The sequence below is a fragment of the Gossypium arboreum genome, chromosome 3, assembly GCF_025698485.1.
Source record: "Gossypium arboreum isolate Shixiya-1 chromosome 3, ASM2569848v2, whole genome shotgun sequence".
Taxonomy (NCBI): Eukaryota; Viridiplantae; Streptophyta; class Magnoliopsida; order Malvales; family Malvaceae; genus Gossypium; species Gossypium arboreum.
The window spans coordinates 94,802,843-94,874,931 of record NC_069072.1 but is presented as its reverse complement, the minus strand read 5'-3'; the positions used below and the strand labels follow the sequence as shown (position 1 = coordinate 94,874,931).

Sequence of the window (72,089 nt, the reverse complement as noted above, 5' to 3'; positions counted from 1 at the left end):
GGGCTTGAATGAGCTATAGGAATATTCAGCCAAGCATATGTCTAAAGAAATTTTGTGTATTTTGTGATTTTATGAATTAGGGACTAAATGGTCAAAATATGAAAATATGAGGGTTAATTTGTAAAATACCCTAAATGTGTGTTTGTGGATTTATTTGAATGATTTGAATAAAAGAGTTAAATTTGAATTTATTTAGATCAAGAACTAAAGAAAACGTAATTAGATCGGGAAAAGTCGAAAGTCGTCGAGTAGCCAATTCTATCTATCCGAATCCGTACGAGGTAAGTCTATATACAAATAAATGTGTTTTGAATTGAATTACTATTGATTATATGCTAGTGAACTATGATGAATGAATATATGAGTTGAGAAAAATGAGACATTCGAGAAAGTATCGACAAAGTTCTGACATTCGAAAAGCCCCGTACAAACCTTAGGAATAGTTAGGATACATATGTCATGACATAGGATCCGATATGTGTCATCGTGTAAGACCACGTCTAGGACGTTGGCATCGACTTATGTTTTACGTATAAGACCATGTCTGGGACGTTGGCATCGTATTTGATTTCGTGTAAGACCTTGTCTGGAAGAGTGGCATTGATATTTGATTACATGTAAGACCACGTGTAATGCCCCGTACCCGAGACCATCGCCGGAGTTGAATACGAGGTGTTAACGGACTTAATTCATTACTTATACAGCTCAAACAATTTATTTTTAAAACTTTCAGACAAGCTGGCAATCTGCAATATAGTAGCTTAAAAATTCATATCTTGAGTTCTGAAACTCGAAATCCAATTCTGTAAATTTTTCCTGAAACTAGACTCATATATCTATCTACTAATTTTTTTTCTAGAATTTTTGGTTGGGCTAATTAGTACAGTTTATTAGTTAAAGTCTCCCCTGTTTCAGGGTTCGACTTCTCTGATCTCTATGTATTATGAATCAGATTTCTCTCTATACAGAATTTCAATGACTATGCCGTTTGTTTCTCTTAAAACTAGACTCAATAAGGAATCTTTAAATATAATGAATGACTTCTAATTATTTTTTTACAATTTATGGTGAATTCTTAAAGTTAGAATAGGGGATCCAGAAATCACTCTAGCCCTGTTTCACAAAAATTCATATATCTCATAAAATATAATTCATATACCTGTTTTGTTCAATCCATATGAAAATAGAATCATTAAGCTTCGATTCCTTAACTTATTCATCATTTAAGTCAATTTCTACTATTTTTAGTGATTTTTTCAAATTCACATCATTGCTACAGCAATATTCTGTTTTATAACAAATTTACCTTTACTATAGATTTCCATGGACTAAATAGCATTTTAAACATACATGGCATCAAATATGATTTAGATTGGCTATTCCAATGGCTAATAATTCACAAACCCTTTTCTTACCAAACCATAATCATGTCATAAATTATTTACACAAAGTGAGTATTTTGCCATACATGCCACATTCAAAATACATAAGCCATTTTACCAATTTAGGCCTTCGGATAGTGTGAACGAGTCTTCGATCTATCCCGATTCTCAAGCCGGCTTGTCAACAACTACAATGAATGAAAAGGAGGGGGTAAGCATAAATGCTTACTAAGTTCACATGCAAATAGCAAGTAACATAATCATGCAATTCCACATAAAACATCATTTGCATAAACAACATCAAGACATTCGTGTTTCGTTTGCATTTAATATCTTTCTACGATTTCATCATAACAAGTTCTCAACCCGAGGATTTAAGCACATACCTGTCAAATTTTCTCATTCACCACACTTACCAATATATCACCTTCGTTTTAGGCATTCTTCTCATTCACTTAAGATTCACCCGTTGAACACATCGGAATATAATTCGAATACGCGAATTTCATGAACGTAAGTGCCATACCTGCAGCTAGACAAACTCAATAGCCTGTGGAACTTATGTAGCCAAGCTACCATGTAACCCGCCCATAAGTGAACTCGGACTCAACTCAATGAGCTCGGGCGTTCGCATCCATAAGTGAACTCAGACTCAACTCAACGAGTTCGGATGCCTAGTTACATCTCACGAACTTGGACTCAACTCAATGAGTTCGGAACTCAAATATCCTAGTGACATGTCACTTGTATTCTAATCTATTCCCAAGGTTCAAATGGGATTTTTCCTCGATTACACATCTTTGCCATCTTCCATGGAATATCGAAATCGATACTTCGGTGATAGTTCATACTTATCAAGTAATTCACATAATTACATATTATTCAACAATAACCACAAAACATAACATTTCATGATAATAATAAGCATCATATCATATAAACAACATTAAATTGCTTAAAATGACAATATGTTACTACATTTACACATGAACTTACCTCGATACAAAATATTAGCAATCGAGCTTATTCTTCGTAAACTTTGTTTTTCCCTTGATCGCGACTTGAATCTCGTTTCTCTTGATCTATAATGCCAAATTAATCTTATTTAATACATACATTCATCAAAATAGTCTTTAATACGAACTTTGGCAAAATTATATTTTTGCCCCTAAACTTTTGCATAATTACACTTTTGCCCCTAGGCTCGGGAATTAAACGTCATCACTTATTCTTATGTTTTATGACATGCTGATCATTTTTCCCTTCTATAGCAACATCAAATTCACACTCTAACATGCACTTATGACTATTAGGTATTTTTACCGATTAAGCCCTTTTACTCGTTTTCACTTAAAACCGAGTAGTACAAGTTGTCTAACATAATTTAAAACCTCATATTCTATCATAAAACACCAAAATACACAAATTTCACCTATGGGTATTTTTCCAAATATGAACCATAGGTTGAATTATTGCTAGCATAAACTTAATCGAGCTACCGGGATTCCAAAAACGTAAAGAACATTAAAAACGGGGCTTGGAATCACTTACTATGGAGCTTGGAAGCTTGAAACAAACCCTAGCTATGGAGAACCCTTGAAATTTCTGCCTAATGAAGAAGATGGACAAAAATTGGCTTTTAAATTTGTTTTTAATTTATTTTAATAACTAAATGACCAAAATGCCCTTCCTACTAAACTTTCAAAAAAATTCCATCCATGTCCAATTTTTGTCCATAGACTTAGAAATTGGTAAATTTTCTATTTAAGACCTCCTCAATAATATTCTAAAGCAATTTCATACTAAAAACTCCTAGAATGCAAGTTTTGCAAATTATTCAATTTAGTCCCTAATTTCAATTTAAGCACTTTAGGCATAGGATTTCATCACGAAATTTTCACACAATCATGCAATCATATCATAAACATCAAAATAATTATAAAATAGTTATTTTTGTCTCAGATTTGTGGTCACGAAACCACTATTCTGTTTAGGCCCTAATTCGGGATATTACACCACGTTTGGGACGTTGGTATTGTACAAGCTTTCCGAGCTATTCGTGTATCCTTATGATTTTGAACGGTTCAACAAGCATTCTGAGAAAATGAATTATTATATGAACATGTATCCAATTCAGGTACGTTCAAAATGAGTATCATATTTGATGTTGAAAGGTAAGTATATGTACTTTAGTGAACAAATGTTGATATGTGATAAAAGCATGAGAAAATATGCTATATGTGCTAAAGAATTTGGAATATGTGAAATGTATATGAACATTGAGGTTTGTGATAGTATTTGGCTATGAAGTATATGTAATTTGATGATGCTTTTATGTTTAAAGTGTTAAGTTTATTTGTATATGGCTTACTAAGCTTTTGAAAGCTTACTTTGTGTGTGTTTGCATTGTTTTATAGATATCGTAGCTATCGGGATCTCGGGGATCTTCGAGGATCATCACCACACTATCGAACTTCTTTTTGGTACCTTTTGGAAATGTGAATATTAAAGTATGGCATGTATAGGCTAGAAGTACTTTGATTATGTTTTGTAATGTATATATTTAGCCATGTGATATGGCTTGGTTTTGGTTGATTTTATGGTTGATTTTGGTATATGATATGTGATGCAAATTATGTCTGTGTGATGTGTTAATTAATGGACAAATGAATTGGTCAATTTGGTAAGTTTTGGTGTGTGATTATTTGATGATTTGGTAAGATTTTGATATAAGAATAAATGAATTGAAAAGAGGTTATAAACCATATGTTTTGATATGTTTTTGGTTTATGGAATGACATGAATTAGTATGTTATATAAAGATGAGATTGGTTGATAAAATCATAGTATGAAAAATGGTTGATTTTTTACTTGAAATGGTTGAAGTTTGATATGCATTCGGTGTCTATTTGATAATTGTAGGGAAGACCCTTAATGGGTGGCAAATTGGCCTTGTAAATGGCCTATTTTCTGCCCACACGAGCAGAGACACGGGCATGTGTCTCAGCTGTATTGCTCAAGGGCCATTTCGAAATAAGCTTGAGCAGACCACACGGTCGCACACACAGGCGTATGCTAGGCCGTGTGGCCAAGTCAGTTTCGATCACGGGCTAGACACACGGGCGTGTGATTGGCCGTGTGACCCAAGTCAGTAGCCTCCCTAATTTTCACACGGCTTGGCACACGTGTATGCCCTGTTTTGACACGACCTAGACACACAAACTTGTCTAAAGCCGTGTGAGGCACACGGCTTGTTCACACGAGCGTGTAACCTGTACAACTTTGAGAATTGTTAAAGTTTCGAAAATTTTTGTATGAACTCGATTTAGTCACAACCCCTTTTTAAAGCATGATTAAGGTCTCGTTGACCTATGTAAGGGACTCTGTAATGATGTATGATGTAACATCTCGAAATAGGGCCTAAATGGAATAGTGGTTGCGAAACCACAAATCTGAGATAGAAAAAGTTTATTTTGATCAATTTTTATGATTTACCGAGTGATTAGATGCATGTGTTAGAGTATTGATAAAAAATTTTATAGATTGCATGTTTAATTTGCCTATTAGGGCTTATTTGCAGAAGTTACTGTAACAGCCTGATTTAGGGCCAAAACAGAATGATGGTTTTATAACCACGAATTCAAAGTCAAAAAATTTATTCTGATTAAGTTTTAAGGTTTATTTATTGATTAAAATATTGTGTAAAAATATCGTTAAGTAATTTTACTGATAAAGTGCTTAATTGGACTTTTAGGACTAAATTGCAAAAGTTGCAAAATATGTGTTCTAATTCATAATTACTTGATTGAAATGGGGGTTTAAAGAGGAGGTCCTTAAATGGTAATTAGACCATTATATTTCGTTTGGACAAAAATGGGCATGAATAGGACAATTTTAAAGAAAGGTCTTAAGGGCATTTTAGTCATTTGGTAATTAAAAGAAATAAAAAGGGAAAATAAAGCCAAAATTGACTCATCTTTTTCATGGAGGCCGAAATTAGCATGGGGGAAGTCATGGCTAGGGTTTTCAAGCTTTCCAAGCTCAATAGTAAGTCCGTTCTAGCCCCATTTTTCAAGTTCTTTACGATTTTGGAATCCCGATAACTTGATTAAGCTTATTCTAGCAATAATTTAAGCTAGGGTTCATATTTGGAAAAATACCCATAAGTAAAATGTGTTTATTTTGATGTTTTATGGTGGAATATGAAGGCTGAAATTATGTTAAACAACTTTTTCTCAGCGGTTTTAAGCAAAAATGAGTAAAACGGCTTAATCGGTAAAAGTTGTCATTGTTCATAACTATGTGTTAGAGTGAGAATTTGATGTTTCCATAGAAGGGAAAAATGATCAGCATGTCATAAAACATAAGAATAAGGGATGAAGTTTAATTCCCGAGCCTAGGGGCAAAAGTGTAAATATGCAAAAGTTTAGGGGCAAAATTGTAATTTTTCCAAAGTTTGAGTTAAGGACTGTTTTGAATAGTACATTAATTAAATAATTAAAATATGATTTTTTAGATCTCGGAAAACGAGATTTGAATATAGAATGGGAGAAAAATCGAAAATCGGGAAAGTTGGTAAAATGGTCGTTTTAGTATCGAGGTAAGTTCATATGTATAATAAGCATTAATTTATGCATGTTTCAATGTAAAATTGATATGTTTACTATGATTGCCTAGGTGTTGAAAGTAAGTATAATTATGATGATTTAAATGTTTAATATTAATTCGACATGGAAATGAGAAAGCATGTAAGTTTGTATGTAAATAATATATTATCTTTATTATGTTTTGTATTTCAGCATATTTTATGTATTCTAGCTGATTTTTGAATCATAATTGACTATTGGAAGTATGGAATCAAGTATTAGAAAGAGAGAAAAATCCCGGTTGAACCTTCAGAAAGATTGGATGATACAGATGGTATGTAGCTAGGTCACATGTATGGTGCTGAGTGCACATCATGTGTACAAGAGAGCTACGAGACATTATGATGTAGCTAGGTCGCATGGGTAATACTATGTGTACACCATGTAGACAAGAGAGCTACAGGATATATGTAGCTAGGTCGCATACGTGGTTCCAGGTGAAGGACACCATGTAGACAAGAGAGCTACGAGATAAACTGGCTAGGTCACATGGGTGGTACTAAGTGTTCACCATGTGTACAAGAGAGCCAAAATTATGTGTACAATTGAGCTAGGTCACATGAGTGGTGCTAAGTGAAGGCCACTATGTGTACAAGAGAGCTTCGATTTTAAAGGTGGGCTGTGTGCGATACCATTGCGTATCTGTTATTATTCCGAAGCGTTCAACTAGGAAATTGATTAAATGAAATTGTGTATGACTTTGTGATGATAAGTGTAAGTATGATCAATATGCTCGATATGTGATTGGAAATTGGAAAGATTGTTATGGGAAAGTGATGAATACAATTAAAGTGTGAAAGATCAAAATTGACAATAAAACTGTTCTGGATAGTTGTAGTGACGTGAATCTAAAAATTTACCAAAAATAGTAGAAATTGAATCAGACACTGAATGAGATATCAAATTAGAGTTTAATGAGTCTATTTTCATATAACAGAAATAGAGCAAGCAAAAGAATTCTATATTATGAGATATTTAAGTTTTTGAGAGACTGGTTCAGAATGGCTACGTGATCCCCTGTTTTGACTTGGAAAAATTCATTAAAAATTGTACAAAAATAATTAGGGATATAATTTATATGCTTGAAATCCCTAATGAGTCTAGTTTCAAATGAAATAAACGAGAACATCCTTTGAATTCTGTACTAGGAGAAAATTGATTCGTAGTGAAGAGTGGTCAGAACAGTTGAGCAGTGAAGCAGGGGTAACTTCAATGAATAAACTGTACTAATCGGCTGGACCAAAAATTTTAAAAATTTTATGGTAAGAATATATGTGAATCTAGTTTCAAGGAAAATTAACGGTTTGTAATTTGGAGTTCTGTAGCTCTAGAAATAAATAATTTAGTTGCTGGTACTCTGCTAGACAGCTTATTTTGAACCTGTTTATGATTGTAATAGTGAAAGTATGTGTGTTTGTGATGGTAATATTCTGGGAACATATTGTGACTTTGTTTAAAGTATGATAATGTATTGTTTATTAATATTTACATACTTACTTACTAAGCTATAATGCTTACTCCCTTCCTTTCCTTTTTCCTATAGTGTCGCAGATGTTAGCTCAAGTTGGAGGTCGCCGGAGGTTAAATCACATTATCAAACTATTGATCGATATATAAAGGTTTTAAAGTATTTTACGTCTTTGGCATGTATGGAGACTCGTTTAATTGTTATTAAGTTGCTAGGAATTGGCTTAAAATACTGACCTATGTTATTTGAAGGTTTCTATTGTATAAAGTCATTTAATGTAGATAGTCTTGATTATGTTATTAATTATGAATTGGTTTTTATACGATGATTAGTGATTAAGTCCGGTAATGCCTCGTACCCTGTTCCGGCGTCAAACACGGGTAAGGGCTGTTACATATGATTATGTGTGAATGATGTTTGTGAATTATTTGTAAAATGTTTCGATTTTTCTGGTAATGCTTTTAGCCCTAGTCAGGCGACGGATACGGATTAAAGGTGTTACAGACTGTGGCCAATGTGAAGCCAAGGTGTGAGAATCGAGGCAATTTAAAAGGGAACAAGTCAAAATTGGGGCAAGTTAAAGCGGAGACTTCTTGCCAATGAAATGTACCAACAAGTGCAACAGTTCAAGCTAAGAAGCAACGGAAGCTGAAGCAAAAGTCCCGAAGGAAGGAAGAAGTGAAGGCAACGAGAGGGATCAGAGGTGAATCAAGTCAATGCCATTCGGAAATCGCAACGAGGGTATTGCGAGAATGGGTAAGGGAGAATGTCATTGGCCAAAGTGCAAAGCCCGTGACCATGGCACAAAATGCGCCCTATAGAGGTCTGTCGATAAGATGGGGATCATTTAGCCCACGAGAACTGGCCCGATTCAATGAACTGTCGAATTGAAGCCTGGTTGGCCCAATAATGAAGATATGGCAACTTAGGCCATTTTGGTAACTAATCTTAGAAGATTGATAGGAATTATATCTTGTAAAGATTAGATTAGATTTGATATGGCATATCTTGTAAATCCCTAAAATTGAATGATATGATTAATCTCGTCCGTCCATGTAACTTATCTTGTCCATCGATTTTGGGGAGCTCAACTATAAATAGAGAGCCTCCCCCTCACTTGTAAATCATTCCATTGCATGTTGAATTCTTAAGAGTAATAGAATTCTGAGAGCATTTACTCAAACACCTTCTATACGTTCTTTTCTATGGCTTTCTGTTGTTCTTTGTGGCTCCTTTTGGCATAAGTTTGCTTCCGCTATATAAATTGGTGCCTTAGAGGAGTTTTTAAGGAATCCTCACTTGAGTAAAGGCTGACTTAGGCGAGTTTGGACGAACGGATCACCTAAGGCCGCACGGATCGCAAGACGAAAGATCTAGCCCCATGACATGTGTGACTACTTATTTCCTTTTGTTTAACCTCATATTGCTATAGTATATATAAGGTTAGTATTGGCAAAAGTACCATAAAGGCACCCGTAATTGGAGTCAAATTGCATTTTGCCTCGTCTACTAAAAAACTAGGTAAATTAGTCCTTGTACATAGATTAAAGAACAAATTGATCTTTCTGTTAAATATTTCATCCATTTTTACTATTAAAAACTGGTCGTTGTATGTCGACATGAGGTAAAAATGGCATGCCATTTGTTATTGTCTGGTTATTTGTCTGGTTATTCTGACAACCTTGTCAATTTTTAAAAGAACAAATTGATAGAAAATTTAATAGAAAACACCAATTTGCTCTTTGATATAATGTACAAAGACTAACTTGACCATTTTCAAGTAGATAGGGCAAAATGTAATTTGACTCCTATTACAAAGGCCTTCATGATACTTTTACTCGTTAGTATTTGGTATGCTGACAATATACTTTTTTAACTACACAAATAGAGTTAAAAAATTGTCACTTGTCCCATTTCTTTTATATATTTATTTATTTTAATATTTTACTCTACTTTACAAAACACTTATCAACATCCCAATCCTACTTGTAAAATTTAAAAACTCTACAAACAATATACCAAATATTTCTCTCTCACTATATATATGATAAGTTTGCCTACCCTTACAATGCAAATTATTGTGAGAATTAGTTTAAATAGGTTATAATTGTTAATGTTAGGATTCGACCCGATTAAGCAACGAACAAGTAAAAATAGTAGAAGAAATTGAGAAATTAAACACACAAATTTAACGTGGAAAAACTCTTCCAAAGAAGATAAAAAACCACAGGCAAAGATAATTTTACTATAATGACAAAAAAATGAAGAGTACAAAAGATGGAGATAAAAACTAAACCCGAAAACCCGAAAACAAAGAACCCTCAAAATATATAATAATTTTATAGATTTCAAACATGTTTCAAAAATAAAATTAAAAAATATAATGGTATGATTGTTGCTGAGAAAATTAATAATTCAAAATTAAATAATAACACATATGATCAATAAATAAAGGTAAAATTAATACTTTGCTTAATGATATTTTATATCAAATGTTTCAAAATAGTATCATATGTTAGAAAATTTTATTTGATAAAATATTTATAACACATTGAAATACATTGAGACAAAGGTGCAAAATCTGTTAAATAATTACAAACTTGTCATTATAAATAAAAAAGACAAATGTTTCAAAATCTCATTCTTCTTTATTTACCGATAATGTATCTAAATAAGCATAGTTGAATACAATTGAATTGGTGAGTCAAAATTAGCAAATGAAACAAAAATTAATAAGTTGAAAATAAAATAAAATAAAATAAAAATGTTAAATATAAAAAAATAACTTGGAAAAAATACATTTGTAATAAATTTTGAATAATGGTCTTAAACTAAGACTTATATATATTAAGTATTTCTATAGTTTTATAAATATCAAAATATTTGAAAATCAAAGTTATTAACACCTATGAATGAAATTATAAAGTATATAACATGTTAGTATGATTCAATCTTTTTTTTTTTATGTTATACATAGGCGATGCTATTAATATGAAAAAACTTTTTTATTAACAACAAAAGTCCTCTCAACCATATTTGAAGCTTTGAATTTATCAAATTAAAGAGTTTACTAGTCGTCTTTGGTTATTTGTATGGCTCCATTCTCTCAAAAATGATATCGTACCCAGGGGCGAAGCCAGAATAAATATTTAGGGGCGGATAAAATTTTAATTTTTTATAGTTTATATCTTTATAATTTGTTAAGGATTAAATCGAATTTTTATAATTTAGGGGGGTCAAAGTGAAATTTTACCTTTACTATTTTAAAATTTTTAAAAAATTTTAAGGGCCAAAAGAGCAAATTTACATTTTAGGGGGGCCGAGGCCCATGCAGCCCCTCTGGCTTCGCCCCTGATCGTACCTCATATTATGGTGCAAAAGATCTTTTGTATTTGCATAATTACCATCTACCACATAATATGGGTTCATAATACAAATAGTATGTAGCTTTAATTATATAAACTTAATTTGGAGAAAAACTTATGCTAAGTTATAAATTTTTTTATAATATGTTGATTATGTTTAAAATAATATAAAATTTATAATATATAGCATTTATAAAAAATATTTTTATGAAGTGTCTAATAATATAACACTTATTATAAATAATATAATTTTTTCTATAAAAAATTTATAACACTTTTTTTCTAAATAAGTATATTATTTTTTTATAATATATAACATGAGTATGTGAATAAGTCATAACTTTTTATAAATAAATATAATATAATGCTTTTATAACACGTAAATTATTTTTATAATATTTTTTATCCACAAGTTTAAAATTTTATTAGGATTTAAATAATATAAATTTTTTATTATAAATATATAAAATATACAAATTATTTTTATAATATATTTTCTAAGATTTATAATATAATTTTAAAAATTTTGTCACAACCATTCCAAACATTTATACTTGTTTATACTTATAATATAATTTTTATAAGGTTAAAAAATTTTAAAGCTAAGACATGTATTAGTGGTTGAAAAATGATATGATAATTGGATTTAGGTTTAGTTCCTCACGTAACTATTTCAAAACTCACCCCGCCCAAAAATTAGGAAGTGTATTTGGAGCATTCTAAACACTATCAATGTGTATATGTAATTTGTATGAGAAGTCAACTGAATCATTAATACATGACATATGTAATTAAATTACGAAAAATTATTTTAGCAATACAATAATTTTGATTACTTGAAAGTAATATACACTAACCTGACATCGCCATTTATAACAATAAAAATTCCACATCACATTGATTTTAATTGGAAATCTTTTAACTATTTAAAACCCAAAATATCATTGTAATTTATTTGAATATCACTTATATCATTAGTTATTAAATTATTGCTAAGTTTTTATTTTAGTCACTAAATTAAAGAAAGTTATAATTTGATCACTGAATTATTTAAAATTTTTATTTAAGTAATTGAACTGTTAAAATTAATGTTATTTGACTTTCTTTATTCGTATTGTTTGCACCTATCGAAAGCTCTCTTTCTCCTCCTTTTCTATAGTTTTTTTTTTCATGAAATAGTTTTGAATGTTAACCACGAGTTTTAAAATTACTTCATACTTAAGACGAAGATTAATCCCTCGACTACTAATTAAGGTAAAAGAAACTCTTACCATCTTAAATAATCCTTGTAACTAATCTATAGCATATTTTAATCCTTTAAAATCTTCTCAAGTTACTGCCATTAGACCAATAATTTATTTACTTGAATGTATATAGTATATATATTATATATTAAACACTTTATAAAATATATTTAAGTGGTTTTTACCTTTATACTAAAAATAGAAATATATATATTATAGGCCTAAAGTCGTTAAAATTTAGTCTTTACCGTTAAATCAAAATTTATAAATAATATATTACAAATAATATATTACATAATTCATTTAGTTATAATGTAAAATTATTTAAATTTGAGCAACAAAATGTAAAAAATGCAAAACGAGCCTTACTTTTATATTGATTATTATAAGGTTAAAATGAGTATTTATCCCACCTGCCGTGGAAGAAGGTGAGGAGAATGGAAAATCAAGAGACGAGATCACCATATCAACGAACGAAAACAACGTAGACTGAGACAGCAAGTCTAATTTCTAAATAGAAAAACACCTCTAAGGATTTAGGACACGAAAGGAAAGGGTAAAAATTCGTCTTCTACTCCTCCTTTCCACATATTTCTTCTTTCGACTCTCTTTCCTTTCCTCTCAATTTCTTCTGCTGGTGAGCTTCTTCTCTACTTCACTCACATTTTTTTTTTTGGGGTTTGATCATCTGTTTTGCTTTAAGTCCTCCTCAATTATTATTTGTTTTTAGTGTTTTCTGCTTGTACTTTAGCTGCTTTTGATTCATTTTTCTGGCTACAATGTGAGTTTTTGCTTTAACTGTCTTCGTATTTTCATTTCTAGGGTTCTGAGCTTGTTTTGTGATTTTTCTTTTCACTTATGACTTTTGGTAAGAATTAGATGGTTCTTTTGTTTTTCTTTTAGCTTTAAGAACCTCCTCTTCATTTCACAGTCTTTCGATCAGATTTTTAGGACTGTGTAATCGCCGCCATTTTTAGCTAAAATATTGGGAAATCATTATGATTCACTTTGCATATTTAGCCTCCTCATTTTCACTCATTGTACTGCATAAAAAAGGTAGGGTTTTGTTAACCAGGTATATATATTTATAGAAATACGTTGGTTCTCCTTATTTCTTTTTTATATTTTCATTTGATTTTATTTTTCCATGTAGCAGTTGAAAAAAACTATGAATGAAAATGGAGGGTTCAAATTCAATTCCTAAGCCTCAAAGCAACTTAGATATACCCTTTTCCAATGCCTCACAAATGGCTTCTCCTTCTCCTTCTCCTTCTTCTTCTCCTTCTCCTTCTCCTTCTTATATGCGTTTGAGTCCTGAGAACAACAATTCTAAAAGACCTGGGATACCTCCTTCACACCCCAACAACCCTACTGCTTCATTGCCTTATTCGCAACAGCTCATTGGTTCTCGTCCCAATGCTCAACATGGAGCACCCAGTCATTCTAGGTCTTTATCTCAGCCCACCTTCTTCTCCCTTGATAGATTGCCGCCATGGTGCCCTCCCCCTTATCAAGATCCTCCTGTCTCGTCTGCCTCAGATCCTGCTTCAAATGATGTTTCTATGGAAGAAAGGTTTGCCAATTCTAATGTTAGGTCCTCACTTCCTTCACCTGTTGCTGGAGGATGTAATGAATTTCGCATTGGCGAGAGTTCAAGTCTACCTCCGCGTAAAGGACATAGGCGCTCTAGCAGCGATGTTCCATTAGGATTTTCTACTATGATTCAGTCTTTGCCTCAATCTATTCCAATAGGAAATCCTGGTGTGTTGGATAGGTCAGTTTCAGGTAGGGATACCTCTTTTGGTGTAGGGAAACCGATTCAGTTGGTGAAACGAGAATCAGAATGGAGAAAGGATACTGGCAGTAATTTAGAAGTGACCGGTGAGAGGAAATCTGAGGTGGACGTTGCGGATGACCTGTTCAATGCGTACATGAATTTGGAAAATCTTGAGACATTGAACTCTTCTGGTACTGAGGACAGGGATATGGATAGCAAAGCAAGTGGCACAAAGACATATGGAGGCGAAAGTAGTGACAATGAAGTCGATAGTAGAGTACATAAACATCCAATCAATATACAGGGAATGAGTTCTGGTGTTTCAAGTGAGAAGAGGGAAGGTGTCAAGAGGAGGGCTGCTGGAGATATTGCACCGACTGTTCGGCACTACAGAAGTGTTTCAATGGACAGTTACATGGGAAGTCTGCAATTTGATGAGGATACACCAAAAATTCCTCCTTCAGGAAATCATGGCAATCATCACTCTCCTGGTAGCTCAGGCGATGCAAATTCAAGTAAATTCAACTTTGAGCTTGGGAGTAGTGAGTTCAATGAATCTGAGCTTAAAAAGATCATGGAAAATGAGAAGCTGGCTGAGATGGCATCTGTAGATCCAAAACGCGTCAAAAGGTTTTGTAAATTGCTTCTCTTTCTCTCTTTTCTTTTAATTTTGCTTCTGGTGTTGCATACAATTGGGCATAGTTGATGTTTCTGATTTATTCATGGTAGGATTTTGGCTAATCGTCAATCAGCTGCTCGTTCCAAGCAGCGGAAGATGCAGTACATCGCAGAACTGGAGCAAAAGGTGCAAACTTTGCAAACTGAGGCAACCACATTATCTGCACAGCTAACAATGTTACAGGTGAGTATAAAGCTATAATGTTATTGCACATTTTTCAACTTTAGTTGCCCTCAATTCATACTTAGCTGTTCCTTTGTTGGTTTTCCTTGTTTAGAGAGATTCTGCTGGGCTGACAAGCCAGAACAATGAGCTAAAGTTTCGTCTTCAGGCCATGGAGCAACAGGCCCAACTGAAAGATGGTATACGCTTCTTTGTTCTTAAATCTTATGTCATTTGTTTCATTGAAGTTTCTTAATTGGTACACATTATTTTTCTTTATCATGAACCTTTGGCCTACCATAGGTATTCCCACAAATCTATCATGGTTTTTTTGAGTTGCACCATTTTTGTATTTTACCATTCTTTGATATGCCAAATGTGATCAGCTCTCTAGTCATAGCGCTTCAACTACACCATCTTACTTCCAAATATTATTCTTATTCTTTTAGCAATTTGGATACACCTGAAATTGAATACCCCTGCATTTCTAGCAAAGATTATGGGTGAGTATTGCCAATTTTCTTTTCATGTGTGTTTGTATAAGGAATTTGGAGGACGAATTTCATTTCTAACAAAGTTTTCAGAATTTAGTTTTCAGAATTTACTTATTTGTGTAAAATAATGGAGGATTTCAAATTTTATAAGGAATTTTAAGAGGGGATTTGAGTGACTCATTCTTTTTCCAAATCCCACCTAAAGAGGTGGTTTTCTGAATTCCTCATAATCTTATTTTATTTAATGTACATGGTTTGCGGCAAGATAGCATATTATTATTTAACTCTAATATATATTTAAATTTTTATTATAAAATATTTATAATTTTTTTTCAAAATTTAATGATATTCGTATTGCATATTTTGTACTATTTATTTTAGTATCATTATTCTTTTTTATAATTATTTTTTAACTCACAAAAATCTAATTATTTAAATTTTTTAGAACAATTGCTTACTCTAACAACGAAACTACAATTGCAAGAATTTTGAAGTGATGAATTTTAAGATACTATCATTTTAAAAATCTCTAAAATTTTAAAATTCTTTATTCAAACACACCCTTCAGGTGTATTTGCTGAAAATGTCTTTGCATTTTGAATTCATGTTGGTGTGGCTTTATATGTTTAGTTCTCTGATATTATCTCATCATTACTTTCTTGACTTATATGATAAGTTACATTTATAGATGCACATATGGTTATTTAAGATTTGCATATATCCGGCACTAATTGGAGATGAAGGAGGCTTAGGCTTATCAAACATAGGACTCCTAATTGTTCTTCTCTTTGGTGAAAATAACGCCAAGTTTTATGACCATGCAATGCAAGGCATGATGACAAGAACTTGCTTAGAATTTTTAGAATGGAGCTATTTTTGTTATTCTGATGATGTTATCATAGCAAATCCTACATGAAAGATGTTTGAAGAGAACCAAATTGTTTTCTTTTCTTGTGGCTAGAGATCGATTTCTGTTCATTTTGATGTCTGTTCTTGTGGTTAGTTGCTTTTAACTTACATTTTTATTTGTTTATGCCAATGATACATTTGTATCTGAACTAAAACATGATACTCTTTAATGGGTTTGGTGTTGCAGCACTAAATGAAGCATTAGCTGCTGAAGTCCAGCGACTGAAGCTCACTGCCGCAGAGTTCAGTGGAGAGGTTCATCTTTCAAACTGTATGGCTCAGCAACTTTCAATTGATCATCAAATGCTCCAATTACAGCCTCAGCAACAGCAGCAGCTAAACATTTATCAGATGCAGCAGCAACACCAACCTCAGCAGGGTCACGATAACCAGTCACAGACCCAGCAACAAAATGGTGATGCTTCTGCTGCAAATGAATCCAAGTGATGACCAGCGAAATTCCAGCTTCAGTTTATGTGCAGCCTTATTTATCATATCCAACTACATTCAAAATAACAGTGATGGTTTAAGAGGTTTCTACATAAATTAGATATATATATATTATTTATTCTAGTAAACTTTAACCATTTTTTGTTCATTAGATGCCTTGTCTTTGATAAGGCATTGAAGGGTTGAAGCTAAACTCAAGCTCTGTTTATTCATTTATGGTAGGCACAAACAATCTCAAGCATTGTCTATATTTGATGGTTATATTATGCATTCTCAGCTTGTAAGGAGTAATGACTACATATTTTGCTATGAATAGATCCACTTTCCTAGGGTTCTTCATGCCATTGCTTCCTCTGTTCTATATTTGCTCCATCCTTTATGGCGATTTAACTATTTGTTGGTAGACCAGTTTCCTCTCAAGCCATGTCTGCCAGCCATACCCAGATTCAACACCAAGTAATGGATTAAACGAATCCATCCACTTTGTGCAAAAGGGTAGGAATGAGTTGGAGCTTAATTGCTTGAGTGTTGTCTTGTTTGTTTCAGTGACAGAGATGGCAAAGGTTAGAGGATATGGGAGCAACCATATGATTACGTACTAATCACATTTAATTCATCGTATTGAAAATCGTTGCTTTTACTATCTACTTAAGTATTTCGCCATGATTGAACTGAGAGCTAGGAAGGTATGGCTTTATTCTTTTAATATTAAAACTATCATTTATTATTTATTATTCAATTAAATACATGTTTTCAATTTATTAGTTACTTCATATTTAACTAAAATTATGCTTTTAACATATTAAGAGATTTTGATCCCAAAAAGTAATATATTAAGAGAAAAAGGATCTAACCTATTCTACCTTTCAATCCTATCAAAGTAGCATATATATATAGATATAATTTTTTAATTAATAAAAATCAGACTATATTTACATGCTGTGAGATTTGAATTTAGTATTTCAATGATTTTAGATTCTCTACTTCCTTTTCCATTTTAAATTCTTGGGTTGATTTCATCCGGAAGCTAAAATAAAATAAAATAAAATAAAATAAATTCACTTTCAAATTTTCTCTCGAAAGTAAAGGAAAGAAATTTTCTATCATAAAATCAAAATTTACCAGCTTTCTCAAGAATTTACCAAATTTTCTCGTATTTTTCCGCCAACCAAACAAAAGAGAACAAAATTCCTTTATTTTTTCGTCATTTCTCATACCACCGTCTACTAAGCTGGGCTTTTTTATAAAAATAATATTCAAAAACTATTTAAATATATAAATAGTGTGGGAAACAGATTAATTATAAAAATAGAGTGTTTGTTATAGTAACTTTAGATGCTGTCTGATACATTAGCGGTATCGATGAACTTTTTTTTAAAATTATCGGTGCTGCCAAACTTCTTTATTTTAAATTTACTGATGCCACCAATGTGTTAGGCGCTACCACAAAAAAATTATTTCTTTTCATTTTTTCAATTTTTTTTTCTTGTCAGACCTTTCTTTTAAAAAAAAATCATTGATTACTGTCAATGTGTCGAGCGACACCCAAAGTTACTATAGCAAACACCCCATTTCCGAATTTAATTTGTTGACCACCATATTTTTATATTTAATTATTTTTTAATATTATTTTTATAAAAAAAAACCACTAAGTTGTCTTGTCTTTTAAACAAGACTTGAAAATACTTAATTTTGTTGTACCTCGATTTCTCTCTCTACAAAATTCAATTGATTGTTGTTGCTCAAGTTTTTCGAGAATGAACTTTGAGTTCTCTTTTCACAAGATTTTTTGTTTCATGTTTCAAAAGGGTTTTTCATGTGAGTTTTCTATCTGGTTTTCTTGTATTTTCTTCATGGGTTTCCGTTTTTTTTTTTTGTGCGCTAATTCGATGAATGCTTGGGTAAACTCTTAATAGCATTAATGGGGAATATCTTGCATGTATGCTCACCTTTCATGCTAAAGCATCGCTGTGCTTAGAGTTTTCCATTTTCCTAAAGAGTTGAGCTTCTCCAAAATTATGGTTGAAGTTGATTCCATATCCATTTTTAAGAAGTTCATCTATCATGGAGTTGATAGATGTAATACCTTAAAATTTTTAATTGATCATATACCAATATACCAAGGAATTAGTAGAATTACGATATAAAAATTTTAGATTTCTGATGGATTACATTTATTTTAACATTGAGGAGCCTATAGAAGACAATTTTAGTTAATTGGACTATTATTGACCCAAACGAGTAAATATATTAGATTAGGGATAAAATAATAATTTTTTTTTCACCAGGGTATTTTAAACAGTTAAAACATACATGAGATTAAATATTAGAATAATTTTAAATTTGTGATGATGAGATGATGATAGAACTTTTAAATTGATCTTTATGTGTTAAAATAACCATTTAATCACATGTTTGAATTATTAAAATTGTTTACTTTTCACCACATTTTTTAAACATAATAATAAAGTAAAAGATGACAACATATCATCTTTTCCCCACATAGCAAGCCACCTTAAAAGGAGAAGAATAATTTCTATATTTCTTCATTTTTCTTCTATTTTCTTCACTACTCACCCATTTCTCTTCTAAATGCTCATCATTTTTCAACAATTTCTTGTAAAACCTTCACTATTAAACCCTTGTTGAGTCATATCCCTCATCAACTCCATCATCTAAGAAGTTAGGGTTTGAGCCCTAATGTGAGAAAGTGTATTAGGAGGGTGAAATTATGTAAATAAGGTGTGGATTTTATGGTTTCCATCTCATTTATGCACAAAATCATGTTTATTTTAAGTTTGGTGTTGTTGAGCCTTATTAATAACTATTTAATATTTTATTAGTTATGATATTTTTGTTAATTTTGAAGAAATTGAGGAAGAAAAGACTAACACTAGCTAAAAAAAAGGAAAAATTAGTGAATTGAGATGGAACTAAACTTCTCCAACAACTTTTGCATATTTTGTGTGGTAAGATATATGGAAAACTTATGAAATATTTTATTTAAAATTAATATTGTTTATACTTGATCTATTATTAATATTGAATTGAATATGTTACAGTATATAAATATTAATAATTATGAAAGTGTGGTTGAAGGCTAGATAATAACTTTATGAGTGATTTTGAAGTTAATTGTTAGTCTTTTCGTCATCGTACGTCGCGATGTCACTTACTGTCAGTCTATATTACGACGAGGGAGGATGGTCGTCGGGACGTGGACCCTGGTTTTGGCAAAAATGTACAATTTGGTACCTATTTTATAGTTTCCAATCAAACCATTCAATATGATCACCTAAAAACATTCTAAATTCATAATACTTCATAACAGAACAAGTTTTTTAGCCATTTCTAATCAAAACCAATTCAATATGAATTCAACCTATTACAAACCATCTATTTCTTTACATTCAATCAAATGCTACTCAAACCAACCAATCAACTATTCAAACACCATCTTTATCTAAGCCAATTCATATTAGAACATGCCATTTCACTTTAATTTTTGAAACACTTATGCACATAAACATGTCATTAGCTTTTAGATCTTAAACAAGGACTTCAACAATCAAGATCATGTCACATTTTTACTAACACATACAAAGCATCAACTTATCAATTACATAACCATTTCAATCATCTACTAACCAAGTTACCATCTCTATCTTAATCTATGTCATTCTACATGCCATACACATAATTATAGATCATCATATCTTTTTGCATAAATACATATATGTCAACACCAAATGTGAATAAAAACACTAACCAAACATGTTATATGAAATAGTTAAGTCAAGTTTGCCAAGTTTGTGAACATCTATTTACATACTAAAAACACATCAAGTCACTTATATACATGTCACAACCTTAAACTCAAAATGATCGTATAACTACCGGTTCAGTGATAGGATAGTGTGAGCTTCAAGATGAACCCACTTGATGAATTCTACAAGGTGACGATCTACAATGAAAAGGGAAAACAACTAAGTAAGCATATAAGATGCTTAGTAAGTTCATAGTTATTGAACAAAACTTACCTTATCTTTTATCTAAATACAATAAGCTGCCATAACTTGATATAGTTTGGCTAGACATGACAAATCAAACATCAATAAGGTGAGTTTTAATTTGTAACTTAACCATATGATACGACTGTGACAGCCCTAAATTGACCCTAGTCGGAAAGTGGTTTCGGGACCACTAAACCGAGTCATAAAAATAATTAACCGTCATAGTTGATGCTCATTATATGTACATATGCATGTGTGAAAATTTCATGTTTGGATTTTGTTAATTGTAAGTGAATTTTATCAAATAGGACTTATGTGAGAAAATTTAGAAATGTGCTAGGCAAATGTAAGGTGGCCTATAAATGCATGTTGTGAAAATGCTGGGTTTGCATGTCAATTTACCCAAAATTTAAGCATAGTGGCCGACCATGCTATGAATGGAAACATGTTGCAAACATGTTTAGTTAGTGGTTATGTTAGAAAGAATAAATAGTGAAAAAGGAATATGATGAAAACAAAGAAAAGAAAAAAAAGTGTCCATCCTTTCACATTTTGTTGGCTTGGCCGAATGTTCTAAGAAGAAGTGGGGGGAGAGCTTGAGAAAATCAGCCATGGGAGGTTGCTAGACTAGGGTATGTTTGATGTTGTCCATGAGATTCATGCATGTTTTTAGTTGTTAGTTTGAGTTCTACCTAGCCCATGGTTTAAATCTTTGCTATGAGATGGGGATGATATTCGGCCATGGGTGTTGTCTTCTTGGTTAATGTTTGATGTTTGATGTTGTGGTGATGAGGCATGAAGATGAGTTAAGTTTCGGCTAAGGTGGATTTGTGTTGATGTCATTTGCATGCTAAGTGTGAAGCTTTGTAATGATACATGTGTATGGTGCTTTTGATGTTGTGAATGGAAGTAGAGGAAAAGTAAAAGAAAATTTATGTAGAAATGTGATATATGTGGATTTATAGGATGTTACAAATATATGTGAAGCCATGCTAGATTAGGAAAAATTCAGTCAAGTGTTCATGAGATGAAATTTTGTGTTTAGGTGAATTAAAGATGATAGTATAGTTGATATTATATATATATATGTATGCATATTCGGCCATCAAATTAAGAGCATAGGTGATGATGAGTCTAAGCTTTGTACATTCGGCCATATATATATATATGCATGTGTGATTGGATTATTGATAGTAGGGCGATAGCATATGGTTATTAGCCGAATAGCTAAGAGCATAAGGTAGCAAGATAAAAATTTTACCATGCCGTTCCGTATGTCATAAAATCATTAAAATGTGAATACCAATATATGTAGCAAAGCGGTTGAATGAGTTAATTTATTTGTTTAAGCTCAAGATCCTAAAGGAGAAGCATCCAACAAGGGGAAATCGAAGGTCATCGAGTAGCCGACTTGGAATTATTTTACCCAACACAAGGTAAGTCATTAAGCATATAGTTGGTATTGATTTAAATGATCGTAATACCTATGCAATTGTGTTTAATGAGATGAAATGTATACAAATGTATATGTATGCAGAGATGAAATTGTCGAATGTAAAAAGGAAGTGAAGCGTATATAGTGGCTGGTTTTCGGCACTAAGTGTGCGGACAATAAGTGTTCACGGTTGAGAGAATGGCACTAAGTGTGCGGGCTTGAAATGCATGGCACTAAGTGTGCGAGTTTAAAGTACATGGCACTAAGTGTGCGTGGTTGATTATTAAGCACTATGTGTGCGAACCCACTATATAAATATATATATATATATATTTTCTATCAATTATTTATATTAAGGTGCGACCTTACGAATCGATTTTGAACAATGGAAAGGGTAAGTACCTTGAGTTCATGGCTAATAGGCGCTATGTTTATATATGGAGTTGAGCGTGGTAAGTTTTGAACCTATGTGATGATTATAATTGAAGTCACGTACATAAGGTTCATCGTGGAATAGGTGAAAGTTCGTTTAGTTGTATGATTGTAACGAAAATAAAATGATGTATGGAAATGCCTCAATTATCCTATTGAATAGCGTATGAAATGTCAATGTAGGACTTGGAATGAGATTGAATCGTAAGGTCTAAGAAACTATGGCATAGTTCAGTATGGATGGAGTACTTAGCCTCATTTCATTGTTTCCTCTTGTGAAAATTTTATTAATGGATGGTAGTGTAATGCTTATGACTTACTGAGTTATATACTCATTCGGTGTTTGCTTGTCACTCATTTTAGGTTTCTTGGACTCGACTTTTTGCGTATTCGGGACCGTCATCGAAGTCATCACACCAGCTTGCAACTTTTTGGTATCTTCTTCTTAGTTGGTCTAAGAGAACATTTCGGCATGTATAGGCTATTATGTTTGTTTGAACTTTGGTATGTAAAACTTTGGATAGCCATGCGAAAATGGCTTATATCGTTTTAGCATAGTACTATAATCGTTTGTATGTTGATCACTAAGAGGTATGGAAATTTTTGGAAACGATTAGCCATTGGAATGGTTAATCATGATTATACTTTGTGCTATGTATGCAAAAAGGGCTAATTGAATCATGGAAACTATGAAATAGGTAAAGTCTACCTTAAAGGCAGATGCTGACAGCAGCAGTAATGTGGATGTGAAAAATCACTAAAAATAGTAGGAATGGAATTAAATAGTGAATAAATTATGTAAATGAACCTTGATGAATCTACTTTCATATGGAAGAAACAAAACGGTCATATGAGTTGTATGTTAAGAGATATTTAGGTTTTCGTGAAACAGGGCCAGAACGGTTTCTGGATTCCCTGTTCCGACTTTGGAAATTCATTATAAATTAACCCGAGACATTTAGAAGTCATTCCATATATGTATGGATTCCTTTTTGAGTCTAGTTTCTATAGAAACAAACGGCATCAGTATTAAAGCCCTGGACAGGGAGATATCCAGGTCGTAATGCATGAAGGTCAGTGTAGTCGCACCCTGGAACAGGGGAGACTTTAACTAATAAACTGTACTAATTGGCCCGACCAAAAATTCTAGAAAAAAAATTGTAGATGGATATATGAGTCTAGTTTTAGGGAAAAATCACGAAACTGATTTTTGAGTTGTAGAACTCAAGATATGATTTTTAAGGTGACAGTGACACAGTTAGCCAATTGTCTAAAAAAAAATTTTTATGAACGGTGAAATTAAGTGAACGAAGTCTGTTAACCCCTCGTGTCCGACCCCGGCGACGGTCTCGGATACGGGGTGTTACAACGACAATCACATATCATGTCAATTCATGTCATTTTAATTAACAAAGCTCAAAACTATTCAATTAAGGAATATACAATTGCATACATGTCAAAGCCAATATTCTAATACATTGTTCAAGCTCAATTCAATACTTCACCATATGAACATCAAAATCATTATATCTCATTTCAATTTCTTATTTCATATAAAATGTTTCGCCCGATGAACCCTAGTAAATACATAGGTATCTACACCACACTTGTTCGTCGTACGAGCTGAATATATAAGCATGTCAGCTTACCTGTCCGGGCTAAACATTTATAATGACATCAGCTTACTTGTCCGAGCAAAACTTGTGTCACACATATTTGAGAATTCGCAACAAATGCTAGTTAATCGTATCCTAACCTTTACTAAGTTCACATGGGCATTTATAACACATGTAAACATTTTTTTTTCAATTTAGTCCAATTATAGCCTTTTAAAGCAATTCACAATCAAACACATATATAATTACAAATCAAGTATACAACACCTATATAAACAAATACCATATGAACTTACCTAATCAAAACACCAAACAAGTTGAACCTTCAATGACTAATCAACAATTTTAGCTTTTCCTTGATTACTTCCGGTTTGATCCAATTCTTTATCTATACAATTATTTCATTCAATCCATCAATATCAAACATTTATAAATTATTCTACAATATGAATGAACCTAAATAATCTCATTTTTCAATACCCTTAAAGTTTTACATTTTATTCAATTTAGCCCCTAAAATCTAAATAACCATATCCTTTAATTTTGAGCCTCAATTTAAAGACCAAATTTAATTACATTCATTAGAGACCCTCTACTACATATTTATACCAAAATTTCACAATAATTTCACATTTTATTCACTTTAGTCCTTATGTGCAAAACTAACAATTAAATTTACAATCTAGCTCTTTTACATAACATAAGCTTAAAATCTATCGATTTAACATCAAATTCTTCAAGAAATCAACAATGACGACTTTAAAAAAACTTTAACAGTTTTACAAATTGGTACATGGGTTAGTTAAATCAAGTTTCCATGGCCTCAAAAACATAAAAAATTACAATAAAAAACGACTTAATAGAGCTTACCTAATGTTGGCTGAAAGTTTAAAGCTTCAAAAGGGTTTTTCATTAGGTTTTTTTAAGCTTTGGAAGACAAGGAAGATGAAAGTGACTACAAAAGTCCACTAAATATCTCATTTATACTATGTTTAAAACTTAATTAACTTAGTTTAATTATACTAATTATGTTTTAACTAGCTTAATTAACCATTAGTTAGAAATTAGTGGAATCTTCCATCATCTTTCACTATCAAATCTTCTAAAATGGTTTAATTTTCATTTTGGACCTTTGGCTAATTGTAATATTAGTCCTTAAGCCTTTGGCTAATTAAAAACCTATAGTGATTGAACTTTTACAATTTAGTCTCTTCACCTAAATTAAATAATTAATAGACAAAATTGATGGGCCAAACTTTAATATATTTTTATACCAACTCCGTAAATATTCAGATTTAATATTTACGGACCCAATTTACGTAAATAGGGTTCGAAAACCATCTTTTTCGCCACCACTAAAAATTGGGTTGTTACACAATTGGCATGCCAATAAGGGACTCCTACTTTGTACTTTAGTAATCTTATTACTTGTACTTCAGTTCTCATGTTCCTGGCACTTCGGTGCAATCTTGATATGGTCTTTGGACACTTTCTCTTCAGCGCCCCTATTAATATAATTTCGAATAATTTGTCCTTAGCATCCCATCTTTTTTTTCTAGGCACACTAAGGGATAACGTTAACTAGCTTTGAGTTTTGAGAATAGCTTGATTTTAGCATCATAAATACAAATACTTGAATTGTTCAATGCAATTCTTGTATGTCTTTTCATGGTACTAAATTGTTCTTTGTTTCTTTAAATTGTCATGTAATAGCCATTCAAATTAGTTCAAAGTATATTATATAATATTGTACATGAGCTAAATCTCAGTTCTGAATGTGAGTATATAAAGTATTATCCATACTATATTACTAAGCTTTAAGTTTAGCACATCTTTGTTTTTGCGCATAGGTCTTCTGAATCAGGGCTCAATGCATCTTGGGGATCACAAGAAAACACCATTGTCAACATTGAAAAGTATGAAATATTTGTATTCGCAATTGGTACCTAGTGGCATGTTCTAGAAAAGTCATTTAGGGATACATATATAAATGTTTCATATAATTATTAGTTATAATGGTTATGGTATCTAATTCTATTTTGTTCATTTTTTATTGGCCTTGAGCTAAATTTTATAACTTTTGAATCTATTTATACAAGCCATGATTTTTGACACTTTAGATTGGTTTTTGGGTGATTTTATATAAGCTTAATAGACTAGTTTAATATCTTGATTGTTATGACATGTTATACCTCATTTTGAACATGTCACATGAGCATGGATTGTGACTATTAATCTATTTTCCAAATGTGGTTTGTAAAAGTCTAGTTTGGAGGTGTTTTGGTGTTTGTTCTCGACTAATAAAATATGTTATTTAAGATTCTAAAGTATTGGTAGAAAGGTTCAGAGGTATCGCCACAAGTGACTCAGAATGCCTCAATGGTTGTCTAAAGCACTCTTATCAGTACATCTAGGCACTTCTACAGCAATAAGTTCCTAAAGTCAAGAAACTGCATAGTGTTGAATTGTTTTGACTTTTCGGGGTCAGTTTTGGGTCCCGAGCACCTCCGACCTCCCCTGAGCGTCTTCAAAATTATTTTAAATTATCTCTAAATTCTTTTAATTGATCAAAACTTGGACCAATGGTTTTATGAAAATATTTTTAAAGTTTCAAGTTTAGTAAAACTCTTATTCCCTCAACCCAAACTACTTCATTTTCAACCAATAAGCCTTAAACATATGGTTTATGAACTTGGTTCTAACATGTTTTCAATGACTCAAAATGATTTCAAAATTGTACATCACTCTTTCTTAAGCATTCAGAATTATTTTAAATAAATTCTATAAAGTTGTTCAAATGGTATTTTATTAAAGGAAAATTTTGAATATGGTTTGGAAAGTGCTTTGGTAACACCTCCCATTCGTACCTTATGTTGGAACATGTAACACCCCTCACCCGCCCCTGTCATCGAAATTGAGTTACGAGATGCTACAATACAAAACAACACAATTATAAACAATTAACAATAAAAAAAATTTCAATTCCTTTAATCAAATCAATAATGAAATAACATTTAAAACTTTTCCCAAGTCTTCTTGGAGCTTACCTGAGCTCTAAATTTGACTCGAGAACAAATAAGGATCAATTTGCAACATTTTCAAAATTTGAAGATAATAATGCAAAATAGGGGTCACATGACTGCATGTCTAGGCCATGTAACACTTTGAAACTGTAACAACCTATTTTTCAGTGGTGTCAGAAACAGTGGTTTCGAGGCCACCAAATCTGACGAGTAAGTTCGTAAATATTATTATTTAATATTTACGAGTCAAGTGTGATTTTTAAAAAGGTTTTTGATTTAATAATTTATGTTATATAAGTGATTTATTAAGTTCAAATGGTTTTAGAAAATGAGTTATCGGGACCTTGCTTTTATAAACCAAGCCGTAAATATATTTATAAATATTTACGGAGTGTCATTAAGGTGGTATTAAAGTTTCGTTAAGAAATTTTAACGTTTTGATAGCTAATTAATTAAAAAGGACCAAGTTAAAAAAAGTGCATTCCCGGGACTTCGTTCCCATAAATCGGACTTGTAAATATTTACGAAGCTAATTGTATAGTTAATTAGGTTTCGGTTAAGTGAATTTGCTTGAATTAAAAGTAATTAGGTATAAGGACTAAATTGTGATAGGGTGAAAGTTGAATTAGAGATTAAAGAAAAATTAAAAAGGACTAAAAAAGCAATTATGCCATTGATATTAAATGAGGCGGCATAAGATTTAAAACATGAGTAAAATATATATTATAATATTATAATATTAAAACTTAAATGTTAAGTGTATATATATTATATTATAATATAATAATTAAATAAAAGAAAAAGAAATAGAAAAAGAAACGAAACGAAACGAAACAGAAGGAAAAAAAAGAAAGAAAGAAAGAAAGGAGAAAGCAAGCTAGGGTTTCAAAGTTCAAAGCTCAATTGGTTAGTTAATTTAATCTATTTTTCTTGTAATTTTTATGTCTTTAGAATCCCAGTATTAAATACTATCCGACCCATGTCAAAAGTTTAGAAATCATTGAGTTTTTAAATGTTGTTTATGTTGAATAATTTTAGTATTAGGGACTAAATTGATAGATTTTCAAGTTAGAAATGAAAAAGGATTGAATTGTAGAATAAATTGTAAATTTTGAGTAATATGGACTAAATTGTAAAAATTTCAAAATTTAGAGATTCAAGTGAAATTAGAGAGTTAAATCTAGTCTAAAGTGGAAATTGAATGAAAATATAGAATTGATTGTGAAAAATAAAATTAGTCTCGGTTTAGGGACTAAATTGGAATTTAGACAAATGTTGAGTAAAAATTGAAATATGCAACATGAAATTGAATTGTATTGTATTGATGAATTTTAATTGTTTTAATTCTGTAGCTAACGTCATACCGGAGCCCTCGACTAAAAAGGGGAAAGATAAAATCAATGAGGAATAGCTCGGAATTTCTGATTTGTATTTCTATAATCCGAATTTAGTTGTTAATTGTTATAATTCAATTTAATGTATATGGTAAGTGTTGATGTGAGAATTATTGTGTTTTGCAATTGAAATGGATTGATTTAGCATATGATGAATTTATTAAATTTATATTGGTTGAACTGGTATATATATATTGAATATATATTGATTATTTGAATTGAATTGAATATTGGTTGTATTTGAAAAGTGAATTGAAACTCTATTAATTGTATCGGGCTGAGTCGAATATAGATGGCATGCCATAGGATTGGAAGAGTTCAGGGATTTCTTCGACTTCGAGTCGATAAGACACTGGGTGTCAATTTACTACTTCAGATTAATTTGATGAGGTACTGGGTGCCAATTTACTTCGGTTTAGCCGATGAGACATTGGATGTCAAATTATTACTTCAAATTATCCGATGAGGCATTGGGTGCCAATCTGGTGTGTTTTGGTTGGATCTGTGTATTCATCTGATTCTGAGTCGTGTTAATAGGGGTAAATGAATAATAAAGTTTTATAATTGATATTGAAATGGTATGGTATGAGAAATGGAAGTGAAATAGTGAATTGAAAATAGAATGTGAAATATGTTGCAAATATATGGAATATATGAGTTATATACTCATGAAATGACTATGGAATGGATATTGCAATTGTATAATGAAATGTGAAATAAATTGTGAAAAGCTATTTATATAACAAGTGTGAGAATTGAGATATTTGTGAAACAAATGAAATATGATATGGTTGTTGTAATAATTAAATATTAATATGTGTTTATATTTTAATTGTATATTTGTAATTTCTTATCTTTAAATATTCGAATTATATAAATACCACTAAGTTTATACTCAGCGTACGGTTTTGTTTCCCATGCCCAAGTTAGGTACTTAACTTTTGATCACCGATTTAGCATCCAACAACAATCCCGAACTCAAATGTGGTGATGTTTATCCTTTGTGTCGGCATGTACCTAGGGTGTCTAAATAATAGTTATTTTGTGGTTGATTGTAAACAAGGTTATATGTTTAATTTTGGTTGGTTTTATACATATAATATGTGTTTGTTTTTGAAGCCATATTATGGCATGGTAAATTGAACTAAATCTAGATAGGTGCATGTGAATTTAATTCTATATTTAAGTTCTCGTGAACTAGGCAAATTGATTTGGATTTGGTATGTTTATAATTTGGATTAAAACGATGCTTTGATTACTTGTTTTGATGATATGAAATGTTTGAAATTTCTGTCTGTTTGATCTGTAAACTCCGACAATGCTCCGTAACCTGGTTCCGGTGAGAGATACGAGTTAGGGGTGTTACAGAAATCGTGTGGACCAAAATGTAAAATTTCATCAAAGGTCACACAACCGTATGGCTGGGCCGTGTAACAAACTGAGACCATGCAAAAAACTAGGTGACCAAATCTATAGTACTTACACAGGCATGTGGCCAGCCCGTGTGACAATTAGGAACTGTTTGTTTCTAAGTCTACCTATTTTCTAGTGAGCACACAATTGTGTTACCTGCCTATGTGTGACACGCGATCATATGTTAGCCCGTATGGTGCAAAAATTTGCCATTCATGCCAAACCAAACTAATGGCTCAATGGTGCACATTTGGCCATTCAAATCTGCGTAAAACCAATCTAAACACATACTTATTCATCCTTTTAGCCAACCACAAAACCATACCAACTATCCCACATGTAATGAACATTTTGGTAAGCATAATAATCTATATAATCACCAATCACTCAAACAAGGCACACCAAACATTTTAACATTTCAAACTAAAATCTAAACATGACCAACATATGCCATTTAAACTTCTACCTTTCCTTGAAAAAAATACCAAAATGCACATTTAGTATACAACTCATTTACCAATCAAGAAAACATATAGACACATTAATGCCTATACCCAAGCATCACATATCTAAACATTCTCAACATATTGGATTAACCATTTCACATTCAATAAATCAAATATATATCATACCCCCTTGCCAACAACCTTATATACTTGTCAATAAGCATTCAAACATTCACATTGTTCCTAGTTCAAGCTCAAAATATTAAAAGTTGACATATGTACAAAACAAATCCCATTTACATGCCACATAAGCAAGTTCGAAACAAATGAAAATCTACCAACATAAAGTCTGAGTAATGTGAGCTCTGCATTGACTTGATCCTCCCATTCTGCAAAATGCCAACTACAAAAACTAGAAAATGAAATAGAATAAGCATTTTGTATGCTTAGTAAGTTCATAGATAAAACTTCACTTAGCTTACCTTGATCAATCAACAATTTAAAACAATTAAGACATACTGAGACTAACATGAAAGTCCTTTAGCATCCTGCTACTTTCACATGTACGTTAACAAGTACATTAAAAGATTAGTATATTTGCAACAAGACCTTGAAACTCAATTCATATACATATACAACTATTTTATTATACATCATATAATGTTTGAATTATGTTCAGACTATAAACACAACCATTCAATTCATGATCATACCTTTCAATCGTTTCATTTCCATTTTAGTCATCGTTTACATTTTATTTTTCATAGTTCACATAAATAAGGTGAGTATAGCATATGTAATTAGCATAACTTCTCAATCTATTTAGCATAATTAAATCAGTGCTACTCAATTAGAAGTATCGATACATATTCACCATGTATATCAATTTAATCAATTATATCTATTTTTAGTCATAAGACATATACCATCACACGATGAACTAGATTATCAAATTCAAATACACAAAACTAATTTACTTCCACAAACTGTAGAGTCGGTTTATTTAAACAAGCTTTATTCGATGCTACTCACTTAACCTATCGAGAATTCGCAACACGTACTAGATCTCAACCATTGATAAAATATAATGCGATGTTGCTCACTCAAGCTATCGAGAATCTGGAACTTATGCTGGATCTCAGCCATTGCTAAAGAATAATTCGGTTTGCTCACACAAGTTGTAGGCCATGTTTATTGCAAACTTTATTCGATGCTACTCACTGAAGCTATCAAGAATACACAATACATGCTGGATCTCAGCCATCAATAACGAAATCCTTGACCAACACCCGATTTCTTTTTTAACCTTAATGATATGTCATTCATATTCTAATTGTTTACTAAATTCATACAGGCACCGTTATAATTTTTGTATCATTTCAACCCTATAATCATATAAACACTTTTCACATATCGAATAACAATCTATATACATTTTAAACATTGTAACATCATCAGATACATACTATTCAACTACATATACCAATTTACATCATTCGATGCCATGTATTTATTCATTTTTACCATGTATTTCATATTTTACAATTTAGTCCATTTGATGACACAACTCATTGAAATTACATTCAATTTAAATTAATATACATTATAGTATAATTCAAACATAACATAATATAATATAATAAGTTCCATATGAACTTACTTGGGAAAATCACAACAAACAAGGTGTCCGGGGCTAATATACAATTTCTTATTTTTCTCAATTATCTACCGATTGATTCAAACCCCAATCTACAATAATTCATTGCAATTTATCAATTTCAATAGCATTATATCATCCTATTATAAGTATAATTCAGTTCAATTTCACTTGTCAAAAATTTCCTAAAATTTTGAATTTTATTCAATTTAGTCCTTACAACTAAAATAGTTATATCTTTCAAATTCAAGCTTTGTTTTTCAATTCAATTTCATTTTCATCCTTCTATAAACCTCTATTATCTAAAATTACCAAAAAAAATGATAGTTTCACCAATGATTCATTTTAGTCCCTATATGCAAAACTAACATTTAAACTTTTATAATTTAGTTCTTTTATCATTTTTAAGCTTAAAAGCTAACAATTAAACACCAAAAGCTTTAAAAATAATCAATGGTAACATTTAAAACTTTAATATTTTTACGATTTAATACTCAAGCTAGCTAGGTTAAGCTACAACGATATCAAAAACATAAAATTTACGAAAAACGGACACCAAGGGACTTACCAGGCAAGGGTCAAAATTTTTTGAAGCTAAAACAATAGCTTCCTCTTTTCTTTGTGGTGGTTCGATCAAGAAGACGAACATGGAATAAAAAATGGTTTTCTTTTCCTTTAATTATGATAAATCATATATATTTTATTTCATTGAGTTAAAATAACATTTTAATATTATTAACAAATTTAATGCCCCACCAACCGTCCACCACTTTTAAGAAGTGGTTAATTGCCACTTTAAGCCTTGGTCAATTTACCATTTAAGTCTTTTAGCAAATAAAAATCCTTAGCGATTAACTTTTACCACTTTTATGATTTAATCTTTGTACCTTAATTGGTCACTAATTCGGCAAAATTACCTATCCAAAATTCAATTCATCTATCTCAGTTTACAAAAATGAGGTCCCGATACCTCATTTTCCAAAACCACTGACTTTAAAGTCGATACACTTATACCTTAAGTAATTGTCCACTAAACAAATTCATTAGACCAAAATCTAATATAATAATATAATTAACTCGTAAATATTAATAAATAATATTTATTGACTCAATCATCAAAATACGAGGTTCCGAAACCACCGTTTCTGGCACCATTGAAAATCGAGCTATTATAGGACAGGTGAGGGGTATTACACTTAGAAATATCAAAGCTTAAGTTTAGTCGATTTTAGGACAGTACCGAGGCATTGCATAACATATAAAAGTATATGTCACTTAAGGAAATTAAATGGTGTATTGTGATCCTGACCCGAGCAATCTTAAATGTGATTTTAAAATGTCAGTCGACTCTAAAGAAATGGTTGGCGAAGAAGTATAAAGTAATGCTCCAAACTTGGAGAAAGGGAGGAATCAACCACCTTCGGCACAAGAACTGCCACTTGCACATGAGGGACCACAAAGAGAAGCCTTGTAACACATATAACCCGTACCCATCGCCGGATTAGGGTTGCGACGTATTATCATACAATCCAGAACAATTAATAATAGATAGCATCAAGTTGCCAATTTAATTAACATAATTTCATAATAATTCAGATCGGAGTAATACATTCATTTATGGGCCTTAAATCGAGCTTACGTGGCCTTAAAAATAATTTAGGAATAATCAGGGACTAATTAAAAATAAATCAGAAAGTTCAAGAAAAAACTAAAAAAATTCAAAACAGAAGTCACACGACCATGTGTCCAGGCTATGTGACAGAGCCTAGACCGTGTGGTTCTAGAAATGGTCATGTGGCTACTTGTGTGATAGACTGTGTACCCTTTGAAATAATTTCACACAACCATGTCGCAAGCCGTGTGCTAGCTTATGTAGCATTCGAAATACCTTTACATGGCCTTGTTGTAGGCTGTGTGCTAGACCATGTTCGAAAATGTTTTGAGACACACAGTCGTGTTGCAAGCTGTGTGTTAGCCTGTGTGAAACTTGCACCTAACATGTTCAGGGCACACGCTCAAGTGGGTTGCCCATGTGTGACACACAACCATGTGACAGCCCGTGTCTTAGGCCGTGTGTGCCCAAAAATTACACAAAACATGATTAATTTACATTCAAATGTTTAGGTACCTAAACCAACTTATAAGACATGATCACAAGCCATCAGAACACATTTAAAAGCACTCAAACCATGCCAAAACAAACAAACTACGTGCCTAACCGATGTACCATCAATGACTCCACAAATCAACATTTATATTCAACCATTTAAGTTAAATCTCAATTCACAAGTTTATAACTTAGTGGTTAATAATCACCTAGAGTACTATACCAAAATTCATGTCAAGACTTACCATTTTCCATTAACATTTCCTAGTATCATGCATGCGCATATTCATTGACCATTTAACTCAACAATATTATAAGCATAGCAAGTTATACAATTTAAGTACTCATGAACATTATAAAACATAACCAAATGCTCCTATTACATGCCATATAAGCCAAATTGAATTCATAATCTAACAAGGAACCTCGGATAGTGTAATTCTTTGAGTTGATCCGATCATCCAATTTCCACAAAATAGTATCTATAAGGAAACAAACCAATAACATGAGTAAGCTTCATATAGCTTAGTAAGTTCATCGATTTAGCTATAAAGCTTACTGAATTAAACATAATAATTCAAATAACAAGATTAATGAACAGAGTTCCTGTCAACAGAGTTATTATCAGAATTCCTGTCAATCACAGCTCACAACAGGTGAGAAATACTCAATAATAGTACAAATCAGTTTTCCATATTTCAATAACATTTAGTGATCAATAAATAATTCTCGATGAACAATATACAGATAAGAGTACATGGTTATCAATCTAAAACACGCCAAACGCTCAAACGAGCCAATCCAACTGATAACACGCCTCAGTACCAAGTGCATTACATTTGCCCCCGATAACATGCTAGAAACATTGTAAATATAACATGATAGTCCACAACAAATGCTGGACTTCACTATATTTAGTGGATAGGAAATACACAAGAATCATCTCATCTCATACCAATCCCGTATAGCACACTATAACTTATCGGCATGCTAATCATACTTTATCATACGTTCATCGACTCAAAATATTTCATTCAGTAATCAATACCATATCAATTTATTATTTCCATTCTCAATTACTTGCATCAATATTATTCATCATTCTACAATCAAGTTTATATAATAAACATTTAAAATATATTACAATTATCCGAACGAACTTACCAGACTAAACTACAACAATGACAAAGTACAGGGACTATTCTGCAATTTTCTCTTCCTCGATTTTCCACTCGTTCTTGATCTAAAATAATAATTTCATTCCATTCACTAATTCCACAGCAAAATCAACTCATTTTAAGCAACAAAGTTATATTTGACATTTTTACAAAATTACCCCCAATATTTTAATTTTATGCAATTTAGTCCCTAAGCCCAAAATATGCAATTTAACCAATTTTAAACAAAAAAAAGTTTAGTCGAATTGTTTAAGGCCTCTCTACTACCCATAATTTCAATTATATCACATCAAGTACAAGTAAGTTTATTACTTTAAGAATTTAGTACTTAAATGTTAAAATCATCAAAAACTACTTCACAAAATAGACCTATCTAACAACTAAACTCAATAATTTTTCATAAAAATTCAAGAACATACAAAACTCATCAATGGCATAACCCATAAAATTTGACATTTTTGCAAATTAGTCCCCAAGTTAGCTAGATCAAGCTAATACAAGCTCGAAAACATAAAAATTACTAAAAACAGGCAAGGTTTACCTACCTAATCAAGTAACCCTAAGCGATAGAAGCTTGCTTCTCCCTTGGAAATGGAGTTTCAATTTTTAATTTTGTTATTCTTTAATTTTAACTTACCTTTTTCCCTATTTACAAAATTAACCTTTAAAAACAATTGAAATTTCATGAATTCCATCACTTATACCGTCCACTAATACCTCAATGGTAAATTTACCATTCAATGAGGGTTTAATTGCATAATTGGTCCTTCAATTATATTAATTTCCAACTAAATAAGCTTAATTTCAATTTAACCCTAAACTAATTAAGACTAAATAAGCAAATAGCCCAAAAGTTAGTGGATTAATCATATCCACCACCGCTTGGACTTTTTTTAACATGGTTTAATTACCATTTTGGTCCTTTTACTATTTTAAATCTATAGTGATTAACTTTGACCTCTTTTACAATTTAATCATTTTACCTTAATTAAGCAACCAATTGTCAAAATTATCAAACTAAACTTCAATTCACCTATAATACGATTCTGTAAATATTTAATAAAAATATTTAAGGCCTTAAATTACGAAAACGGGATCCCAATACCTTAATTTCAAAAACCACTTGACTTTTGAACCGAACCAGTTATATTTATTTATTCCTTCAATTTATAAAAATAAAATATTAAGATAAAATTCAATATAATATTATAATTGACTCAAAATATTAAATAATAATACGAACTTATTCGTCGAATTTATGGTCCCAAAACCACTGTTTCCGACAACACTAAAAAATAGGTTGTTACAAAACTTTTTCGAAATGATGAACGAATGGTATCATTAGTTCATCGAGGTTGTTCCTCCAGCTTCCAGACCTCTAGCTCCTCCCTTTCCACTTCAAGTGATACCTTTTGCACCACAACCTCAGGGAAGTGATAGAACTGCATCCTAATTTGTTCTTTGAATAAGAGTCGGTAGAAATCTTAGCTTGAGAAATGAAAGAGTTGAGAAAAAAGCACGTGCCATCAATGAAAGTCTTATGGCGAAGCCATAGTGTGGAAGAAGCTCATTGGGAATCGAAAGAGCTGATGAAATCACAATATCACCACCTTTTTTCAGGTAAACTTCAAGGACAAAATTTCCTAAAGGATGGGAGAATTGTAATGACCTAATTTTAGAAAAGGTTGAAAAATACGATTTTAAAACTCAATTCCGTAAATCGAGTCAATGAAATCATGAATAGAAGAATTTTCATATTTAGCATGAAAATATATTAGAGTTCAATCGAGTAATTAAATTAGGAAAATCATTTATTATAGTTCAGGGATTAAATTGTAAAAGTTCAATCACTATTGAATTTTAATTTGGAAAATATTTGAGGGCCCAATTGGCAATTAACCAAAAGGCTTAATGGTTTTGTAACCATTAAATTTTTGTAAATAAGTGGAATTTGATGTCATCCACTTATCTTTCATTAAACAAGCTTAATTAGCAAATTAAGCAAATTTAATAGTTAAAAATTAAGTTAATTAAGCTTAATGATATTTGTAACTAAAGTATATATAGCAAAGTGAGTGGTAGATGACAACATTCATCATCTTCTCCCTTATTTTGTGTCATCCCTAGCCAAAGGAAGGGAGAAAATTCCTTTTTGTTTCTTTTCCAATTTGGTCCAAAATCCCTAAAGTACTTAAGTCCTTTCTTTGAAATTTTTATAGATTTTTAATCTAATAGACTTGATTAAGTTATAACGTGTATTAGATTTTCAAGTTGTTAAGTTAAATGCAAGTTTCTATTAATGTATATTTGATGAAATTGAGTTTGATTTTGATAAGAAATTGAAATATGAGTTTTGAGCATGTTAAACTAAGTTAGAAGGTTGTGGAAAGTGATGGAATTGATTAGAAATTTAACTAAGCTTGATAGTTAATTTTATGACATTAGGGACTAAATTGAATAAATTGAAAGTTGCTAAGAAATTATGCTATATATTATAAATATAAGGTCATTAATGAAAGAATATGAAATTTGATTTTAATTTGATGTTAAATATAAAAATATGAGTATATTAGATATAGGTACTAAAATGAATAAGGTGCAAACTATGCTTAATTATGTATTTTTCATGTGATTGGTTGAAAACTAATACCGTTTCTATGATTGAATTATCATACATAGCTAAAGACGACGTCAAGTCGTCTCGAGATAAAGAAAAGGTGAGAACCATAGTTGAGTACCTATTACGATTTGTGCTTTCATGATTTGAATTAAATATATATATATATGTGTATATATATATATTCATATAACTTGTTACAAACTAGCTTGATTAAGGTCATGGCCCTACTTGTTTCATGATTCGGTAAGTATTATATGGTCGGTAACTTGTGAAAAATGTGGTGATATGCATATGATGACATGAAATGATATGAATCGAATTGAGTATGATATAAATTAGTATTGTATGAAACTATGATATGTGATCATGTACAGTTAGCATATCATAGAATTAGTGTACAGGATTTTACTTCGGTTTATACCGATGAGGCATGGAGTGCATATTATACTTCGGACATTTCGATAAGGTGCTAGGCACATTTATTTACTTTGGTTTATACCGATGAGGCACGAAACGAATGTCATACTTCGAGCATAACGATGAGGCACTGAGTGTTAGATATTTTGGTGTGATTGTTGGATAATCTGTGTATCCATCTTGAGTTCGTGTCCGATTAATAGGGATAATGAACTTATATTTTGTTTATTGACATTTGATATGATATGCTAATTATGAATGATGTATCATATATGTATTAATGTTAAAGATGTTATGTGAAGTACCATGTGGTCTGATTTTTACGAGCCTTGAGGGTCGATCCGATTGTAAAATGAATAAGTGGATCCCAGATAGAAATGAGAAAATTAAATGAATCTTATGATATGCTATGATATATATGAAATTTGGATATGATGATAAAAAGGGATTACATGTTCATGTATGAAATATCAAATGAAATATGGTATGAGGCTATGCACATGAGACATGAAATGCAAGCTTGATTTAGTTTATAGTTGGATCATATATTGATTGTATTTGATATCTTGTTTATATTTATTTATTGATTTAAATCATGTTAGCACCACTGAGCTTCATTGCTCAGTGTACTATTTGTTTATTTTGTGCGCAAGTATCGTATATTTCAAAGTCCCTAAGTGATCAGTAGCATCCAGGTTCAACTCTTGACTTAGCAAGTTTGTACAGTTTCAATATGTTAATAGCAAGTGACATGTACCTATGTTGAGTTGGTCTTTAGTTTGAGTTGTTATTTTGGTATTTATGTTTAGAAATGTTATACTTAAGTATGATCACATGAGTGTTAATCTAATTGTATAATGATATGCTTTCTTATCCAAGTTATGTGATACTATGATTTGAATTTAAAAACTTACTTGTATGCCAAGTGAATTATTGTGATGCTAGACTTTAGAACGAATAGGTATGTACTTGAGATCATACACTTATAACGGATTGATATGTTGAGAATGATGAATTGACATTTGAATTAATGCCTAAAATGCTATGTGATGAGTTTTTGGGTCATTTTGACCATTTGGTATTAGTGCTTGATAGTGTCGTGAATCGAGCCTCTATTCTTGTAGTCACGACTCTCCCCTGCTGAGATCGCGACATTGAGCCTCATGTCCTCAAGGTCACGATGTTTCTCTATTGAAGTTGTGACGTCAAATTCTTGTTTTCAAGGTCGCAACTTACCTCAGTTGAAGTTGCGACATCATGCTTCCGCCCTCAATGTGACGACATTCATCCTTCAATGTCGTGACTTAATCCCTGAATTGGTAAATGTTATATTTTAGTCCTTCATTTGTTACCGATGTTTTATAAGAGCTTTCATAAGCTCACTGATAACTCGGATTTGAATAAATAATGTGTTTTTATTAAGATTAGAAACTTGATTACTTGTATGACTTGTCTATTTGATATTAAAATACAATCATAGTTGCTTCGATAATGAATGTGGCATTTCACATCTCGGATCTGACAATCTAGTCGGGGGTAGGGTGTTACATAGTCTATTAATAAGCGTAAATAAAAAAAAGCTATTAGCTCCTTCTCTTTTCCTACTACTTGATTTTCTCTACTACTCCAACAGATTTTTCGCGAGTATTTTATATGCATGATTTTTTAAATTTATTCCAAAACAAGTTAAATATATATATGATTTTATATGTGCATTATTATATTTAGAAATATATGTAAAACAATTTTGAAACAATTAAAATTATAAATTAAAAAATAATATAGAAATTATCAATTAAATTCTATTATTAATATTTAATCTAAATATTTGTTAAGAATAAAGTTTATTATAAAATTAAAGACATGATATAAGGGTAATTTCATAAATTATCATTATATTCCTAGGAAGATGCTTAGTGAGTCAAATGTGATAATATAATTTTTCTAGTGTTATACAAGATGCCTCTTTTTATTTACTTCAAACTTTTAAAATACCAATTCACCTCCTCTTGAAGTTTTTTTATTGTCAGATGTTTATTGTTTTGTGGTGGGTACAAAGATTCTTTTAATTTTTTTCTTCTTTTTGCGATGTACTAATTTATAAATTTGTCGTAGTATTTACAGGAGAAAAGAATATGCATTTAGTGTTTCTTTCTAATTATGATTTGTTTTTTATTATAACTTTTCTAATTTTTATTTGAAAATTTTTAATTAAGTTTGAAGAAATTCTAAAAATCGGTAAAAATATTGGAAACAGGTTTCCACTTTCTACTAATTGTTTTGAAAAAATTACTCTTTATTTCAATATTTTTAATTAAATAAAATCCTAATTAGAATCTAACAGTATATTTGGTTCATATGAATGGCAATGTCATTCAAGCCATATTCGACGCGATCCCTCCATTCAGTAGTTTAGTTGTAGGTAATATCATTGAGACGAATAGGTGATTACAACCCACTTCAATAAAAATGCTGAATAGCCATTCAGGGCATCACCCTCCAAATGACTATTCGGTGTTTCTAGGAATGCAACAAAAAAAAATATTCCCGTTTTACCCAACTCAACACATCTTGTAGCAACATAACTCGCAAATTAAAAAGAAAAAATAATAAAAGAAAATAGTTTTAAAAAAGAGAGGATATAAGAGCTTGGATTTAGTTTACAAAGACAAATCCGAACAAACCTGTCTAGAGATTGGCTATATCAAGGCTTGAATTCCTTATTCACAAGTTGATGGAATTGAAATTGATGACCAACAAAGCTTGTGATCTCGCTTTCATTTCTGTTCTTTCTTTTCCTACAAAGTTCGTTTTTCTCCTTAACGATTTATGTTTGTTTGGCCAAAAAATATGATTATGAATTTGAGTATTTTCAGTGAACTTTAAAACTTGAAAACTTAGGGGAAAGGAAGATAATAGAAAGAAAAATAACATATCAAAAAATGGAAAATGACGGTGAATTTTGGGCCAACATTTGATAAATAGTGAGCCGGTGACGGTGGGAAACAATGCTTAATGGTGGCAAGTTGCAGGTTTTTGGAAAATTGTAGAAGGGGACTCATGAGGTAAAGGTAGAGGGAGAAGAAAATGGGAAAAAAAAAGGGAGAGAAAATTTGTTACAAATAATCATGTTTTAATATAATTTAATACGTCAGTAACTATGAAGTTTGATAAAAATAAATATTGATATAAATAAATATATTGAAACATGATTAAATTATATTTAATAATAATTATGTTAAAATTAGATGTACTCATAGGCCTGGTTGGGTTTGGGCCGAGCTCAACTAAAAATTTAGGCCCATTTACTAGGCCTGGGCTTGGCCTAACCCAAAAAATAGGCTTAAAATTTTACCCAAGCTCGACTCGGATAAAAATGATAAAACTCGGGCCGAGCCGACCGACAATATTAATTTTTATATTATTTTTATATAAATTTTAAATATATATAATACAAAAAATACTAAAAATATCAAAATAATTATTTCCCAACAAATTAAAAATAAATTTTAAAAATATGTAGAATTAAATAACACTAAGATAAATACAACTTAACAAGCAAATGTCTCTAAAATAATAACAAAATTAACAAATATCTTTAAAATAATAACAAAGTTAACAATAAAATAAGTTTTATACGATATTCAAACAAAAACAATAAAATAGTAACAACATAATAGTAAAATGGTAGCAAAATATGGAGAAAACAACAAGAAAATAACATTCAAAAAATAAAAAAAAACATATTTTTTATCTTTTAGTGAATTCGGGCGGGCCCGAAAAAAAAAAATCTTACCCGAGGCCCAGTCCTTTTTTAAACAAGCCTTATTTTTTTTATCCAAGCTAATTTTTCGGGTCTATATTTTTGTCCAAACCCTACCACATTTCGAGCGGGGCTTTGGGTTGGGAGGTCTAGTTAAAATATAATTAAATTATTTATTTTTATTAAATTATATTTAATAAATTTTTTTAAAATTTAATAATAATAACAATAATCATCTAACTACAAAATTATTTTAATAGTATTCTGATCATTTAAGTCTTTTTATATTATTACAAGATCTATTTTATTTAGTTAAAAGACTATTACAACTCTATTTTATTTTATTGAACTAAACAATTAAATTACTAATTACAATTCTATTTCATATCTCAATTCTATTATAACCTTATTTCATCCTTTCAACTAAATATGCCGTGAGAAATAATTAGGAAATTATTATTCATATTACTATAATATTTATTGAAAGAATCTATTAAAATTTTCAAAACTTTGATTAGAAATAAATTCTTTTTGGCACTACACCCGTGGTTGCGGGCGTAATGTATAGGGGGAATTACAACAACGACCGCTAACGTGCGCCTCTCACTCTCCTCGACAAATTCCATTAACGCCACCGTTTGCACTGCTCGTCGTCCCTCTGGTAGGTCTGTTTTATTTTCCAATCTCTCTATCTCTTCCTATTTCTTGAGGTATTTTTAGTTATTTTGGAAACCCTAGATTTTTGTTATTTCTTTTTCATTTATTCTTTTCGAAATCTTATTTCCCCATTGGGTTACGTGCAGTAGAGGGAGAGTAGGACCTAGGCATTGACGATAATTTGTGAAAATTCTTTAATCGGAAGAAACTCTATCCATATTTAGCTGTAAGTAGAATTTTTGTGAACATTTCAGGATTGGTTGAGGCTTAGAACTTTTGGCTTATGGCTTTAGTTGCTTATATGAAGGATTCGAAATTATGAGCTTTGCGTTTTTGGTTGTAGAGAGATGGAAAGTGATGATGGTTCAAACTTGAAGGCAGGTCCACCGTTTGCAATTTGATTTGGGAATAATGTTGAGCTAGGGTTAGGAAAGGTTTCATTACAGAATTCCTTTGAAAGTTAGGGACTAGAAAATGGATGGTGGTGGGGGCTCTAAGAAAAGATTAAAGGTCACAGCGGCGGAGGTTGGTGTTGATTCAGATGATGATGAGCCCATTTTGTCTTTGTTGAAGTTAAGGAAACCTAAGAATCCTAAAAAGGATAAGGCTGGATTGGAAGGCAGTGCCGGGAAGTGCCAGAAGGTTGAAGTTAAAGCAGGTAAAACTGTGGATAAAGATGAGGAGGATTTTGGGGGAATGAATGATACATTGGCCAGCTTCAGAAAGAAGTTAAAGGATCCTAAAAAAGATATTGATCCAGGAGCAATGAGGGTAAGGAGTTATTCTTTGAATAAGTCTGTGGAGGGTGGTGGAATTTTGGATGGGAAATCTGTGTCGAACACTGATGTGAAAGGTCAGGATATTGGTGAAGACAGGTCTGATGTGGCTAATGATAAAGTTGTTGGAAAAAAGCGTACAGGGAAAGTAAGGAGAACCAAGTCAGATTCAAAAGCCACGCCTAGTGAGGTTGATGATGAATCTGGAGCTAAACTTGAAGAAGATCAGAATGAGGGAGGTTTGTTGCCTGGGGAAGGTTCGTATCAGTGTTCTCACAAGGCACAATCTGGTTCAGTAGGGAAATCTTGCGCAATTTTGAGTTTGAAACATAATTGCGAGGCTGCTCATCATGCTTCTGATTCAAAGAATCCTAGCAGAAATTATGGTGATAGTTCTCATTCAGTTTCTAGCTCAAGCTTCTCACATTCATCCTCCAAAGAATGCAACACAGCTGAGAATCAAGGATTTGACCATAGTTTGTGTCAACAAGAAAGCATTTTGGAACCAGGTGACGTAACTGTTCAAAAGGATCCTACAGAGCATCCATGTAGGTCATCTAAATTTTGTGACAAGGAAAGATATTGTCATTCCAACATTGAGCTCAGGGACAATTTCTCAGCAATTGACCAGAGGAGTAGACCAGGAAGTGAAAGTTCACAACAAAATAAACATAATCTGTCACTGTCTGTTGTTGATTCACTGAATATGGAAGAAACTTGCACTGATGTTCCAAATTCTTGCGCTGAGGAATACTCTTTAGAAACTTCCATTCATCCCAATGAACTTGTTGCCTCCATTCAGAGGTGCAACTCTGCTCTGGATCAACCTTCTGAAGATGCAAGCCATGGTGCTTGTGGTCCCAGCCATGATACTGTTTTCATCAGCAAAGAGGCCAATGTTGACTCTCCCATTTCAACACCTGATGAAAATGAAAGTTTCCATGAAGATGCAGTCTCTCTCCCTAGTTCAGAAATAAGAAACAGCAAGTCATCAGCTGTCCAGCGAGGTGGGCGCAATATTAAAAAGCGTAGACACGGAGATATGGCTTATGAAGGGGATGCTGATTGGGAAAATTTGCTAACCGAGCAAGGTTTTTTTGGAAATCAACAGTTTGTAGACAGTGATCATTCCTTTAGAGCAAGAGAGAAGTTTGATGAGGCAGCAGTATCATCTGGACTGAAAGCTCGTGCTGTGGGGCCAGTTGAGAAGATCAAATTTAAGGAGGTGTTGAAGTGTAGAGGTGGGCTACAGGAATACTTGGAATGCAGGTTTGTGAATATGTATATAGTTTTATTTGCTGTTTATAATTGTTATGAATGTTTATAAGTATTGGTTCCTTTTTATGTTCTTATTCTGTTTTTGTTTTAAACGATAAACTATAGCTATTAATTACACTGAGACCTTGGGTGCCAGCTTGCCAGGTAGCATCTTTTGTAGTAATTTTTACTTTTATGATCTGTGGTTTGGCATCTAGAGTCATTCATAAAATTTAAGGATTTGTACTTAGTCACTTCCTTTGATAGGAGTTGATATGATTGCTAATTTCCAATGTGCTGCCTTTGAATTTTCTATTTTATAAATTATGTTTTCTTCAATGGAATTTAATTCCTTGGTGCTGCAGGAATCATATTTTAGGTCTTTGGAGCAAAGATGTTAACCGCATTTTGCCTCTTGTTGACTGTGGTGTTAGTGACACTCCTTCAGAGGGTGAACCATCCCGAGCTTCTCTAATTAGGAAGATATATGCATTTCTTGATCAGGGTGTAAGTGTTTGCTCTGAAATGAGTGAAAATTTATCTAGGTGTTAGTTGATGGATATTTTTTTGGATCATATTTTAGTACCTTCGGATTTTATGTTGAAGTTTGGATAACCTCTCTTTGCAGGGTTACATAAACTTTGGAATTTCTTCAAAGAAAGAGAAGGCTGAGCTTAGTGTTAAGGACAACTACAAACTTCTTGAGGGAAGAAAAAGTGATGGTAATTCTGTTGCCTCTGTTGCTGATTCAGAGGATGGAGTTGCCTTTATCCTTGGTCAGGTCAAGAATTCTAAAGCTTCTATGGATGCAAAGACTGGTGTTAGAGTTGTTGATGAAAACCAGGCATCTGAAGCCACAATAGCAATAGCTGAAGTATTGGTTGATTCGATCACACCAAAATTACCTTATATATGCCAGCAAAATAGCAGCGTTAGTGCAAAATTAAACACTGGATTGATTAGTTCGCAGGTTTCAAGTACTGATCTATCTTGTGATGCAATTGATGTTGGAGTAGCCCCTGTAGTAACTCCAGAAGGAAGGAATGACTCACAGTATGTTCAATCTGCAACTTATGATAAACCTGACGGGAATCATCAGCTGCTGAATGATTCAGAGGTCAGAAAGAACATCATAGTTATTGGAGCTGGTCCTGCTGGATTGACTGCTGCACGCCACTTGAAACGTCAGGGATTTTCTGTAGTTGTACTTGAGGCTAGGGATAGGATAGGAGGTCGTGTTTATACTGATTGCTCCTCTCTTTCAGTACCTGTGGATCTTGGGGCTAGCATTATTACTGGAGTTGAGGCTGATGTGTCAACTAATAGAAGACCAGATCCATCCTCATTGATTTGTGCACAGTTGGGGCTAGAGTTAACTGTGTTGAATAGTTCCTGTCCTCTTTATGACATTGTATCTGGTCAAAAGGTTCCTGCTGATCTGGATGATGCTCTGGAAGCTGAATACAATAGTCTTCTTGACGATATGGTGTTTCTTTTTGCTCAAAAAGGTAAAAAAGCAATGACAATTTCTCTTGAGGATGGTTTAGAATATGCCCTAAAAAGGCATCGGATGGAAGAAATAGGAGTAGATATTGAAGAAACAGAATCACATTCTTCAGTGGATGCTTTCTATGACTCAAAAGCAAGCAATATCTTTGGATTTCCTGGAAAAAAACGTTCTGAAGAGGAGATTTTGAGTCCTCTTGAGAGAAGGGTCATTAATTGGCACTATGCTCACTTGGAGTATGGCTGTGCTGCTTCGCTTAAGGAAGTTTCTCTTCCCAACTGGAATCAGGATGATGTTTATGGCGGCTTTGGAGGAGCCCATTGTATGATTAAAGGGGGTTACAGTACGGTGGTTGAGTCTCTTGGAGAAGGGCTTCTGATCCACTTGAACCACGTAGTCACAAATATTTCATACAGCCCAAAGGGCCCGGGGGTTGATAATAGTCATCATAGGCAGGTCAAAGTTTCCACATCAAATGGCAGTGAGTTTTCAGGAGATGCTGTGCTTATCACTGTGCCACTTGGTTGCTTGAAAGCAGGAGCCATAAAGTTTTCTCCTCCGTTGCCCCAATGGAAACATTCTTCCATACAGCAGCTTGGTTTTGGAGTACTTAATAAAGTCGTCTTGGAATTCCCAGAAGTTTTTTGGGATGATACTGTGGATTACTTTGGAGTGACTGCTGAGGAAACAGATAGTAGAGGCCATTGTTTTATGTTTTGGAATGTCCGAAAAACTGTTGGGGCTCCTGTTCTTATAGCCTTAGTGGCTGGTAAGGCAGCTATTGATGGTCAAAATATGAGCGCATCAGATCATGTAAACCATGCTGTAATTATTCTCCGTAAACTTTTTGGAGAGGCTTCAGTTCCTGATCCTGTTGCCTCAGTTGTTACTGATTGGGGAAGGGATCCTTTCAGTTATGGCGCTTACTCCTATGTTGGCATAGGAGCTTCTGGAGAAGACTATGATATGTTGGCCAGGCCTGTTGAGAACTGCTTGTTTTTTGCTGGAGAAGCTACCTGCAAGGAGCATCCTGACACAGTTGGTGGTGCAATGTTGAGTGGGCTTCGGGAGGCTGTGCGATTAATTGACATATTTACCACTGGAAATGATTATACAGCCGAAGTAGAGGCAATGGAGGCTGCCCAGAGACATTCAGAATCAGGAAGGGATGAAGTTAGGGACATAATTAAGAGACTTGAAGCAGTTGAACTTTCTAATGTCTTGTACAAAAACTCTTTGGATCGTGCTCGGGTTTTAAGCAGGGAAGCTTTACTGCGGGACATGTTCTTTAATGTGAAAACCACTGCAGGACGATTGCATCTAGCCAAGAAGTTGTTAGGTCTCCCAGTTGAATCCTTGAAATCCTTTGCTGGGACAAAGGAAGGGCTTAGCACACTCAACTCATGGATGCTGGTATTATTGCTTTTAACTATTTATTATCCGTCCTTGATTCCTAATATGTGGCTTCGTTCTACTAATGCATGTATTTAATGGCATTAAATAATGACTCTGATATTTATTGTGTTCACATTGAAATTTATAGGATTCAATGGGGAAAGATGGGACGCAACTGTTGCGCCATTGTGTTCGTCTTCTTGTGCTTGTCTCAACTGATCTACTTGCAGTTCGTTCATCAGGTATTTGTTTATATTGTGCTATGTAAGTATTTTTTTCATAATGTACTTGCATGGTATGCGTGAAGTTTTTGTTTGTACATTAATTTTATGATGGCTTTTCCATGTAGTAGTATATGAAGATCAAAAGTAGCTACAATAACATTATTATTATTAACTTCTTTCAGGCATAGGGAAAACTGTGAAGGAAAAAATTTGTGTGCATACAAGTCGTGATATACGTGCTATAGCAAGCCAGCTGGTTAATGTTTGGCTTGAAGTCTTCCGTAAGGCAAAAGTTTCTTCAAAGAGAAAATCCCTTAAAGATCCAGCTTCAGGAAAGCCACCTCTGCACTCACAGCATGGTGCTTTTGAGAGTAAAGAAAGCTTGCAGGATCCATTTTCTGCTGGAAAGCAGTATCCTTTAAACATAAAGGAGAATGGCAAATCACTTGATATTGAGGTGGAAGCTGTCGACCAAGGAATGTCAGAGGAAGAGCAGGCTGCCTTTGCTGCTGAAGCAGCTGCCCGAGCTGCAGCAAAAGCAGCTGCAGAGGTATGTCTTTCTTTTACCCTTTCAACGGTGGCATATTAATATGGATGCATTGTCCTTTCTGTGCTTTTGGATGTTTGGCTTTATCTTGTTTCCTTTAAACACCAAAAGATTTATAGAGCTTGTACCCTGTTTTGGTGTTAACTCTTTCAGCATCAGCCTTCTCGTACAATCATTAAGGCTTTGTATTGTGAAAGAATTGAATGAATGCCTCTTTTTTGCATTTGATCAAGTTGATTGACTGGTCGAATTTGGGATAACTTATGATAGTATTTGACATTAATTTAAAAATGCAAAGAGTTGCCTAACATTGCAGTAATCATATTAGTCATGTACATTTCGTTTTTCATCTTCAATAAAAAAATATTTCCTTCTTTCTTTTCTGCTGTGATCATGGACTTGTGTTCAAAAAGAGATTAACTATTGTTCTTCGCAGGCACTTGCATCCACAGGAGCCAACTGCAACAAATTACTGCAGCTTCCTAAGATTCCTTCTTTTCACAAATTTGCCAGAAGGGAGCAATACGCACAAATGGATGAAGGGAAATGGCCTGGTAGTGTTTTTGGAAGACAAGATTGTATATCAGAAATAGACTCTAGGAACTGCAGAGTCAGGGACTGGTCTGTTGATTTCTCTGCTGCTTGTGTTAACCTTGACAATTCCGGAATGTCAGTAGATAACCTGTCTCAGAGGAGCCACTTGAAGCTCAGAGAACATTCTGGAGAAAGTTTGGCTGTGGATAGCAATATCTTCACGAAAGCATGGGTTGATACTGCTGGTAATGGGGGGATCAAGGATTATCATGCCATTGAGAGATGGCAGTCTCAAGCAGCTGCTGCTGATCCAGATTTCTTCCATCCTACAAATTTCAAGGATGAGGAAGATTCAAATACGAGTTCAAGGCAACCAACCTGGAAGAATGATGGACGAGCAAATGAGAGCTCCGTCTCCCAAGTTTCTGTAAACAAGGAGCGATTTGAAAATCATCCCTGTGGAGCTGATTGTATTAAACAGGCTGTCGTTGATTATGTTGCATCATTGCTAATGCCCCTTTATAAGGCAAGAAAAATTGATAAGGAGGGATACAAATCGATAATGAAAAAAACTGCAACAAAGGTTTTTCTTTTCTTTCACGCATTAGCTCTCAATTTTTTTGCTGCCTCTATTTCCAGTCTGGTCTTAGGCTTTTGTTCTTGTACCAGGTAATGGAGCAGGCAACAGATGTAGAGAAAAACATGGCTGTTTTTGAATTTCTTGATTTCAAGCGCAAAAACAAGGTATGCATATGCATTTTAAATGTCCTGTATTAGCTTATATTATTTACCCTGGCTACCTATAGACCTGTTGGTTTTTCTTTCTTCCTTTTTTTATCCCCAATTTTAAATATTCTCTGACACAGACTACTGGCTTTGTAATTGCTGTTGAGATGTTAAAGCCAGAGATTTATTGCTTTTGTTAGGCTTCATTTGTACATTAACTTTTATTTATGATTCTTATTATTATAGTTTTCTTCTTCACAATCATTTTAGCAGACTTTCATTGCTAAACTGATTAGTTCTTGCTTTCCCTTTTACTATGAAGAGGACAACTGCTTGCTTTATTAGATAGCTAACCTTGATGCATCATTCTTACAGATGTGTTATATTCCTTTGTGAAAATGGATACTTAATGGTAGTATATGATTTGGTTTTGTAACTAAACTTAATTTGGATGCTTTTAACATGCAGATTCGTCCCTTTGTAGACAAATTGATTGAGAGGCACATGGCAATGAAGCCAACCATGAATCTATGATGTTGTTAAGGATTGACTAGTTATGCTTTATTGGTTGCTTCTCTGCAAGATGTATAAATGCCTCTCCCGGCTTGAGTTCACTGCCTTAAGTTATAGTGATGCTGGAAAGAGTTATACAATCTGCAGTTCATGATCCAGGTGTCCATAGAACAGAAAAAACATGGTTCTGTGGTTTGCAGTCTTGATTGACCCTCAAAGAGGAAAGCAAAAGTTGCTCAAATTGAAGCCTTATTGCATATTTGATCAGAACTGGTACCGGAATGTGGTAGAAGCTTTTTGGATGCTGAATTAGTTTCTTTATTATAAATGAGATCAATGAAAGTATTGTGGCTATGCATCTCTTGGGAAACTGATTGGCATTGAAGATGACATCAAGATCCTTGTATTATTGGCACAAAGGCAATACTTTAAAGGGTGGTAGTTAAGATCCAATATTTTATTCTTGGATTCCCACAGATTAGACATTACTTGTCTTTTCTTTCTCCTTTTCATTTTGATGTGTATAGCTTAGAATTCTTTTAGTGATGACAAGCATACAGAGATCGTCTATCTGGAAATACTTCAACATTATCCTGATTTTTTAACTGAACATCAATTGCTAACTTCAATTTCTTTCTTCAATTCATTGTTGAAGCAATGATGTTTACATGCATGAAATAAATCCAAGGGGCAATAACTACATTTTTTGTAGTGGGGACGGGTTGAACTGCATGCCATCAGAACACATGAAATATTGTTTTCATCATTCCATGATAAAAACCTTTTGAGCTATTTCCTATATGAAATTTACATTGAAATTATTAGATGAGTTGCTTGCCCGTTGGTATTTGTTTAGATGGTATTGAAGTTGTAGAACACATATTAATATTGTATATCACATCTGCTGGGTAAGTTAGAGGAATGCACTATGGAATACTAGGTGGCCATTTCATTTTATATACTTATTTATACTGAATGTCAATGGAATATACTTGTCATTTCTCGGTTACTAGTTCATTGCTAACACCTCATTTTGGAATTCCAGATTGGCAAAACGTTGCGGCTGGCCAGTGGCCGATGCGAGGTATGAGCTCTTTTGCCTCTTAAACCTGCTAAATTCTCAAGTCCCTGGAAAGTGGAAACTATTGTGCGACCACAGGTTGGGTTATATTATTGCAAAACTCCAATTAATATAGCTGGACCTCGAATATATTTGTGCGTGTGTGTTTTTAAACATTGACTTCGTAAGCAATAGAACAAACTAGATGCAACTGCTTTAGCATGATGGTTTTGGTCCCCATCAAACATTAAGGTAGAGATGTTCACTGGTACTCTATGGAACTTTGGTTGCTTCTGAAGATTTAGCCCTTTATCGCCAGGTTAATGGAGCTGTGGTAGGTTTGTGCTGTGACGCTGTATTTTGTTTACCGTTGACACCTGAATGAATTTAGGGTCATTCAGTTACAAATTAATCTATTTACCTGAAAATTTGCTTTGCATTATATACATATACATTGTACAAAGGAGGCGACAGCCTACAGATGAAGTATACAGATTTGAAGGCCAAATGAGTTGAAGGTTTCTTTTTAATGATGATTATCTGAATTTAGGTTAAAAATTTGTATCATTTTGTTTGTATAAAACTTAATGCTTGTGAAAGTTCACCCATAAGGAAGAGGGGATGTTTGAAGCCATATTTGTAAAGTGTTGGGTGTCTTCGTTATTTTCAGGGGGAAATGTGTTGCTCACATGGAGATTAAGCTTCGAGAAATGTCTTATGCTAAAAATTGGATAAAAGATTGCTCTTTTCTCTCCTTAAAGAATAAATCCATATGTCCATAAACATTCCCTAACTTGAGAAGAAATGTGTTTTAATGCATTTGATTTTTCTTTTGCGATTTTACTTTCAATATTTAATAAATGGCTTGTACTTTTCTCGTTGTTTTAAGTTAATAAATTTAATGAAAAAAAAGGCCGAATAATCATGTATTCGTGACCTGTTTGTCTGGCTGGGCCAACAAACCGCCAGTTCAACTTTTTTATTTAATGCTAACATGAAAAGAACAAAAAATGCCACCTATGTTTTTTATTTTTGGGAGCAATTAATAAGAAATGAAGGGCTTGTGATGGAAATGAAAACTCTACGTTAAATTCAGTGATTTGCAGTGTAAATTACCCAAGGATGTAACTATTGAATATGATTCTCCTTCATTACTTATTAATTTATAATTTTCAATCAATATTTGGTTTGGATAATGTTTGATTAGCAATAAAATTATTTATTTTAATTTACTTAGAATATTATCAATATAATGTAAGATTATTGTGTTTGATTCAAGTATTTTGAATGCAAGATTTTGTTATTTAGTCGATACAATAAAATATAATATTGAAAATATTGTTTACTAGATCATCCTTCCTATTTTTTTTTTCTAGTGTTTAAACTAAGGTTGTCAATTTTGTATGGATATCGCTTGTAGTGGTTGGAATGCCTCGTTCAGATGGTAAGCTAACAAATTTTAGGTTTTACTTACGTCTAAATTTTGATTAATATCAAATGTATCAATTGATTTCACATGTAGGTGGTTGATACAGTTTTTTTCCATTTATTTTGGATTTGTTGAATAATAGATTGTTATATGTTGATTGTTCAAGGATTTTTATTGTTTAATGTATAGAATAAATTTTTTCTTGTTTTTTAAATTTATTTAGATTTTACTTGATAGAGTAGAAAGAAAATTAAAAGATGAAAAATTGAAGGGGTAGAAAAATAGAAAAATGAGAAATATAAAGTTTTTTTTCCATATGTGTGTTTGGTATGAGAGATGAAAAGATGGTTGTTCTTCTCATCCATTGGTAGAATTGGAAATTGGAAAGAAAGAAAATAAAACATTTGAAAAATGTGTAATTTTGAACTGATACGCACATCTCTCTCATCATTTCAATTTGATAAAATTGTTTTTTATGTATTAGGATAGAAATGATTACTCCTCCTATTTTCTTTTCTCTCACTTTTCTTCTCAACCAAACACTCAAATTTTATTTTCTTTCCACTTTTGCTTTCCTGTTTCTCATCCCTCCATTATTCCACCCAACAAAGTATACCCTAAGTGATGGATTGTATTTGTGAATTTTATTAAAGATTTTTATTAATTTGATGAATATTTTATATTTGAAATTTATTTAATCTCATTTTTCTATATTTGTAAATAGTTTTTTAATATTTGTAAATAGTTTTTTAAGCATATCAAATATTTTGAAAAAGTAGCGTTAAATACAAAAGGGTACACCAAAACAGTAGTGCTAATAGAAAAATGATATGTTCGGTACAATATCGACTACCTCGGTTTAAATGCAAAAAATTCAATCTCCTATCACGCCATTTTTTTCTATATTTTAATTCGAGGTGTTCATGAGTCGGCTTGATCAAGTTCGAGCCAAGTCTATGTATGGTATTAATATCATATTATAGTTGTCTAAGTTAACCCGCCTAAAAAAAAGTGTCAAATTTTGCTTAAGCTTGCCATATTTATATATGGTTAACTGAAGTCTGTTTAGAACTACTCATATTATATTTTAATTTATTTTAAAAATATATCATGTTTTAAATATTTATAGGAAAATTATTTGACACATTTAGGATGTGTTTGGTTGGATGAAAAAGAAAAAGGATGGGATGAGGGAGTGGAAAAGTGAAAAGAAAAAAATTTAAGTGTGCTTGGTAGAGAAGAAAAGCGAGAAAAAAGAAAATATAAGAGATTGTCATTTTTCATCCTGATGTATAAAAGCTAAATTTTCTAAATTGGAATGATAAGGGAAGTGAAAATAAGAGACATGCATGTTAATTTAAAATTATATATTTTTCAAATGTTTTATTTTCATTCTTTTTATTTTTTAATTTTACGGATGGAAATAATTTTTTTTTCCAATTTTCTATTTTTCCTACTAAACCAGTCCAAGGATTTGAGTAGCCCAGTAGGCTCGACCTGACTTGGGCCAAACTTGAATAGAGATTTTTGCACATCAGGTCGAGCAATTTAATTTAAATAATTATTTTTTTAATATTTTATAAATGTTTAAATAGTAAAACGGGCTCCTGAACTAGGTTGGCTTGACAAACAAGTTTGGGCATGAAATCTTTTTTGGGATCAGCCCTACTCAACTTATGTGTACCTCTATTTTCCTACTTAGCACAACTATGGAAATAAAAGAAAATTTATCTTTTTCCATCTTTCTATTTTTTTATCCTTTCAAGTTTTCATATTTTCAAATTTTTTCTATTCTATCGAGCAAAGTTTTAATAGAGTTTGAGCAAAGTTTTAATAGAGTTTTAGACTCCATAAGTTAAGTTCAAAGAATGACATACATCTTATTTAGAATGAAGTAAAAAAAGTTAAATATTAAAATAGAACTTGTGGAAATATTTGAAGCTTATATGTGGAGTTAAAATATTTCATTTATAATGTATCAAATATTAACCCATATTTATATATATATACACGTATACATACATTTCTTTTATTATTATATTTACATATTTCTTTTATTAAAAAATAAATATAAGCAATGTTTTTTAACATTTACATTATATTATAACATTTTTAATTTTTATAATATAAATTACATACTAGGGAAAAAAATGTATGTATTATAAATTAAAAAACAAGTTGGGGTCATATGGCTTAAATTCAAAAATTTGGGGCAACTCTTGAAATGTGGGATGTTATAGGGTCCATAACAGGTGTAATCACGTCACGTGATATATGAGGTTGCAGTAGCCGTTTCATTCGTCCCCGGGAAATCGCTGCGCACTTTTGAAAAAGTCAGGCAATAATAGCCTCTCGACTTTCATGGTTAAAACAAGCGAAGACCTCCAAATTCGTTCTCACTTTTCTCAATGGAAATATCATTACTTTCATCAACACAGAAATACGCTGCCTCAGCTCTCTTCGCTTTGGCTCTTCATCATTCTCAGCTTCATCAAACACGCCCAACCACTCGTCTCCTTTCTCTTGAAGAAGAGCCTATTGGTGAAGGGGCTAGCAACAGCAGCACCATTTCCGTTTCTGATTTCCCCCACCTTTGGATCCATGACAACTCCGGTTTACTTTTGCCTGTCTTCAGGTTTACTTTACATGTTTCATATTAGTCCCCTCCTTTCGCTTTCTCTATCTAATTTCGTTCCAACAAATTTTCCACGGATTAGGTTTATGGAAGTGGAGGATCAAGCTTGGGAGGGGCTCAAAGAAACCGCCGGAGTATCTACTCAAGCAAGGCATCACGTTGGATCAGTATGCCCCCCGTTTTAATCTTCATATCCAAATATTTGGATTATGGAACATTTTGATTCTTTTTTTTTTTTTTGTTGTATTGAGAATGGTTTTGATTTTGGCACAGTTCATGACCTTACTGTCAGAGACAAATGACGAGGTTTCTTCAGGAATCCGAGAAAAGGAACTTGCTTTACTTAAGGCTGTGGATGCTACAATGCTTAGCATGGAAAGCTCTCTCGTTCTCTCTGAGGATAGCGATAAGAATTGTGACTATGAAACTCATTGCCGCCAGAGGTGCGCTTATCCAGACACAACTACAGCTACGGATCCTAATGGAAGAATCCCAAGGACTGCTCCCAATATATCCAATAATGAAGATGTGGATGGATCAGGATTTAGATTTTTCGAGAAACCAATTGAAGAGGGAAAATTGCTTTCAGAGGAGAGGAAATTAACGGTTCTTTATGAGCTTCTTTCATCTTGTGTAGCCGATTATGTGACTGATGGCGGATCAAAGGGCTATGATGCTCGGCACCGAGTGGCTCTTCGTTTGCTAGCTACTTGGCTCAATGTAAAATGGACAAAAATGGTTTGTGTGCTTAAACTACTCATTATTTGATGCAAAAACCCTTTTGCTTTGTAGGTATGAATTATTAATGGAATTTGGTTTTTAACAATCCAAACCCTGTTAGCAGTAATTTACTACATTTGACCCTTTCTATCATTTTTAAGGAAATTCCATTTTCTAGGAGGCTATGGAGATAATTGTTGCTTGCAATCTCATTGTTCGGCTGAAGAACGAAGATGCAGAGCAATTTGGAAAGATTAAGAACGATAAATGGAAACAGGCAGGCATTATTGGTGCTTCTGCTTTAACAGGAGGATCCTTGGTGGCCCTTACTGGTGGTATGGGATCCCTCAGTTTGTACATACAGATATATTTTTTCCTCAAGGATCCAACCCCCCCGCCCCCATTTTTTTAGGGCATAAGCGAAGTTATAAAGTCACCATCGAATAATTTCATAATAGGTGATGTGGTTAGGTGAGAAAGCAGTAGTAAAAGAAGAAATTAGGGCTGAAAAATTTAGTATGAAGGAAGATGGAACTTTAGAGAACTTAGGGTTCCTCTAGGTTTCTTTATTAAATTCAAAGATGATAATAATAATAATAATAATAATAATAATAATAATAATAATAAAAGTCCTGCAGCTGGAAAGCTGTTACAGGATATAGACTTTCTTGCAAGCAAAGTTTCTATACTTTCTTGCAAATAAAGTTTTATTAATAATCTTAAACTTAATTCTCAACTAATAATAATCCTAGCTGTCCAAAAAAAATCTGATACTTTGAATGAAATAAAATAAAATATATCTTAAGCTCCTGCGTCAATAGGCCTAGCTGCCCCAGTTGTTGGACACGGATTAGGTGCCCTTGCTGCTATATTAGGCAGCATTGTTCCTGCAGTTGGAGTAGGTGATTTGCTTTAGCCGCTAGTGCTACAGGACCAATTTCCGGTTCAGTTGCTGTTGCTGCATCATTTGGAGGTATTGATTGGTGGGGCGTTCTACGTGATCTTTTGTTTAAGTTCGGTGCTATTCCTTCAGAACTTTGTAGAGCTATCTGGTACTCGTAGTTATAACTGAACCATATAATGCTGGATATTAGGTGATCTATAAGCACTTTGATTATACTCCAACCCTTCAACGATACTGAGCAGTATAATTGTAAAACAAAATGTTGTTAGTCTCCTGACTGAATTGTCAATAAACCAAGCTTATATATATATATACCATAGGAACCTTAGCTTAACACGATAAAGCTGAGTTAACAGCTAAAAACTTCTACGGGCTAAAACCGTAGGGAACTTAACAATTAAAGGCTGTAAAATACAACCTGTTTGCTCCTAAAGTACAGATTTAGTTGTGATGATTGTTATCTAACTTAATCTCCTTATTTGTTTTAACTGAAGCAGTGTCGTCTCTAGAGCCACTAACTTATCCTTTATGCATCCCAGCTGCTGGAGCTGGTCTTGCAGGAAGTAGAACGGTTATAAGAATTGAAGACCTTGATGAATTCGAATTCATACAAACTGGGTTATATCATAACCAAGGCGTGAGTTTTCATTAATTTATTTAAATCTTTAGCTTTGTAGTTGGCTTGAGTAGGCTACATTATGAATTACTAATTATTGGTTCTTCAATGATGTCTGTTTTCTTACTGGCTCATTTCATGAATTTACTTACCGGTTTTAAATAACTGCAATTTTTCAGCGGCTAGCAGTTGGAATCTTGATTTCTGGAATTGCATTTGAAGAAGAAGATTTCCTAAGGCCTTGGGAAAATTATAATGATAACTTGGAGAGGTAAGATGTTAAACAAGGCTGAATCTTGCATTTCTGCTTTTTGTGTTTACTTCCTTTCCTTCTATTCTCATGCTTCAACGTTCAGACTGTTTTGAGTTTCTTTGTAATCTAAAACCAACAACTTATTCGGTTCTCAAACTTTCTGTGTCTCGGGGGTGCAATCCATTTGGTTTTTGAACTTAACTGGTATTGCTGTTGATCTCTCTGAGATGAAAAAGTTCCATCCTTAAGGGCAATGGAAATGGGTTCTGTTATGTTCATGGAATTTCAAATTAGTTGCATATTAGATGTAAATTGTAATTTGTTTTTTCTTGATCCTTGTTCTGCCTGCCATGTGATGTAGGCTTCAATTTTCTTGAAGCTACTTCCCCCTTTCTTGATAGTTAATTAGTCATTATTATTGTTCCAAATATGCAGGTATGTGCTAAAGTGGGAGTCCAAGAATCTGATTGCATTGAACGCTGGGATAACGGAGTGGATTACTTCGAGTACTACTTCAACATTATCCATCAAATTTAGCTAACTGGCACAATATATTGATTGAAAACTAGCGGTATTTTGCAGAAGTTGCATCAAACTTATTGCAAGGAGGAGCCATGCTGACTGTATTAAGTACATTACTAGCAGAAGAACCTCTGCCAGCAGCTTTGCTTGCTGCATCTGATCTTATCGACAGTGCATGGGCAATTGCTGTTGACAGGTTATATTTACTTTATTGGAAATGATAACCTTAGATGTATAATTCTAGAAACTGTTCTACATATTTTTAGACGTAGATACCGTGTGGCATGCACCTTCTGCACTTGTTGTCAACAACATTTTGACCAACATCTTAGTTCCCTTAGTCTTTAGAAAACGCCACTGGTTTCTCTCCTATTTCTCCCTTGGGCATTCTTGGACACTTTTTGCATCATAGTTGTCCATTCCTTGACACTTTGCGAATATTGACTCAGATCTGATAAAGCTGGAAAGCTGCTAGCTGAATTGTTAATAAGTGGATTGCAGGGACACAGGTAGCCACATATGATCAAAGCGAAAATCTGATCTTTTTGCACGATGAAATTAGTTGAGTGATCACCTTGGTTTATATATATTCTTGTTTCAGACCCGTGACACTCATCGGTTTCTCATTGGGTGCCAGAGTAATCTTGAAATGTCTCCAGTGTCTGGCTGAAACACAAGGAGATAATGGTGAGATGACCAACCACAATCTTTTTCATCATTTTTAATAGGTCAGGTTGACAGTTTGATAGGCTTTCTTCAACCATATTTGTGCAGCTGGACTTGTTGAAAGAGTTATTCTTCTTGGAGCTCCCATTCCAATAAAAGATGAAAAATGGGAAGATGCCAGGAAGGTATTCTTGATTGCTTTCAAGCTGTAATGTTATTTGCACATATTTTTGATGGAAACCATGAAGTATCTGCGCCATCTATTGCTGGTTTGCAGATGGTGGCAGGAAGATTTGTCAATGTTTACCATACTAATGATTGGACACTTGGAATCATTTTTCGTGCCAGGCAAGAGATTGGTCTATACTTAATGATAACTTATACTCTGCAATAGTCAGTGTTATAACCCTACTCTGATTGGGACACTAGGCAACATTAGAACCGACCAGAGAGACACCCGCAAGCGGCCCTCCATTCTGTACCGTCCGGATGGTCACTCAGTGACTGACTACCCATGTGCCTTGTACCCCCAACGGGAGGGACCATCCATCCTTTACCACCCAGTGGGACCTTCTGTTAAGCCATCAGATATTAACGGATACCCTCTCCTCAAGGGGAACCACTTGGGAATCACGACTTTCCTATAAAGACCCTGAGGTATCAACATTGTAGGGGGACTCTTCTCCTCTTCCAAAAACCCTAAGCCATCAACCTTCTCTACCTGAGTCCCTCTACTTTTTTGGCTCTCAACTCTAGAGTGGGTGAATCGGCCTTTCTCGACATCGGCCCCTCACCTCCTCCACCTCTGTTGATACTGTGTGTCAACAATCAGTGAAAGAGGATTTCTTCCACGGATGATCACCCACCCTAATATTTAAAACCTATGTTACTCCGACACTAATATGATATGGTTATATTTGATTTATTTTATTTTATTTCATGTATTTGGAGTAATATTGGAGTGTCAAATCCTTATGTCCATAGCTGCATATGAGATAATATTGGTATCAAACTGAATCTACTACTAGTCAGGCTTCGGGTCCCTGTATCCTCCATTATTATTATTATTTTTACTTTGTCAATTTTCCTGTCAGCAGCGTACTTTCCACGGGATTGGCCGGAATTCAACCTGTTCAACTTCGAGGGATTGAAAATGTAAGTAGTGAGTTCTTGCTAGTTCCTTTTCAATTTGGATGGTAAAAAGAAAATGAAATTTCAATCAAATTTGCAGGTTGATGCAACTGAATATGTGGAGGGACACTCTTCTTATCTTTGGATGACAAAGGAAATCTTGAGACAGCTTGATGTAGACAACTATAGTGCTATTTTTAGGACTACCCAGCAGGCTAAACCCCTGCAAGACCAAACCAAACAAACAAACATAGTTTTCATCTAAACAAAGAACAAAAAGGAAATCTTGACTGTTTATATAGAATTTAATAATATATATATAATATAATTAAACGCTTCGCTTCAATTGTTGTCTTAAGGTTTTTATCTAAAAGGATATGCCATTTGCTAAATTCCAATCTCCAATTGAAGGTGAAAAAACCATTACAAGGTAAAAGCAACATTGATAACTTTTCATTGATATTCAGTTAGTTACAAAAGTAGTATTGACCGGTGTCTGTTGAGTTGAGTGGCAAAGAGCTCGATACCCTTTAAGTAAGTTTTTGGGTTTGAGTCTTGTGAAAGAAAAGCATTGTTAGGAGCTTATTCCCTGTTTAGGGGTCTGACTCAGCTTGATTTCGAATTTAGTTGAGGGCCATCGTGACTGCCAAACATAGGAAGATATGATGTTATGAAAGAGGCCTAAATATCTTGGAGGCAGTGGAGGGAGGGGTTATTTCTGGAACCGTAAAAAGAATCATCCGTCCATCTCCTGTTAGCTTTGATGCCTATAGTTTCCTTGAACCACCCAGTTTGCCCTCCTATTTGTGAAGAATTATGGGGAGTACACAAGGAAGATGGTGAGTGCTGTGGAACCCAAAGCCCTGAACTTTCTGGTGAGAAAGTAGTCGTATTCCTCTCAAGATCAGCGTCGACAAACCGCAACAGACCATCATCACTGACAAATTCAGACCCAAAATCAAACAATTATTCAGATCCCAAAGAAAATCATATTTGTATACAGTGCCATGAGCTTTTTAGAATAGATGAGTGATGGATTGAATGCCAACCTTAAGAAACCGGAATCAAGGAAATCTTCGACGTGTCACCCTGGAAGCATCTCTTACAAGTAGTCAGATATGCTGCTCACTGAAGCACATGTTTCACTTCGTGACATGTTATTATCTCCACTGTTCTTGTTAATGACTGCTGCTGTTGCTGTTGTAGTCATAGCCGCTGAAGATGGATTGAAACTCGCTGGAGAAACAGAGAAGGGATCGTTGACCAATGTTTGAGAATTGAACTGAGGAAGGGAATCACCATCGTAGAGAGCCGAGGTAGCAGAGAGCTTAACCCCTGTAAGAAGAAACCTGTCATGCTTCTGGGTATATTGGTTTGCTAAGTGAATTGGAACATCACAATACATAGAATTGCCCTGTCTTGTACACAAAACACGAATCCTCGTTTCTCCTATAAAAAGACCCTACATCAGAATCAATCAACCAGAAACACCATCTTCCACACAATTCTACACACAAAAAGATGCCTGACAGATGTCACAGAGAGGGACTTGTTTAGAAGAGGAAGGATGGAGAAGGGAAAAACGTTGGTGTTTAGAAGCAAGCTTGTTGGCATGGTGGACGCGGTGATCACAGGCGCGCAGAGGGTGGCCTCGTCAGAGGTGCAAAACACGGAGGCGGCCTCTTTCTCACACACGTCACACTGAATCTTCATCTGTTTCTCGATCTTCAGCTCCAATTCCTGAAAGAGAGGATTATCAATCAAAGAAGATTGCAAGAGTAAGGTACTGTGTCAATGCTTAAGGATGGCACCTTGCTTTATTATATATATTTATATATATATATATATATTCTAGTCTTACGTAACAATGACAATCTTAGAAAGTTGAAAATACGACCAATTTGAGTGTGATAAAGGTTTTTAAATGACTTCTATTAATATTTTAGAAAGGGCGTTAAGATAATAGAAGATTCAAATTCTGAGCAATGATGTGAAAAAGCAGCACCATTTTGATCACACTGACTTGATTATAGGGAGTTAAGTCTGTTGGAACATCTCATTCTAATATTAAATTAAAACAAATTTTTATTTATTTATTTTGGATATCTAAGCATTTTGGTTCGATTCAGTCTGTGCGATGCTTACCAACTCATCTCCATTGCTAAAAACTAATTTTTAATATTTTCAATACTAACTATTTTTATTTTTCATAATTACATATAAAAATAAAATATTATCATAATTACATATAAAAAAAATATTATCGTTTAATTAACTTATAATTTTAATGGAATATGATTCTTGAAGATTGAAAGCATAAGGATTATAAGAATTTATTCTCAATTTTTATTTTTATTTTATTTCCGACAGTGGGTTTTAAGTTGCTAGTAAAGTTTAATTTTGAGGGGACAATGATCAACTAAAAGACTCAGTTTTAATTTGATAATGCAATGGTAGATGCCTATTAATAAATCATTCTATGATTTGTATGCCTGTTAGTTTTTTCCTTTCTTTTATTCTTTGGCAAATGACTGGTATGGTTGTTAGTTGTTTCTTAGAAATTAATTATTTTTTGGTAATTTTTTTATATTAATTTTATGTGCATTTGTTTGTTATTAATTGTTTCTTATTATAATATTATCTTTAAGATTTCAACATATGTTCTTTTTTTGAAGATGTAATCGACTTAACACTTAGATAGCGTTCGGCTCTTTTTCATGTTATGATTCTAATGGAATGTGATTCTTGAGAATACAATTGCTAGAAAAGTTACTGCTATACATGAGAAGGTATTGATTAAAATACGGAAAAGTTATATTATCATGTTTAATTTATTAAGTACTTTCCTAGGAATGTAATGATAATTTATGAATTTACTCTTATTAAACAAAATATAATATTCATGTATTTAATTTTATAATAAAATTAATTCTTAAAAATATTTGAATTAAAAATTTAATTGATAATTTTTACGTTAATTTTCAAAACCCCATGTAACATAATTTACTTAGGATATTGAAAACACATAATTTACTTGAATATAATACATAATTGCTTTGAATTTGGTTGATTATTTGTTGAAAAATCGGCTTAAAAATAATATTTTTAATTAAAATTTTCTTTGAAATCGAGTCATATGATATTTATAGCAATAAATATTAATCAAAATTATATACTTTGTATGTAACAGACCGATTTAGGGCCTGGTCGGAATAGTGGTCTCGGGACCACAAATTCGGAGTCGAATAAATTATTTTACTATTATTTTGGAGTCATTGCATGTTTATATTAGTGTATGAAAAATTTGGTGAGTTAATTTTGACGTTTGTGAGTCCGGAAAAAGGACTAAATCTCATAAAGTGCAAAAGTCCTTAATTAATAGCTAGAATTGTCAAATAGTTAAAGTTTATAAATTAGGGGTCTTTATAGGGAAATTAGACCCAATAGAGATAGCTTGGCCGGCCATAGGAGACAAATTGATGAGAAAGTCAAATTAGGTAAGTTTTGGTCACCAATTTTGACTAGTTTTAATATTAAAATAAAACAAAGGCCAAACCCTCTTTATTCTTCTTCTTCACCGATTTTTACCAGCCATATGAGGGTTTTCAAGCTTGAAATTTGCAGCAACTTATCATCTCTAGAAGTAAGTGACTTTCATATCCTTTGTTGAAGATTTTTACATTTTTGAGACCCTTGAAGCATAAGCTTTCAAATGAGGGGACTATTTTGCAAATGGTTGAAGGTATAGGGTCTTGCCATGAGAACATTTAGGGTGTTTTCTGAAATTTTATGGAAGAATATGAAGCTTAGTGGTGTGATAAACGACTTTTGTGAAAGGATTTTCATGAAAATACCTAAAAAGGACTAGTTTGCATAAGTTGTAAAGTAGATGATAAATGTGTAATATAGTGGGAATTTGGAGTTTCTATAAGAGTAAAAAGGGTTTGTCTAGGCTTAAGATGCGAAGAAATTAGATAAAAATTGAATTTCGAACCTAGGGGTAAAATGGTCATTTTGTCAAAGTCTAGGGGCAAATTGGTCATTTTACCCAAGTATGAATTATTGAATGCTTAGATCAATAAAGTGACTAAATAAGTGCATTTTGTTATTATAGATCAAGAATTACCGAATCCGAACCTAGATCGGGGGAAAACCAAGTAATTAGATTAAACCGACTAGTCGCTTACTTTTTGTAATCCGATGTAAGTTGTATATAAATAATACAACTACAATGTTAATGTATGTGTTGAATTGTACTTGAAATTTAATATAGCATGATGGTAATAAAGATAGTAGAGTTCTCGTTTGAACCTAGGAAACAAATTAGATATCCATGCCATGACATATGGGTTATTGTGGGCTAGTGTAAGACATGTCTGAGACATGCATCAGCCACATTATGAGAGCCAGTGTAAGACCATGTCTAGGACGTGGCATCAACATTGAGACGAGTGCTAGTGTAAGACATGTTTGGGACATGCATCGGCTATGAGATGTGTCGGTGTAAGACCATGTCCGGGACATGGCATCGGCACAGATATGCTAGAGCTTGTATAAAACCATGTCTGGGACATGGCATCAGCACCTTACCTACGTTTGAGGCTTAATGAATATCTGGTAGTGTTCCGAATGGTTCAACGATGAAATTTGTGAACTTAAGTTATTGAGAAAAGTATAACTGTGTTGCGAGTGGTACAGGTACCTAATTGGTATGTATAAAATGTGAGCTCAACGTATAAAATGTGACCTCAATGTATATGCTATGTGATTTGTATGGATAGTGATGAGTAAGTTGTGCTTATGCCCTCTTTTGTATCATGGGTTTGTTGATAATTGGCAAAGTTGTTGTATATTTATTTATGTGCAACTTACTAAGCTATATGCTTACTCCCTTTTCATTCTATTTTCTTATAGTGTCGCTTACCTAACTCGAGGATCATTAGAAGTCAGAGATAGCGATCACACTATCAATCGAAGCATTCAGTATAGTTTGATTTATATTTTTGAAATGGCATGTATAGGGGATTAGACTTGTGTTTTGTGTTATTAGTAATTTGGCTAAATGTGTTGGCTTGGGATAAATCCCCTATTTTGTATTAAGCGTCGAATGATGGCTAATATTCATTTTGATTTATATACAAAGATGTTATATTCATAGTTGAGTAAAATGCATACATGGAACGTTGTTTATTGTGGCTGATTTGGTTGCATAAGATAGCCTTGTATTGGTTTTGGTTGCTAATGTGTAGGTTGTGAAAGTAAGGGTGGCATAGAGGCTTGGTAAATAACCTTATATTGTCCACACGGGTAGGCACACGGGTGTGTGTCTAGGCCGTGTATGACACACGGTCTGCCCCATGGGCGTGTGGTCTGGCCGTGTGTTCCCTGCAAGTAAAAAAATTTCAAGTCAGTATGCATGGTAGTAAACACACGGGTAGAGACACGGTCGTGTGTCTCAGCCATGTGATAGACACGGCCTAGCACACGGGCGTGTGCCTTAGCCGTGTGAAATTTTGGGGATGCTGATGTCAGAAACAGAATGTCCATGTTTTTGCACACGGGCTAGGACATGGGCATGTCATGGCCGTGTGAAGGACACGGGCCAGGGACACGAGCATGTGCCAGATCGCGTAAAAACCCATTAGGTGTGCATTTAGAGTTAATTTCACACGAGTGGAGGACACGGGCGTGTCCCTATATTGCTTAGGTCGTGTGAGCCACACGGGCCATCAGCACGACCATGTCGAAATGACCACACGGGCGTGTTACCCTTCCACATGGGTGTGTGTCCTGTTTCAATGGTAAAATTTCAATAAATGAATTAAGGACCCGAAATGGTCCCGAATAGTTTTAATGGTCGATTAAGGGCTTGTAGGCCCATAATAAGAAGTTTAAAGTAGAAATTGAAAAAGTTTTGAATTGGGTTGAGTCTTGGTGACTTGGGAATGTTTGTGTGCATGAGATCGAGTTAGGTAATGCCTCATACTCCGCTCCGGCGTGGATTGCGCGTATGGGGTGTTACATTGTATGAGACGGTTTAAAGTCTACCCAACTTTCTATTGAATGGTCTCTCCGCAATTCTCAAATCCTGAACTGCTTTAAGTGTAGGTTCAATGTATATTGAACCAATCACACAAAATAAAAAAAAATTATTAACTTTTAATAGAAATGTTAATTCTCTCTATAATCATAATCATACATTTTTCTCATAAAATAGAATTTATTCTGTAAAATAAATTACTATTATTTTTTGACAGAATAACAATGTATGTGAAGTGTGTAAATATTTCAACACATAGTTTTTATATATAGAGAACTAGTACAAAATTTCTTTTCAAATAATGTTTAATTAAATAATAATATTCTAATAGAAAACACAACTTCTACTCTGAGTAGAAGACTAAGGGATAGCGACATGCCCATAATTCACTAGAGCTTGTTGCCCCTTGCATGTGGTAAGGCTTTATTGGACTTTCATATATTAGGTACAATTATATGTGATATTTGAATCTTTATTCAACTACTATAATTTATTCAACTCAATATTTATTTTATATTTTCAAAATATTAATTAATTAATTAAATTAACAAAATTAATTTCTCAAATAAATTATTTTTCACCCAAATTTTAATTCCATTAAAGCATGACAACTTTACCGTATTAGAATATTTGAGGAAAATATAATTAATTACATTATTTAATAAATTCATGATGACTAATTAATTTAATTCACACTTCAGACTTTAATTATTTAATTAATTAAGTAATAATTCAAAGTAATAATTCAAAGAACTTAAATTAATTTTAAGTTATCTGTTGTACTTAGCAAAAAAATGCATTCACTGCGGATAGTGATCTATTTCTATTACTTCGTCGTTTTCATTCATTTCATATTATTGGTTTTGTTTGTAATTTGTTTCTAATTATCTCAAGCTAGCCAGGAAGGGACCGAATGGACATATATAATTAAGGTTAAAATAATTTGTAATTAAGTTATGGACTTTTCGCCTATTAATTGCAACATTATTTAGTCCTAAAGTCATTCGATTAAAGTATCATGATTGAGCTCTCCCTTATTATATACCATTACGAAAGCTACTTTTCAAGTGCTTGTCCAATGACCTTATTGTAAGTGTGTTACCCTTATAGGGTATCCTTAATCTCTTCGAGATGAATCTGTTCTTTTAGTATGATTTTAATTTATCTCATGGTGACCATTAAATCTTCCTTCATGAAAAGCCAATTACTATCAAATAGTAATTCAATCATTTATCATTAAGACAAATAACCTGTGACCACGTTACTTTTCATCTATCATGTAATACAGAAGAGAGGACATCATTTACCCTTTATCGGGCTATGAATTCCACTGTTGTGGAATGATGCTACATACTGTAGAAGTTGTATACCCAACTTACTAGCTTTCGGTTCCTTATTTCTTTAAACTCATGCTTTCATTTACATTAAAATATACGAGTTACACATACATAGTCAACCATCCACTTAGGATTAAGGTATGTCACACTGTGAACGTCACAAGTGAATAAATCTATAAATGGATCTAAGATCTATTCTACTTGGGTCCTGTCCGATGTATTGTTAGTCTAATCAGTCTCATTTATTTCTCTATCTTTTAGGAGTCATCTGCTCCGATACCCAAGACAATGTATCTCCCCAATTGGACTTGATATGTGACATATTAGTCATTCACTCAATTTTCTCAATTTCGATTAGGCTAAGGACATGTTTAGATAATCTACTAATATAAGTTATCTTTTCATATTACGATTCGACCATGTAATACCACTTAATATTAGTTAAACGTTAGATAATCAAAGAGCCAATATTTGCTTTCATCTTTTTTTGTGTGAATAAAACCATTAAAGACAATATACGAAGATATTAATGATATTGGTGAATATTTTATTAAACCAATTTGTTCGAAAAATTACAAGAATATATGGACGAAATCACTACACTAAGGACATTAGATCCTAATAGAGGTGACTAAGGAAAGACAACTTGAGGACTACATGAGGGTGTCTTCGTTAAAAAAAAGGACTATTTGATACTTTTGATTTTCTCCAAACTAAGAATGGAAACAATAGCTTAGATTATGGGAACATGAAATCTTCACCACAAAATATTGTTGGAAAAAATCTTGTTCAAAAATGATTTTCTTACACAACGGATTTTTTTTAAAACCGACATGGTTTGTCATATTTATAGCAATAAACCCTATACAGAAATCGTACCTATATTTTCGGATAGACGGATCCTTATCGTTCCTGACTTTCAACCAAACGATCTTCTCCACTATCTTCATACCACAAATTGTTTTGAGTGTGAGCTTGAATGATTTGAATCAAACACAAAATTAGAAATAGTTTTCTTTTCTTTTAGGGTGAAAACAAAAATTCTCTTCTCAAATAAAAAATTATTTCAAAAAATATATTTAATTCTTAGAGAATAAAAGTTTGTCTATTTTCAGGCAGAATAACGATGTTTGAAAGTTGTGTAAATAACCCTATCGATGCCATCTATTTATAGGGAGAGATGATAGAACCCTTGTTGAATTGTAGAATTTTATTTCAACTAGAAAAAATGAAATCCTAGTTCAACTAGGATGTAGGGGGCTACAACCTTAATTAATTATACTAGGGTTTGTCGCTCTCTTTTATTACATAAATGGCTTTTGGGCCTAATCCATATCGGGTCGAATTACAAGTTATGAGGCACACGGCCGTGTCCCAGCCCGTGTCCATACCCGTGTAACTCTCTGACTTGAGTTACACGACCAGCCATACGCCTGTGTGCTAGACCGCGTGGACAATTTAATTTTCAAAAATTAGGTGCAGGAGTCACAAAGGCAAGACACAGACCCGTATGCTAGGCCGTGTGTCACACATGGTTAAGAAACACGTCCGTGTCTCTACCCATGTGAACAATTTGAAGCTTTCTATTTCTAAATTTTTAAGATGCAGGGGGCACACAGCCAAACTACATGCCTGTGCACATGGCTGTGTGTCACACACAGTGGGGACACACGCCCGTGTGGACAAAAATAGGCCATTTTCTTGGCCATTTTTCTCACCCAAATTGTCTTCAACCTACATTAATACTTGCATACATATACCAATCAATTCAAGATATTAAAACCAAACCAACATTAACATTATACATGATATATCATCACATGTGTTCAAACTTACCTTTTTAAAGACATATATGTTTACCATATTTCAATCTAACCATACTAAGCATACATATATTAACCATACTATAACCTTATATATATGTTCACCAAAAATATCATTACTAGTCGTTCCAATGGCTAGATTACAAACAACCATTTACATGCCAACATTGGCCTAGTTATCCTATACATGCCATTATACCAAAATAAGTTTGCTATTTATACCAAAACGAGTTGAAGGATAGTGTGATGATGCTCCGACTGATTCCAACCTTTATAAGCTTCTGAGCACTATAAAAAAGAGAAAAGAAAATTGAGTAAGCATCTCAAATGCTTAGTAAGTTTGTATAACAAGAATTTAACTTACAAATCATGTACATTCAAAATAAATATACAAACATGCATCCAAATCATTATGGCCATTTGCCTAAACACATATTATCTCAAGAAACTTAATAGTCATGTATATCATGTAAACATAAAAAATTAAGGATGAGCTCATCATGTAATAACTTTCATAAACACGTGCTTTTCATATCATACTTCCATATTACATGTACATTTCCATGACAAATCATTTCAAGATCAATTTAGCCATGTCAGAACTTAACCCGTTGAATTTACTTGAAATATCAATGGATACGCTTATGTAGTACACTTAAAGTGTACAAAACTGAAAATCTGTCAATTCATATCCAAGGGTACCTACAAGGGCACATTATCAGGAAGCACTCTCTTGAGCCATATAACAAGATGCTCATGTTAGCCATGTAACAAGAAGCTTATCCGAGCTATAACAGGACACTCATAAAAAGTTTAAAACAGGAATCTCATTAAGCTTAACAGGTAACTCCGAAGTGCTATTATCAGGGAGCTCCGGATAGCTATATAATAGGAAGTTCAAGCGGGCCATGTCAAGAAGCTCACAAAAAGCCTATATCAGGAAGCTCATAAAGAGCTGCATTTGTGTCCACAATATATGTAGGATCACAACCAATTGTATAACAGGACACTCACAAAGAGCTGCGGTAGTCCGCAACATATGTAGGATTACTACCAATCAGGATGCTTGCAGGAACCATGTAACAGGAAGCTCGAGATGGCTTATAACAGGATGCTTATAAGAGCTATGGTGTGTCTACAACATATGCAAGACCACAACCAATCAGTAAATCCTGCATCCATCAAATTCCATCTATTCAAACGAGATTTATTATTTTTCGAGCAATATCATGCGTGTAATTAATTTCATACATTAAAAATTTATACAATTCACATATATTCAACATTTCATTTCAAACTTATTAATACACATAATTTAGTTACACGCACTTACCTCGTCACTTGTTCGTATACGGAAATCTACTAATCTGACACCTTTTCTTTTCCTCGATCTAACTTCATATTTGAGTTTTTTAGATCTATATAAATGAATTTAACATCAATTTAATCCATTTCATACTCAATTTAATTCAATTCACGTCCTAGGAAAAATTACCATTTTGCCCCTATACTTTCTATAAATGAAAATTTTGTTTCTAAGCTCGGAAGATGAAATTCATGCAATTTAATCCTTATTCCAAGCCTAGCCAAAATTTTCATATAACATTTACAGCACATATTTTCATAAAAATAAAAAATTTTCCATGAATTTTATATCTTTACGATTTAATCCCTAAATCACAATTTCATGAAAATTAATTTACAAAAGTTGTTTATCTATCAACAACCTTTCAATTTCTACCACAAATTTCAAAATTTCAGCATATTCATTCATGGAAAAATTTTGATACTTTGGTAACTTTGCAAATTAATCCCCAAAATAGATAGATTAAGTTGTTACGATCTCGAAAATATACAAATTACTAAAAACGAGACAAGATTACTTACCCAATTAGGCTTGCTTGGTTTTATTTCTTTTTCCTAGGGTTTCCATAGAAAATATTTGGGGAAGATGATGAAATAAGATGATATTAAGTTATTATCATCTTTATTTTTTTCTTATTCCAATTTAATCATTTTCTTTTTCTAATTTTCAATGGATGAATCATCAAAAATATCTACTAACTTCCTTTAATGGTCTAATTGCTATATAAGGACCTCAAGTTTTGAATTACATAGCTATTTAATGCTTCTAGCTACTAGAATTCAACTTTTGCACTTTATGCGATTTGGTTCTAATTAAACACAAAATCGGTAAAATTTTCTTATTGAAATTTTCATACGTCTTTCCTACCATGATGCAGACCATGCAATAATATTAAAATAAATTTTCTTTCTAACTCGGATTTGTAGTCCCGAAACCACTATTCGGCTTTCATTAAAAATGGGCTGTTACAACTCTCCCCCTTAAAGAATTTTCATCCTCGAAAATCTTACCAGTAAAGAGGTTCGGGTATTGCTTTTTCATGGTATCTTTCAGTTCCTAGGTAGCTTCTTCAATCTCATGTCGTTGCCAAAGAAGTTTTACTAAAGCTACGTTTTTATTTATTAACTCTTTTGTCTCACGTACTAAAATTTTGATCGGTTCTTCACTGTAAGTCATGTCAGGTTGAATCTCCACTTCTGTCGGAGAGATAATATGTGAAGGATTTGACCGATACTGTCGCAACATGGACATGTGGAAAACATTGTAAATTTTATCAAGTTTCGATGGTAATGCCAATCTGTATACAACAGGTCTGATTCTTTCAATGATTCCATATGGTCCGATAAATCGTAGGCTCAGTT

The 72,089-nt window shown here is 32.9% G+C and overlaps 2 protein-coding genes and 2 pseudogenes across 15 annotated transcripts; 3 read left to right on the top strand and 1 right to left on the bottom strand.

The window, feature by feature from the left end:
* The first annotated feature begins 12,484 nt into the window (after positions 1-12,484).
* LOC108458673 (bZIP transcription factor 29-like) lies at positions 12,485-16,915 on the top strand. The gene is made up of 5 exons (XM_053025791.1): positions 12,485-12,742; positions 13,262-14,512; positions 14,612-14,744; positions 14,839-14,923; positions 16,314-16,915. Exons 2-5 carry the CDS (start codon positions 13,278-13,280, stop codon positions 16,571-16,573), a joined length of 1,713 nt encoding a protein of 570 aa, XP_052881751.1. The 5' UTR covers positions 12,485-12,742; positions 13,262-13,277; the 3' UTR covers positions 16,574-16,915.
* Positions 16,916-42,495: 25,580 nt separating this feature from the next.
* Positions 42,496-51,714, top strand: LOC108460418 (lysine-specific histone demethylase 1 homolog 3-like). 14 transcript variants are annotated; one of them, XR_008280185.1, is made up of 11 exons: positions 42,504-42,755; positions 43,091-44,792; positions 45,146-45,287; positions 45,409-47,700; positions 47,831-47,924; positions 48,089-48,456; positions 48,890-49,570; positions 49,657-49,731; positions 50,182-50,499; positions 51,272-51,310; positions 51,606-51,714. XR_008280185.1 is itself a non-coding variant. In XM_053025790.1 (10 exons), the coding sequence occupies exons 3-10, from the start codon at positions 43,222-43,224 to the stop codon at positions 50,245-50,247; spliced, it is 5,289 nt and encodes a 1,762-aa protein (XP_052881750.1). In that variant the 5' UTR covers positions 42,496-42,751; positions 42,897-42,973; positions 43,091-43,221; the 3' UTR covers positions 50,248-51,714. The 14 variants fall into 14 exon arrangements, 8 of the variants coding, with proteins under 8 accessions (XP_052881750.1, XP_052881749.1, XP_052881747.1 ...); XM_053025790.1 differs by adding an exon at positions 42,897-42,973 and having other exon boundaries at positions 42,496-42,751; positions 50,182-51,714; XM_053025789.1 differs by adding an exon at positions 42,897-42,973 and having other exon boundaries at positions 42,497-42,755; positions 50,182-51,714.
* Positions 51,715-55,021: 3,307 nt separating this feature from the next.
* Positions 55,022-61,745, top strand: LOC108458299 (uncharacterized; annotated as a pseudogene).
* On the bottom strand, positions 60,523-61,974 carry LOC108458300 (B-box zinc finger protein 21-like; annotated as a pseudogene).
* Between the last annotated feature and the right edge of the window lie 10,115 nt (positions 61,975-72,089).

What these genes read in the sequence shown, in the direction of transcription:
- LOC108460418 (XM_053025790.1), top strand. Translation starts at nt 43,222, where the DNA reads ATGGATGGTGGTGGGGGCTCTAAGAAAAGATTAAAGGTCACAGCGGCG. An exon ending in ATGCATTTCTTGATCAGGGT is followed by an intron (nt 45,288 to 45,408) that starts GTAAGTGTTTGC and finishes CTCTCTTTGCAG; the next exon opens with GGTTACATAAACTTTGGAAT. An exon ending in CACTCAACTCATGGATGCTG is followed by an intron (nt 47,701 to 47,830) that starts GTATTATTGCTT and finishes TGAAATTTATAG; the next exon opens with GATTCAATGGGGAAAGATGG.
- LOC108458673 (XM_053025791.1), top strand. Translation starts at nt 13,278, where the DNA reads ATGAAAATGGAGGGTTCAAATTCAATTCCTAAGCCTCAAAGCAACTTA. An exon ending in GATCCAAAACGCGTCAAAAG is followed by an intron (nt 14,513 to 14,611) that starts GTTTTGTAAATT and finishes TATTCATGGTAG; the next exon opens with GATTTTGGCTAATCGTCAAT. An exon ending in ACAGGCCCAACTGAAAGATG is followed by an intron (nt 14,924 to 16,313) that starts GTATACGCTTCT and finishes TTGGTGTTGCAG; the next exon opens with CACTAAATGAAGCATTAGCT.